Source organism: Podarcis cretensis (assembly GCF_951804945.1).
Source record: "Podarcis cretensis genome assembly, chromosome: 4".
Classification (NCBI taxonomy): Eukaryota; Metazoa; Chordata; class Lepidosauria; order Squamata; family Lacertidae; genus Podarcis; species Podarcis cretensis.
This window is the reverse complement of record NC_137173.1, coordinates 106,663,848-106,735,936: the sequence shown is the minus strand read 5'-3', so window position 1 is coordinate 106,735,936 and position 72,089 is coordinate 106,663,848.

The following is a 72,089-nucleotide window of genomic DNA, read 5'->3' as shown; positions in this document are numbered from 1 at the left end:
CACCTAGCGCACCAGCAGCCACCCTGTCAGGCCTGCTGGAGGCGGTGGCCGGCTGGGCCTTGGAGTTCCCTAACCTATTGGTATTGGGGGACTTCAACATCCATGCTGATGCCACTCCCTCCTCACAGGCTCTGGACCTGGTGTCTTCCATGGCGACACTAGGGCTCTCCCAGTTTGTTTCGGGCCCCACACATCAAGCAGGCCACACGCTGGATTTGATCTTTGGCGTCGGTATAGATGTGATCATGTTTCCTTCGATGAAGGTGCCATGGTCTGATCACTATGCTCTGAAAGCCAGGATTGACGTTCCACCCCCACCCTGCTTGGGTGGCGAGCCAATTTGGGCTCGCCCGCAGAGGCTGATGGACCCTGATAGATTCCGTCAAGCCTTGCGGGACCTTTCTCCCCCTGGCGACTCATTGACTGAACTTGTTGAGGCCTGGAATACCCAGCTCCTGGCAGCCATCAATGAGATCGCACCTAAGCGCCCTCTGCGACCCCGCAGAAACCGGGCTCCCTGGTTTACCGAGGAGCTCCGGAAAATGAAGCGGGACCTCAGACGGCTAGAGCGAGTATGGCGGGGTGCCCGTGACGGAGCCTCAAGAACATCTTATAGGGTTTTTATGAAAACCTATGAGATGGCAGTGAAGGCCGCTAAAAAGTCCTACTTCTCGGCCTCCATTGCATCCGCTAGCTCTCGCCCGGCACAATTATTTAGTATAATTCGGTCTTTAACGTCCCTCGAAGGACAGCCAAATTTAAATAACAATTTGACACACAGCTGTGAGGCATTTGCGAGCTTTTTTGCGGAGAAGGTCTTGTTGCTCCGCCATGACCTCCCTGCCAATTTGGATACAATAAAGGAACTGGAGGCCCCTCGACTGTCCTCGGGTTCAGTATTGGACCACTTTGACTGGATATCCCCAGCTGATGTAGACAGATTCCTCCGAGCTGGAAAGCCCACCACCTGTCCTCTCGACCCGTGCCCGTCCTGGCTGATTAGAGCGTGTCCAGACGAGGTGCGGGCCCCCCTGGGGGATATCATCAATTTGTCCCTTGGCACCGGGACATTCCCAGGGGAACTGAAGGAGGCAGTGGTGCGCCTGCTCTTAAAGAAAACATCATTAGATCCCTTAGATCTATCCAATTACCGCCCGGTTTCGAATCTTCCATTCCTGGGTAAGGTGATTGAGAGAGCGGTTGCTGAACAGCTTGGTAGGTTTCTGGATGAAACATCAGCTCTGGATCCATTCCAGTCCGGCTTCCGCGCTGGTCATGGGACCGAGACGGCTCTGGTCGCCCTAACAGATGATCTCCGCAGGCAGCTGGATCGAGGCGGGTCGGGGCTGCTGATTCTTCTAGACCTGTCAGCAGCCTTCGACATGGTCGATCACGAACTCCTGGACCACCACCTTGCCGACGTGGGGATCCAGGGCACAGTCCTTCAATGGCTGCGCTCGTTTCTCTCTGGTCGGGGACAGAGGGTGGCGCTTGGGGGGGAATTGTCATCCCGCCACTCCTTGGTGTGTGGTGTGCCTCAGGGTGCAATACTCTCCCCGATGCTTTTTAACATCTTTATGCGCCCCCTCGCCCAGCTTGTCCGGAGTTTTGGGCTGGGCTGCCATCAGTATGCTGATGACACCCAGCTCTATTTGTTGATGGACGGCCACCCGGACTCTGCCCCAGACACACTGATCAGATGCTTGGAGGCTGTGGCTGGATGGTTACGTGGGAGCCGGCTGAAGTTAAATCCTTCGAAGACAGAGGTCCTCTGGCTGGGACGGGACGACATGGGACTGAGGGGGCAACTCCCATCTCTTGCGGGGGTGCAATTAGTGCCAGCACCGTCTGTTAAGAGTTTGGGTGTAATCTTCGATACCTCCCTCTCCATGGAGGCGCAGATTGCAGCTACAACAAAGGCGGCATTTTTTCATCTCCGCCAAGCTAAGCAGTTGGCTCCTTACCTCTCTCACCCTGACCTAGCCACTGTGATCCACGCGACGGTCACCTCCAGACTGGATTATTGTAACTCGCTCTACGTGGGGCTGCCCTTGAGACTGACCCAGAAACTCCAGCGGGTGCAGAATGCCGCAGCGAGACTCCTTACGGGGTCCTCGCTTAGAGATCACATTCATCCGGTGCTATACCAGCTGCACTGGCTCCCGGTGGAGTACAGGATCAGGTTTAAGGTGCTGGTTTTAACCTTCAAAGCCCTATACGGCCTAGGGCCCTCGTACCTACGGGACCGCTTCTCCTGGTATGCCCCACAGAGGAACTTACGATCTTCAAATAAAAACACCTTGAGGGTCCCAGGCCTCAGAGAGGTTAGGCTGGCCTCAACTAGAGCCAGGGCTTTTTCGGCTGCGGCTCCAACCTGGTGGAACGCTCTGTCACAAGAGACAAGGGCCCTGCAGGACTTGACATCTTTCCGCAGGGCCTGCAAGACAGAGCTGTTCCACCTGGCATTTGGTCAGGGCGCAGCCTGACCCCCTCCTCTGGCAATCTTTACAAAGCTTGAGTTTATGGTTGCCATCAATTTTGATTTTAATTCATTTTTATAATGTTTTATAATGTCACACTGTTTTAATGTTGTTAGCCGCCCTGAGCCCGGCTTCGGCTGGGGAGGGCGGGATATAAATAAAATTTATTATTATTATTATTATTATTATTATTATCAGAATTTTGGCAGGTAAATTCAGAGGAAGACGACTTTAAGATAACAACTGCCTTCAGAATGGGCAGAAGGCAAGGCAGGAAGACCCCAAGGGATTGTCTGATAACTCTGAGATCCAAAGAGGAAAGAGATAAAATTCTAAATTTACATTACCAGAGAACCCTTCAGATTGGAAATGCTTCTGTTCAAATTTACAAGGACATCCCAAAATACATTCTGGAGGTAAGAACTTATTTCAAGAACCTGGTTGACCTGCTGAAGAAGAATAACATACCTTTCAGGTGGGAATTTCCACAAGGTCTGTCTTTTAACTTCAAAGGCAAAAAAGTCAAAATAAGAACAGTGCAAGATAAAGAACAGAAACGAGGAGGACCTTGTGAAAGGAGTGCTTGACTCGACCTCTGATACAGACCTTGGAAACTTGACATTTGGACTGAAATCACCTACGGAAGAAGAACAGCTGCAGGGAGCAGCTGGAGGTAACTAACTAATAATGTCTCTGCAATTTTTAACCTGGAACTGTAACGGGCTCAACCTTCCCAGAAAAAGGCGTGAGGTTTTTCATATTTTGAAAAGAGAACAATTGGATTTGATATGTCTACAAGAAACCCACATAACAAGGACACACAGAAGATTACTTATAAATAAAAGATTAGGACAGGAATTTATCTCATCAGATAAAGTTAAGAAAAGAGGAGTGGTGATCTATGCAAAGGAAAAATTAGCCCCAAAATTGATCTTTAAAGATGAACATGGAAGAACTTTGGCAATTGAGATACAAATCCAAGGAGAAAAACTTTTGATAGTTGGTATCTATGCACCAAATGAAGGGAAGGCAGAATTCTATAAGAAATTGCATGAGACATTAATGGATTATTTGGATCATAAGGTGATTTTACTAGGAGATATGAATGGCGTGGTCTCGACAAACATGGATAAAGCACAAAGACAGGTGGTCTCTAAGGATGGGAGACTACCTAAGACCTTCTTTGAAATGACTGAAAATATAGATTTGATTGATATCTGGAGAACAAGAAACCCACTTGAGAGAGAGGGAACATTCTTTTCAGAGGCACAAATGACATGGACAAGAATAGATCAAATATGGATTACTAGTGGAATGGCTCCAAGGATAAAAAAGGTGGAAATCTGCCCAAAGACATGCTCCAACCATAATGCAGTGAAGATGGAAATGAAACTAACAACAGCTGGATCCTTCAGATGGAGAATGAATGACACCCTATTCAGAGAGGTGGAGATTTACAAAAAGGCCCAAAAAACTTTGAAGGACTACTTTGAGATAAATCTGAGGACAGAGGTTGAGAAAAGAGTGATTTGGGACGCAAGTAAGGCCGTGATGCGAGGTTTTCTGATACAACAGAACTCTTCAAAGAGAAAGAAACAAAATGAAAGGAAGGATAAGATTCTGGAAAAAATAAAAGAAGGAGAAAAGAAACTGAGGTCTAAACCAAAGTCTCATGAAATCCTGAGAGAAATTAAGTTCTACCAAATGCAATATATGGAATTGATGAACCAGGAGATAGAATGGAAAATTAAGCAAATGAGACAGAGGACATTTGAATCAGCGGATAAATGTGGGAAACTTCTAGCATGGCAATTGAAGAAGAGACAGAAATTAAATACAGTCACAAGCTTGGAGGTGGATGGAAAGAACATTTTTAAACCAAATGAGATTAGTAATTGCTTTCAGAGTTATTTAATGAGATTATATGCACAAGGGCCGGAAAATGAAGGAGACATGGAAGATTTTCTTAAGAAATATGGATTACAAAAAATTTCGCAACAAAGTATGTTGATTTTAAATGAGAAAATAACAGACCAAGAAGTGGAGGGTGCGATTCAAAACATGCAACTAGGGAAATCTCCAGGACCAGATGGACTAACCTCCAGATATTATAAAGCATTGAAAGAATGGTTAGCACAGCCGCTTAAGGAGGTTTGTAATGAAATATTAGAGGGGGAAAAGGCACCTGAATCGTGGAAAGAAGCCTTCATCACACTTATACCAAAGACCGAAACTGAAAAAAATCAGATTAAGAACTACCACCCTATATCACTACTTAATGTGGATTACAAAATATTTGCTGACATTTTAGCAAAAAGACTGAAGAGGGTGTTAATGGAGGAGATTCATAAGGATCAGGCAGGCTTTCTCCCAGGAAGACACTTATCAGATAATATACGGAACATAATTGATATTATGGAACTGCTAACTGTAAATATTAATACGAAGGTAGTCCTGATTTTTGTGGACGCGGAGAAAGCCTTTGATAATATCTCTTGGAAGTTCATGAAGAAGAATCTTCATGGGATGGGGGTAGGCCAAAGGTTTGAAAATGGTATAAGTGCAATATATTCTGAACAAAAGGCTAAGTTAATTGTAAATAATGTGGTTACTGATGAACTCTCCATAGAAAAAGGGACACGGCAGGGGTGCCCGATATCCCCATTACTTTTTATATCAGTCCTGGAGGTTTTGTTGAACATGATTGGGGGGACCAGCTGGTAAAAGGAGTGCAGGTCGGAGCTAAACACTATAAATTGAAGGCATTTGCAGATGACCTAGTATTGACGTTACAAGAGCCAGACACTAGTACAAAAAGAGTTTTAGAGTTAATTCAATTCTTTGGCCAGGTGGCAGGATTCAAGTTGAACAAACAAAAAACTAAAGTCCTGGAAAAAAACTTAACAAATGTTGAAAGAGAGAGATTCCAAAATGAAACTGGGTTAATGGTGGCAAAGAAAGTAAAATATTTGGGGATTAACATGACATCTAAAAATGTGAACTTATTTAAAGACAATTATGATAAATGTTGGACAGAGGTAAAGAAAGATCTAGAAATATGGTCGAATTTGAAGCTTTCCTTGTTAGGCCGAATTGCAGTGATCAAAATGAATGTATTGCCTAGAATGTTATTTTTGTTTCAGACATTACAAATTGTGGATAAACTGGATTGTTTCAAGAAGTGGCAGAAAGATATATCTAAATTTATCTGGCAGGGCAAAAAGCCCAGAATAAAATTTAAGATACTTACTGATGTAAAAGAAAGAGGGGGGTTTGCCCTGCCGGATTTGAGACTGTACTATGAATCGGCAGCTTTCTGCTGGTTGAAAGATTGGCTACTTCTTGAGAATGCAGATATTCTGGACTTGGAAGGATTTGATAATAGGTTTGGTTGGCATGCATATTTATGGTACGACAAGGTTAAAGTTCACAAGGGTTTTAAAAACCATATTGTTAGGAAAGCATTATATAATGTTTGGATTCGGTATAAGGATTTGTTGGAAAATAAAACTCCTAGGTGGTTATCACCTATGGAGGCTAAGGAGGTGAAGAAACTTAACATGGAATCCAAATGGCCAAAATATTCTGAAATTTTAGAACAAGAAAGCGGTGAATTTAAACTACAGAGTTTTGAGAAATTAAAGCCCAAGGTGCGAGATTGGCTCCATTATTATCAAATAATGGAAACCTTTAAACAAGACAGGAAAATTGGCTTCCAGGTGGAGAAATCGAAATTGGAAATAGAACTGTTAGAACCCAGTACTAAGAACGTATCAAGAATGTACAATTTGTTGCTGAAGTGGAATACAATAGATGAGACAGTTAAATCAGCTATGATTAAATGGGCACAGGACATTGGACATGACATTATGTTTGCTGACTGGGAACAGTTATGTACCACTGGTATTAAATTCACGGCATGTAATGCCCTAAGAGAAAATATTATGAAAATGATTTACAGGTGGTACATGACCCCAGTTAAGCTTGCGAATATTTATCATCTGCCCAATAATAAATGTTGGAAATGTAATGAAACTGAAGGTACCTTCTTTCACCTTTGGTGGACCTGCCCAAAGATTAAAGCCTTCTGGGAAATGATTTATAATGAAATTAAGAAGGTACTTAAATGTACTTTTCACAAGAAACCAGAGGCATTTCTCTTGGGCATGGTCGGCCAATTGGTGTCAAGGAAGGATAGGACTTTTTTATGTACGCCACTACAGCAGCAAGGATCCTTCTAGCAAAGTATTGGAAGACACAAGAACTCCCCACACTGGAAGAATGGCAGACGAAAGTGATTGACTTTATGGGACTGGCAGAAATGACTGGCAGAATCCATGACCAAGAGAAAGAGACAGTGGAGGAAGACTGGAAGAAGTTTAAAGCTTATCTTAAGAACTGTTACAATATTGATCAGTGTTAAAATGTCAAGGGGAAGGAAGATGCAGAATTACAGCTGAAAATGTTTGATGATTTAAGGTGAAATTGAGAAATTTAATAAATTTAAATTTAATTGGCTAAAAGGGTTGCTGAAAAACTGTAAAATAAGGATGCAAAAAGGGTGAGGTATGGGGAAGTCCGAGAAAGGAGGTTTATGAAAATGAGGTTAAGAATTTATATTTGTGTGTTTGTTTGTATTTGTTGACGTTTTTATGTTGTTGCTGTTGTTTTGTTTTAAAATTGGAAAACTAATAAAAATTATTATATATAAAAAAAGAAAAATGTTGGCACAGTGAGTTTGCAGTTTTGTAGTTTAGTTCCTCTCCTTCTTCAGCCACTTGTTTAGCCTAATCCACAGCGGAGACGGATACAGCAGATAAATGCAGTCTTGGAAATAGAATCTCCTGTAGAATGTGGGACAGAGCAAGGGGAGTGGTCTTCAACCACTTCCCAGGTCTAATCCATACAATTTGCTTTTCCCCAGAGGTCTCTTTGTCTCCCCTTCCCCCGTTGTAGCTCTGGAGTCCTTCTGCCTCCTCCCCCCCTTCTTCTCTCTCCTCTCCTCCCACATGTGAAAGACAGGCTGTTACTTTTAATGTGCTCTGTTTTTCTCCCCCCATTCTATGTTAAGTTGGCTCTTATTTGACTCATTTTAAATAGTGTTTTATATATCAAAAAGTTCCAAAGACATTCTATTGGCTAGATTTAATTTCCATGATAGTCCTTTCTGATCTAGTTTCTGCAGTTTTCCTGTGCAATAATCTTTAAAACATGATGAGGTAAACCTTCTTTTTCCTCACCCACCATCAGTTCCAATTTCAATTTATACAGTTGCCTGATTAGCTTGATTTAAAGCCCTCCTGTCTTTATTTCTTAAGCATTCTAGCATTAGTCAATTCATTCTCCTCATGCTAATCAGTTATATGTTAATTCATTAATTTCTGGAAAGTTTACCGCTGTCACCACTCAGATCTTGGGGCTTCTCACTGGGGGTGGAAAGCTGTTCTTTGCACTGGGAATCTTCTCCTTTCACTCTCACAAATGGAATCGAGGACCCGCATTTGCACTGTTGCTGCTTTCTTTGGGCTCAAGACACCCTCTTGAGCATTTTGGAGGGTGTGCTGCCCTCACGCTCCCCCCATAACCTCTCCCCCATGATCACGCTAATCTCCAAGGAGCTTGAACGCATGACCTGTTTTGGGACACAGCTAAGCCAGAAGTCCTCCATTCTTTTTCCAAACAAATCAAAGTCATTGCATTATCCCTTATTAGGATCCCAGGACTGGTAACAGTGTATCCAATCAGGACAAATGTTTGCAAGACAGCTTGGCATGCAATAATGCTTTGAGTGACACCCCACAATCTAACTTTTCCAGCAATATAAAAATGTGCACCAACATTATCTTTCATAAAAGTTGTGGACAGAGAAATTGGAACAACAATTTCACCGAATTTCTCCATGGGGAGGATAATTTTTCCCAATATCCTCCACGGGGAGGATAATTTAATGGGGGGTGGATCTTACCATTAGAAGCGGCAATCATGACAATAGCACCAATTCTATCTTTGTTCCAGAGGTCTCCCAACACAGCAGCAGTAGCAGTAGCAGTAGCAGTAGCAGCAGCAGCAGCAGCAGCAGCAGCAACAACAACAATTGTATTGTCTGGCAGGCCCCAATAATACATCCTCCACAATGTGTCAGACATATTGTTGTTCCAGGGTACCATAGGAGGCAAATGGTGGCTGCCCCCCAAAAGTTGAAGAATATTCAGACACATTTCTATGAAGTAGCCTTCCTTTCTGGTGGAGTGTGAAAGAATAAAAATCTCAAACCTTTCAGCAAAAAACAAAACAAAAAAAACAACCTCTGAGATAGTTCAGCTCATCTCTATGAGAAAACAAAACAAAGCACAGCAGAAGTCATTTTCACACTTGGAAGCAAACAGGGTGTGCTCATGTGTGTTTCAGGACACTGTCACTTTGAATGCATGAGGATCCCTTCGAGTTCCCATCAGCTAGCACTCTCATGTCAATCATCTGCCATCTGGTACATTGGGGTTTTCATTAGCTCTGCAACTGCCTGACCTTGTGCCAGACTTCAGCAGACAGGTAGTTCATAACCCTTCACTGCCAAAATTAGCATTCATGATACTACTTAAACTGTGGAGCAAATTTTGAGTTCATTATTAAATGAGGCATATGTTACTACACTCATAACCAATTCAGTTGAGTTATTTTTAGTTTGACCTTTTCTGTATTCATCAAATCAGCTTTGAAATAGACATTGAGGTACCCTTTAAGTGTGGGGGTATAAAAATTCATATAGCTAATGGAAGTTTGTGTGTGTTAGAGAGTTTTCTGGCAGATTCTTATTAGATCTCACTGGCTGCATGATATATATAGTACATTTGCTACTCATTTCAGTACAGATGAGGTAAGCTTAGATCTTACAGATACTAATATTCATATATTTTAGCTGAAGCAGTTCATGTTCCCTCTGAATTTACAATTGAACTCATATAGATCCAAATCATGGGCACAGATTATTAATCATAGTCAAATGTTGAGGTTGAGCATTACTATTGGGTAGATTAACTATATAACTCTTGTTGATATAATTATTATTTCATGATTGTGCTTGGAATTCATGAATGGCCCATCTGGAGATTCTGCATGCAGAGTGCAAGCATGTCTCTGCTCAGAAGCACATGGCACCATTTGCAGGATTCCTTGCAGTGAGAGCCAGGCTTCCTAGCTTTCCCCTTTGGCCTGGGAATCCAATGCATCTGGCCCTCGAGGTGCCCAAGTCACACCTTCACTAGCCAAGATCCAGGTTCTCTTCATGTGCTTTTGCCTAGATGGAATGTATCATCAAACTGGGATGATGTGTCTTCCTTGCCTGAATGAAGGATGGGGAGATGTGAAGTGGCAGCGGTGGAACTTCTGACTTCTGCATGTCTGAAATGTAGGCTGTTGTACAAAAGTAAGAGTCCCAAACATTGATCCACCCACTTTGGACTCTGGCCACATCCACCATTGGCATGCAGCCCATGGCAGGTTGTCAACCAGGGAAGAAAATCTATTGTTGTGAATCAAACATACCACTTCGTGCAAGGGCTGGCTGTGCAGCAGCAGCAGCAGCCATTTCCCCTTGGGGAACTCATCGTGTAACTGATTCCAGAGAGTTTGAAGTCAGCACCTAGCAGCTGATTGGCTTGGCATCTACTGGAGTTGGCTGGCATTTCCAGCTTCATCTCCACCTGCTCACCCAATGGCACAGATTATGTCAGCTCTGAAGCATGTTAGCGAGACAAACTGGGACCTGAGTGGGCAACCAGAAGAAGTCATTTCCAGTCAGAGGTGCCACTGAGGTGGGGCAAGGGCTCCCAAAAAATATTCAAGGAGGGGCCAAGGCCCCTCAAAATTCTGTGGCGGCCATGCGCACATGCTCACTTTACTCATGCATGAGGCATGGCGTGCTCATGCCACATGTGCAAGCCATGTGAGGGCAAGCTGGCACACTTGTTTCTAGTATACCATGGTCTTCAGTGCAGGCATCAGGAGCTCTCTGCTCACACAGTCATTAGGAAATCTGGATGCTGTTGGGAGGATTCACTGCCTGAGATTGGCTCAGGACCCAGCATGACAACATATTTGTGTGTAGGATCAAGGCAAACACTGTCCTGAGAATAGCCTGCTGTCCTAGCCCTCAGTCCATGGCAGGAAAATATGTTCCCTGGAGCACCAACCATTGCAACCATCTTCTCTTGCCTCAAAGATATGTTTCCAGGCCTTGGAACAGAGCTGGAACAGGTCGGAACTTCCAAGACCCTCAAGATTTTGCTAGTAAAAAGCATTTCAGTTGAAATGCTTTCAAAAGCTCAGCTCATTTTAGAGTGAACAGCACACCAAGGGGGCTCCAGCACAGTCCAATAGAAGAGCCAGCAAATCTACCAGCCTTGTGATTTCTACATCAGTACCTACCTTAACGTCAGCACATGGGAGAATGTGGCTTCTATGGTCATGATGATTAAACAATGTTGTATATGTTCAGCTGTGCACATTGAAGGCAGTTTCCTTAATTTTCCACTGCAGTTTATTTCACTGCTTTTCATTTTAAAAATTAACTCATGGTGAGTTGTGTTGTAATATACGTACTATTACTGACCCACACTAGCATGCATAAAAGGGTTAACCTGAGCCCAGTGCTCAAGTTACCAGAGTGGGTGTGGCTTAGCAGGCCCCCTCAAGTGAATGGAATCCCTATAAAAGGGAAATCTTAAAGCCTGTTTCCTTTCTAACCCAAAGATTGCACAATCATTTTGTATTAAAGCCAATGTGTTTTCTTTTAAAGTAGTTTCAAACCATTTTTCATCTTCACTTTGATGCCAACAGATGGAGATTTGCTTGCTTCAACTTCTCTGTTTAAAGGTAGATGAGTACAGATACAAATCTAACCAAGGACTAATCTACCCCTGGTCAGTTATAACATTAAAAATGTGGTATAAAAATATGACACAAGAAGGCTCTGTAGAGCAGCGATCCATTGTAAATGGGAAATTGCATTGAGAGCTATATTACAGGGTTTTTAAAAGTTTTTTTTTTCAGATACGTGTAAATCCAGCCTAAGAGCTCTAGAGTTTTGGAGAATAGTCTTTCCCAGTCCTGCTTGAGGATTCAAGGGACTGATTCTGGTACCCTTTTTACACAAAGCATGTGCAATAACTCTGAGCTTTGCCCCTTTCACCTTTTCTCCCCCCCCCCCCGTCACTTTTAGTAGGGTGAGTGAGTTCTTTCCTGGAGAAGAGGAGCATTCATTATCCCATTCATTTGGGAACCAAGTCCAGGCTAGAGGAATCTTCACGGCACGATTAGAAGAGAGAGAGTGACCAGCAGAAATCAGGCTTCAACTCAAGCTATACAGACTTTGCTGACAGATTCTTTTCTTTAAAAAATGAAAAGCACTGAGGGCAGGCTTCAAAGAGGAAGCAAAGTTCAAATAGGAAAACTTTTTTTCTTAATTCAGAGCTAGAGGCTTTTTGTGTTTTTTTTTTAGATTTACCTGATATGAATGAAATCCCCACTACTCTTCTCTCTTACAGATCTAGTATTTCTTTGAAACTGACATGACTTGTCTGGAATCAGAATTTCAAAAAGCCTCCAAACACTCAGGAAAGGGGAAATTTGCAAATGTTTGAATGTCCTTATGACTGTGGTAAAAGTTCTGGATGATTTTGAACTTTTTTTGTAATTAAGATGGGGTGCAAATGCTAAATTATTTAACCTTATTGCCATCAACGGCATTTGCTCACCACCATTTTTTGGTCACTTCCTTCTTCCCAATTGAGCTCTCGCATTACTCTTTTGTGCTCTATCAACATTTGGCTTGTGGAGGGAAACTGATACACAATGGAAGCACTCTGCCCTTGGACGGTTCTGAAAAACAGCAACATGTTGGATCTAGAGATACACACCTGGCTCAGGTGTGCCAGGGCTGGCTGAAGCTTAGCTAAGCACATAGACTAAGCTGAAGCATATATCTTGAGACATTGTGCAATATCATCTGCAAGAAATTGTTCAACAGCCTGTGTTGACAGAAGCACACTGCCAACTTTCAGTTCTCTTTCACATGCAAGGAGGGGACAAAAAATGTATTAGAAACCCAGTTACTCTTCAATTCTGAAGGATGCTAAAAAAGCCAATGCAATTCTGGGCTGCATCATTAGGAGTATAGCATCTAGATCAAGGGAAGTAATAGTGCCACTGTATTCTGCTCTGGTCAGACCTCACCTGGAGTACTGTGTCCAGTTCTGGGCACCACAGTTCAAGAAGGACACTGACAAACTGGAACGTGTCCAGAGGAGGGCAACCAAAATGGTCAAAGGCCTGGAAACGATGCCTTATGAAGAACGGCTAAGGGAACTGGGCATGTTTAGCCTGGAGAAGAGGAGGTTAAGGGGTGATATGATAGCCATGTTCAAATATATAAAAGGAAGTCACATAGAGGAGGGAGAAAGATTGTTTTCTGCTGCTCCAGAGAAGCGGACACGGAGCAATGGTTCCAAACTACAAGAAAGAAGATTCCACCTAAACATTAGGAAGAACTTCCTGACAGTAAGAGCTGTTCGACAGTGGAATTTGCTGCCAAGGAGTGTGGTGGAGTCTCCTTCTTTGGAGGTCTTTAAGCAGAGGCTTGACAACCATATGTCAGGAGTGCTCTGATGGTGTTTCCTGCTTGGCAGGGGGTTGGACTCGATGGCCCTTGTGGTCTCTTCCAACTCTATGATTCTATGATTCTATGCCATTCTAAAGCAGACCAGCAGAACTGTTCCAGAGCTGAAGAAAAATCTCATTGGTTTGTATCAGCTTCCCTGTTTTCGCTGCTTTAGCAGACACAAAAATAGATGTCCTACTGAGCCTCTGCTGGATCTGCCCTCCCCACCGAATAAGCTACAATGAGCTTATGACACGCCTTGTGTGAGTCAGGATGTGTTTGGAGGACATTAGTCCAACGTGCAGGATGAGAGTATTGTATTACAAGCACACACCCCTAGCCTGTCTCCCTTTACTGAAAATAAAGATGGCACCATCTTTTCCACATTTATTCTCTCTTCCTTTAAGGAAGGCATTTTTTTAAAAGGAAGAGGGGGAGATAGCCCACATCAGCATGAGCCAATTAACACCTCTTCCACTTTCCACAGAACACCAGCCCCACAGATGGGGTGCTAGCACAAGACTAGAATGTTGAAAATGTGGAATTTCGAGGACTTCCGGTGGAGCGTGATTCTGCCGCAAGCGGGGATTTTACCGTGAGGTGAATCCCAAGCTATTTTGGATAAAAAGGGGTGCTACAGGGCGCAGTAGCCACCAATTTTAACCTCTGGGGGGACATCCAGAGGAACAGATTCCCAGTGAAGCCAGGAGCAACCCGCACGGCCGTCAGGTAACCCCAAAAAGGGGCGAAGAGAACGGCGGAGCGGGCAGCGGGCTAAGGGAAGCCATTTTCTATATCCAAATAGCGAAGCCCCGAGCTTGCAAGAGGAGTGCTTCATTCTCAAAATAGAAGAAATTCAAACCAAATTCGATTATAAATTTGATGGAAACAGACTAAGGAAGGATTCAGAGTATAAAATAAAAGTGAGGAGTTCGGCTGTCATCTGGAATCAACACAGACGCAGCGCAGCGCGCAGAGCTGGAAACAGAAAGTGAGTTGCTGCTAGCAGTTATTGTTTCTCTTCTCTCCCTGAACTTTTAAAAAGTAACTTTTTAAGAAGTTACAAGTTCCAAGGATTTCTAAAGCCAAAAGGGGGAGCAGAAAGTGATGATTTTGGTTTTTTTTTTTGAAGCCCTCGATGTTACGGAAGGGAAAAGCAGAGGGTGGTAGCGACTAGCTACTTTCGCTTTTAAAAGAACAAAGAACAAAGAGCTCTGAAACGGAAAAGGAGCTTCCGACTCCATTGCTAAGAATTTGTTGGGTCCGTAGCACTGCAGTATTGCGGAGACAAAGAATAACGATTCTTAAATTTCTGCTCTGGGTCTTTATTATTAAAGAAGAATTTAGCTGCCCTGACACTTAAGACATATAGGTATTGGGATTTTTTCTTTTTTTCCTCTTTCTTTTTTTATGAATTGGAACCTTTAAGGTAAATTACATATAACCCTAGTGGAAGGAATGAGACACTACATTTTGTTTTTTGAGTTTTTCTCTTTTTTGGGTGGGAGACATAACATCTGAAAGTGACTAGTGCCTCTTCAATTATAGAAAGTGATCTGTGCTTAATTTCTTTTATCAGTATTTTTTCCTTGCATTAATGAACTTCACCTCCGGATATTGGACATTTAGATAAAATTTTGGAAAGAGTTGATAATTGGATATAATTTTGGACTAAGATCTTTTCTCTTTTGGAACTCTTTTTCCCTTGGGCGGATTTAATTTGATTTTAAGTTACTCTTCCTTGCAAGACAGTCATGGATTAATTTGAAAAAACCTATTTGCAGATAGCCTAATTGGTGGCAAGAAGATTAACATTGCCTTACACTATTCTGCTTGGTCTATGCCCGAACTAATTACTTGGTGGAATAGCCTAATTGGTGGCAAGAAGATTGACTTTGTTTCATTTAGGTTACTAATTTGACTATTTATTTTATACTTCTTACTAAGTTGACAAAAATAAAATTTAAAAAATGTCACACCAGCAAAAGAAGGTGGCAGATGGGGGAACACCAGCAGAGAGGAAAGGGTCTAAACAAGAAGCAGAGTTTAAAGCAGAAATTTTGAGGATGTTTGCTGAAATAAAACAAAGTGAAAAGAATCTAGAATCAAAATTAGAATCAGTGGACAATAAGATTGGGAAAATGGATAAAAAAATTGATGAGACAGTTAATGAATTGAAAGGGCAAATAAAAGAGGTATCTAAGAGAACTCATTCACTGGAGGAGGGATTTAAGAGGACGAAACAAGAAATGAAGTGAAGCAAGAGGAAGAGAGGATTAGAGTGGAGATGATGGAATTAAACAAACCACAAGAAGAAACTAAAGATTCGATTACTATGAATGAACTGAGACAGAGGGAAATCAATCTGAGATTGAGAGCCGTCCCGGAGATACAGAATGAAAACATCAAAGAAAGATTGACATCGGAATTAGCCCAATGGATGGAGTTACCAATAGAAGAGGTAGCTAAAACAGTACAAAATGCATTTAGAATGAGAGTAAGAACATCTAAAACAAGAAAATTTCCAGGAATTGTTTAATCACTTTTAAGGACAGAGAAATGAGAAATTTGATATTACAGAAGAATAGAGAGAAAAGACTATATATAGATGGAAGTTACATAATCATTTTTAAAGACATACCAATAATGCTACTGAAACAAAGAGACCCACATAAACCATTGGTGCAGGTACTTAAGAAGAACAACATTGAATTCAGGTGGGAATTTCCGGAAGGAATTTCATTTTTCTACAAAACTAAAAAGTGCAGATTGACAAGTCCAGAAGAAACAGGAAAATTTCTGAGAAGGTATAAGGAACTAAAAGCAGCAGCAGAAGAAGAAGTTGAAGAAGTCAAAGGAGCAGAAAAAGGAGCAGGTGCCAAGGAAGAATCAGAATTGGGGGAAGAAGAAGAAGAGAATGGGAAAAAGACAGAAGAAGAAGAAGAAGAAGAAGACGAAGAAGAAGAAGAAGAAGAGGAAGAATCAGAATCAGATAAATTATAAAAGAGTTAAAAAATAAATAAAATTTAATTAATTGGAAATCAATATGGCACTAAAATTATGGAATTGGAATATTAATGGGATGAATGAGAAAAAAACAGAACAAAATCGAACAATTTTAAAAAAAGAAAAAACTGGACAGTATTTGTTTACAAGAGACACAGGAAAATCTTGATTAATAAAAGACTAGGAAACGAATTTATATCTTCAGATAAGGAGAAAAAAAGAGGGGTAGACTTATACATCCAAAGTAAAATTGAATCACAACAAATCTTCAAAGATGAAGTAGGAAGAATTATAGCAGTACGGATCAAATGGCAGGGCGAAAGTTTGATAATTGTCGGGATCTATGCACCTAATGGAAATAAGACTGATTTTTACAAAATGCTAGAAGAAAAACTATTTGAGTATATAGAATCATAGAATCATAGAGTTGGAAGAGACCACAAGGGCCATCGAGTCCAACCCCCTGCCAAGCAGGAAACACCATCAGAGCACTCCTGACATATGGTTGTCAAGCCTCTGCTTAAAGACCTCCAAAGAAGGAGACTCCACCACACTCCTTGGCAGCAAATTCCACTGTCAAACAGCTCTTACTGTCAGGAAGTTCTTCCTAATGTTTAGGTGGAATCTTCTTTCTTGTAGTTTGGAACCATTGCTCCGTGTCCGCTTCTCTGGAGCAGCAGAAAACAACCTTTCTCCCTCCTCTATGTGACATCCTTTTATATATTTGAACATGGCTATCATATCACCCCTTAACCTCCTCTTCTCCAGGCTAAACATGCCCAGTTCCCTTAGCCGTTCTTCATAAGGCATCGTTTCCAGGCCTTTGACCATTTTGGTTGCCCTCCTCTGGACACGTTCCAGTTTGTCAGTGTCCTTCTTGAACTGTGGTGCCCAGAACTGGACACAGTACTCCAGGTGAGGTCTGACCAGAGCAGAATACAGTGGCACTATTACTTCCCTTGATCTAGATGCTATACTCCTAATGATGCAGCCCAGAATTGCATTGGCTTTTTTAGCTGCCGCGTCACACTGTTGGCTCATGTCAAGTTTGTGGTCAACCAAGACTTCTAGATCCTTTTCACATGTACTGCTCTCAAGCCAGGTGTCACCCATCTTGTATTTGTGCCTCTCATATGGATCAGAAAATTATAGTAATGGGAGATATGAATGCTGTGGTTTCATTGGAGATGGATAGACTAAGAGATGGAACAAGCAAAGAAGGAAAGCTACCTAAGACTTTTTTTTTCAATGGTTAAGAACTATGATTTAATAGATATTTGGAGACTCAGACTCAGACATCCATTGGACAAACAGTTCACTTACTTCTCTGAACCGAATCAGTCAATGTCAAGAATAGATCAAATATGGGTTTCGAACGAATTGACTCCAAGAATTCTACAAATTGAGATTCAACCAAGAATAATCTCGGATCACAATCCAATAAAAATGGAACTGAAAGGATTGAAAGGATTTGAGGAAAGAACTCAGATGGAGAATTAATGATGACCTCTTAGATGATCAAAAAAATATAGAAAAAGCACGAAAGAAATTAACTGAGTATTTTGTGGATAATAGTAACAAAGGTACAAAGATGAGTGTAGTATGGGACGCAAGCAAGGCAGTGATGAGAGGCTTTTTTATTCAACGGAATTCACTGGAGAACAAGAACAGAGAAAAAGGGAAAAAAGAAATTTTAAAGCAAATAATGGACAATGAACAAAAACTTATCAAAAAACCAAATAATTCAAATATAAAACAAGAGACCAAGACCTTGCAAACACAATTTGCAATGATTATAAATAAAGAAATAGAACTGAACATCAAAAGGCTAAGACAAAAAAAACTGAATTTGCGAACAAATCTGGGAAATGGATTGCGTGGCAAATTAAAAAGAGAAAGGAGCAAAATACGATTAATAAAATCACTGTAAATGGAGAAGAGATTGATAACCTGAAGGGAATTAGAAAAGGATTTTTGGACTTTTATAGACAATTATATAAAAACAGAGAAAGAAATAATATGAGGAAAATAGAACGATTTTTGAAAGAAAAAAAGGTGCAAAAGATCCCGGCAGAAAAGAAAGACCAACTGAATGCCCCAATAGGAAATGAGGAGATAAAAGAAGTCATAAAGGAACTGAAAAGAGGGAAAGCCCCAGGACTAGATGGATTTACAGCAGGCTACTATAAAGAAATGAGAGATGTTTTAATGTCACCACTGAAAGAAGTTATGAACAATATTTTAAAAGAAAGAGACATCCCAGAAACATGGAAAGAAGCATTCATTACATTTATCCCTAAACAGGACTCTGATTTAACACAAGTTAAAAATTATAGGACTATTTCACTGCTCAATACAGATTATAAAATATTTGCAGGGATTTTAGCAAATAGATAGAAAAAAATATTGCAAGAAATCATTCATAAAGATAAAGCAGGTTTCCTCCCAGGCAGGCAGATGAAAGATAATATAAGAAATGTAATTAATATTTTGGAGTATCTGATTGCTAGGAATGAGAAACAAGCTATATTAATGTTTGCTGATGCAGAAAAGGCCTTTGATAATATTGCTTGGGATTTTATGTTGAAGAATTTGGAATTTATAGACGCGGGGACCGAGTTTTTTAATGGGATAAAGGCAATTTATACAGAGCAGAAAGCAAAGCTAATTGTAAATAATGTGATTACAGAAGATATAAAAATAACAAAAGGAACTAGACAGGAATGTCCACTTTCACCATTACTATTTATAATGGTCCTGGAGGTTTTCTTGAGGTCAATGAGACAAAATGAATTAATAAAAGGGGTAACAGTTGGTCAGAATGAATATAAAGTAAAAGCCTTTGCAGATGATCTGGTAATTACAATTGAAGAACCATTAGAAAGTGTAAAAGAAGTCTTGGATGAGATTGAGAAATTTGGAAGTGTGGCAGGGTTCAGATTAAATAAGAAAACCAAAATAATTATAAAAAATATGGATCAAAGTATAATAGAAATAATGCAACAAAGAACAGAGATAGAGGTGGTGAAAAAGGTTAAATATTTAGGAACTTGGTTAACTCCCCAAAATACTGACTTGTTTCAGAACAACTATATACCGGTCTGGAATGGAATAAGGAAAGATCTAGAGGTGTGGGGAAGAATGAAATTATCTTTTTGGGGTAGAATATCTACGATAAAAATGAGTGTCCTTCCAAAGATGTTATTTTTGTTTCAAACTATCCCCATATTAAAGGGGGTAGCAATTTTTAAAGAGTGCCAAAGAGTGCTTTCAAGGTATATCTGGCAGGGCAAGAAGCCGAGAATTAAATTTAAGTTATTAACGGATGCAAAGGAAAGAGGAGGCTTTGCCCTGCCGGACTTGAAACTGTACTACAAAGCAGCATGTCTTTGCTGGTTGAGAGAATGGATAAAATTAGAGAACAAGGAGTTATTAGATTTAGAAGGATCTGATAACAGATTTGGATGGCACGCATATTTATGGTGCGAAAAGAAGAAAATTCATAAAGGCTTTGGGAACCACATATTCCGGAGCTCATTAATTGAAATATGGGATAGGTATAAAAACCTATTAGAACCAAGACTTCCACACTGGTTATCTCCACTAGAGGTTATGAGTGTAAAGAAAATAAATTTGAGAGGTAATTGGATTACATATGGTGAACTGATAACCAAAGAAGGAGGAAAATGGAAATTAAAGCCATATGAACAAGTCAAAGAACATGGTTATGATTGGTTGCATTACTTTCAGGTTAATGAAATGTTTAAAAAAGATATTAAAGAAAGTGGTTATGCAGAAAAAGACTCAAAGTTCCAGACAGATGTGATAAATAATAATTGTAAAATTTTGTCAAAAATGTATAAAATATTGTTGGAATGGAATACAAAAGATGAAGAAGTCAAAACGGTAATGATACAATGGGCCAGAGATTTTGGTTACAATATACAGTTTGAGGGTTGGGAAAAACTGTGGAAAGAGAATTTAAGATTTACTGCATGTACGGTATTAAAAGAAAATGTCATGAAAATGTTTTACAGATGGTATATTACACCGGTAAAATTAGCAAAAATGTATAAGACGTGCAATAAGTGTTGGAAATGTAAAGAAAAAGAAGGTACGTTTTATCACATGTGGTGGGAGTGTAAGAAAGTGAAGGGTTTCTGGGAGATGATTTATAATGAAATGAAAAAGATGTTAAAATATACATTTGTAAAGAAACCAGAGACCTTTCTTTTAGGAATTACAGGGAATGAAATAAGAAGAAGACTGTAAACTTTTTCAATATGCAGTTACAGCAGCAAGAATTCTACTGGCCCAGAAATGGAAACAAGAGGAAATACCGACGATAGAAGAATGGAGACTGAAGCTGACAGAATATTCAGAATTGGACAGACTAACTGGGAAAATTAGATATCTTCGAGACCAAAAGTTCATCAAGGACTGGGGGAAATTTGTTGAATATCTGAAAAGAATATGTGATGTGCAAACAACGCTGGCGGGATTTCAAGAGGCACTGTGAAAGTCGAGATATATTGTTAAAAAGAAATAGAAGTGGGAGGGTAGTTTAATGGCAATATAATCAGAGAAATGCGTAATTGAGAGGTAAATATGGATGATTGTCAGAGTAGCTGAAGGAAGTCCAAAAAGAACTAAATTTGTGGAAATTTCGATAAGATTGTATACTTGTGTTGGAAAATTAATAAAAATTATTTATATATAAAAAAAAGAAAATGTGGAATTTCAGCATTTTGTAAATCTGAAAAAGTAGTTTAATTCCAAAGCTAATAGCATGTACTATTTAATCTCTCCATGGAAGGATGTTTCTTATGGCAAATAGTGAAATTAATACCAATGTGTGCTAGTATGAGGCAGGGAGGGAGAAATAGTCCATGGTGTGGAATTGATCTTCCTTGTTTGTTTACAGACATGTACTCTACAATTCCACCTCCAGAATGGGGTGGGGGCGGAGCTTTAAAACAGGAAGCCCACCTTAATTAAGAGATATGGACATACCTAAAATACAGAAAGCAGCAATGGAAAGCTAAAAACGTAAAAGCACCAAGGGCAAAATAAAATAAATCATACAGAGCAGGTAATAATGGTTTGGTGAGTTAAAGTTAAAATAAAAAAAATCCCTCAACTCTGCCCCTGTTTCTTTTTTAAAAAATAATAATATTTATTAACATTTTAAAGACTACAAAAGAAAGAGAAAGAGTTAAACAAAACAAAACAATACAATACAAAAACAAAAACACCACACAACACCAACACCATAATATTAAATTAACAAAACAAAATAAACACAATTTAAAACACATCAAATAATTTCATTATCTTGTCTTTCATTCCCTTGTTTCAACAACCTCCTCACACCTCCCTTTTTGTATTCCACTTTAATTAACTGTTTCAGTAATTCCTTTCCATCTTCCTCTGTTTTCTGTCCTGTAATTTATCTTAACATATTCTAACCTTATTGTCTTAACATATTTTAACCTTTTTTTCCTTTAATACTCTAATAATCTATTTGTACTTAATTCCTTATAACATCTCTACTAAAGCCATATAACTCCTTTCCAACATTTTTCTAACACTCATTAATTTTACAATATTTTTATAAATAGTCTTTAAACTTTTTCCAATCTTCTTCCACCGACTCTTCTCCCTGGTCTCGGATTCTGCCAGTCATATCCGCCAATTCCATATAGTTCATCAACCTGATGATCTTCTGTCCGATGCTCTTAACTCTTTTCCAAGTCCCTTCTGCGAGTCTTCTTCATATTAATACATGAACTTTACTTTGTCTTCCACTGATCTTATTTTTATTTTCCTTCCTTTGAAGCTAAAGAGTAAATCTCGGGGAAACTCCCACCTAAAGATGATTTTATTCCTTCTCGACAGGGCAACCAAATCTCCATAGTTAAATCTAAAATCCAAAAGGTATTTCAGAACGTCTTTCAAAATTTCCACTCTTAACTGTTGTTCTTCTAAGTTCTTCTGGTAGTTCCAACAGTCTCTTATTTTGTTCTTCTCTTTTTCCCTCCTCTTCCAAGTCCAAAGGCCCTCACAGTTTTAATCTCTTCTTGACCCAAGTCCCGGTCCCAAAAATCATCAAATTCCTGTGTGGGGAAATCTATCAAACTTTCCTTCTCGAGTTCAGGTAGGGCTCTGATCCTCAAAATCTGATTTTCTTTAGATTCAATCATAGCAGGCATCAACTTATGGTCATCAAATTGCATCTGTAAGGCTGGGACTCTCTCTCTCTCCAATTGTGTTACTTTAGGTTCAACGGCAGTAACTTTCTCCCTAGCCTTCTCCGCAGTTTGCCATGTCAAAGTAGATTCCTGTATCAATTTCTGAATAGTGTCTGTATTGGTGTTCACTTTTTGTCCCAAATTATCGATTTTGGTAGTTACCACATCCACCTTTTTGTGAAGCTGTTCCAGTGAGTCACTTATCTTACATAATAAAACCACTAAGGCTTCTTCTGTCGACATTCTCAACCGATTAAAGGTCCCCAGAATCTCACAGCTTTTTATCTTGCAGCTGGAAATTCCCCCAGCTCAACTCTTGTAACAGTTTCAAGGGCTTCCTCTACAGGGAAACAGTTTCTATTTGTATTAGTCCTTTTAAACTCAATTCAAACAATAAAGCTAGTTTCAATTTTCTGTTACTTTTACTCCTTTTTAAACGCAGACGGAGACAGTGGAAACAATGTATTCCTTATTTAACTAACTGTCAGTGAACGATCAGTAAGCATCCCAGAACACATCAGTCCTGTTGGCAGCCCGTTTCTAGGATCGGAGCAGTGGTATTTTAACTCTGTTCGCTCTCTCCTGCAGGTATACTCAGTCCAAAACTTTCCCCCCTCTTCTCCTGCCACCAAGGGGGGTTTAATATTTTTTACCGATGGAAATTTAGTCCTTTACAACAACAACAACAACAACAACAACAACAACAACAACAACAACAATTTATTTATACCCCGCCCATCTGGCTGGGCCTCCCCAGCCACTCTGGGCGGTTTCCATAGAAACCAAAAATACAGTAAAATATCACACGTTAAAAACTTCCCTGAACAGGGCTGCCTTAAGATGTCTTTTGAATGTCAGGTAGTTGTTTATCGCTTTGACATCTGCTGGAAGGGCGTTCCACAGGGCGGGCGCCACTACCGAGAAGGCCCTCTGCCTGGTTCCCTGTAGCTTTGCTTCTCGCAATGAGGGAACCGCCAGAAGGCCCTCGGCGCTGGACCTCAACAATAGGCTTTCCGAGCCTTCAGCTTGCATCCTCATTGCTTCAATCTATTTACAAAAGGGGAAGGTGGACTTCCTGTTTTAGACCTCCCCGTTTCGACACCAAATTAAGACGTTTAAAAATCCAATTCACTGCTCTACTCACGGGTAGTTGCTTTAAGATCAAATAGTCCACAGGAAAAAGTCAGCGCTCTCAGGCAACAGCTATGCGGCTTCGCTCTGTGGAAGAAGCAGTCAATTCGAAGCACCGCACTGCTCACCCCACGTCGCTCCGGATCCCCGAAACCGGGGTTCCCCGCGAGTAGGGGAGGCGCAAAAGGTGCCAGCCGAATCCCACGTTCACAGGCTTCACCTGCCTGTGATTTTTGGTGGGTCTCTGCCTTCGCTGTGGCGGCCAGACCCAGATTTTCCCGAGGCAAATTCCTCCCGATCAGAGGAATTCAGCCATTGCCGGAGGCGCCAGCCCGGAAGTCCAACTCTGCCCCTGTTTCTCCTTGCCCTCGGAAAACCCCATTTGGGGGCTTTCTGTTGGGCTCAGCTGGCAGACATGCCACCAGCAGGTCACATAGTGAAGGGAAGGATGATGTCAGAAACGTGGCCCCAGAGGTGAAGCTAGCTGCTCCAGCACCTGGAGCTGTGTGGGGGCATGGTGAGCCACCCACAGGGGTGGCACAGTGAGCATCCCACAGGGGTGGTGTGGTGAGCACGGGGGCAGCACCGCCTGTGGTGAACATCCTGGGGGGGGTGCCACCCACAGCTAGCATCCCAGGGGGGCGGCATGGTGATGTCACTCCCTCTCAGGGATGACACCTGGGGTGGGCCTCCCACACTGCACCTCCTTTCTCTGCCACTGTGTGGCCCCCCCAGAGCACTGTGGAAGAGTCATCCTCAGAAATTGAGCTGAGCGAGCAAGGGGCTGACTCTGCAGATGAGAGCTGTCTGTCTGAGTTTAGAGAAGACAGCCCAGCCCCCCTCCTTCCTAGGCAAGACACTGTTAGCTCCCAAGGAGAGGAAGAGTTGTAAATTGGCCAAAGTGCTGCTAGGCAACCAGCAGATAAGCCAGGTTCGGAGGCTGTATCTTCTGGGGAAGAGACAGGCCAGCTGTGCAGTCCTCATATGAGGAGGCTAGAGAAGCTCATAGAACAATGGAAGGGAAGGAGAAGAAAGGCAGGATTTTGGCATCTTTCCTGTTGGGGGAGGGACAATGAGTCAGACCGAGCAACTAAGGTTAATGAGAGCAGGCAGAACACCATGCTCTGGATGTTGTTGGGTTTTTTTTGTAAATAAACTTATATAAAACTGACAGAGAGTCCTTGCTGCTTATCAAGCTGCTTGCCTGCAGGAGCTTGTCATAGATGAGGTTGGTAGGTGGCCAGGCAGAGGGGAGCTCAGCCAGGAGATTCAAGCAGAGGAACATCCCTGCTCTGCTCATGCCCCCCATCCCAGCCACTGCATGGCAGAAGAGGAGTTGGGGTTGCTCTGCCAAACAGCTATTTGGATCCTAGCCATTTTCCATGGCACTACAATGGCAACCAACATTTATTTTTATATACGGAGATGACCAGGCATATTTTGCCACCAGAGTCAAAATGGGAAGGTGCCACCCCCCCCTCCACCGCCAAAGTCTTGATTATTGTCATCATCTGGTTGTGGCTTCTGGGTTCCTCTGAGATCTTGCAAGAGGTCCACAAGATCTTGCTGGAACCTGGAAGCCACAGTGACTTCTCTGGCAGTGGTGGCGGGGCATCCCCTTCCATGGGGGAATTGTGGAGTAGCAGCAGCAATGAGATCTCACTCGAAGCCACTGCTTCTCCTTGCTCTCCAGCAGCAGGGGCAGGCAGAACCCCCACCAGATTGGGCTGCCCAAGGCAAAAGCCAGCAAAGTACATCATGATTTACAGAATATCCTCATAAGCAAAACAGAGAAGTCTATGCTCAAAGGAGCTTGCCAACAGAAGTATAAATAGATATGCATGGAACCTCAGAGAAGACATATCTATAGGAATGAACTGTAAAAAATACCCACATTCTGTCAAATATGCAAGTTTTTTTTTCCTTCAGTCTAAGGCTGTGATTTATTGTGAGTAAATTTTTCCCAAAGCAATGGGACTTTCTTTCAAACAGACATGGTTCAAGTGTATGCTTGTAAATTAAAATGTCAGTTGCTGTAAACTTCGTATCAAACGTACATGCATTACATTACATCTTATTACTTCATAGTGTCAGAATTTTGCAGAGCCTGGAAATTTGATAAGACACCATCACTCTAATGGAGTTAGGAACCTAGCGCGTGTGTGTGTCAATGTTTGTATGTATATGTGTATGTGTCTGCACACAATTTGTTTGTTGTGCACCATTAATACTAACTGAGAAGTTATTGATGAACTCAAAGTCTTGAAGCAGTGGATAGTGGGAAGTATGTTTTGCAGTCCTGGTGCAAATGAAGAAATAATTGGGGGGGGGGAATAGGATAGGGTCATCAACAGGTATTAGCACATATAACTTGGAGGAACAAAATTCATTATCAGTCTGTCTTCTGACTGCTACCAACAGGGAATGATTGAAATGGAATAAATTCTTTAAAATATCTTCCTATTCTTGAATACATTTGTCCAAAAATGCTCCTAATAGTAATTGTCACAAGCAAGGTTCTAGCTGGATCCTTGATGAACTGTTCCCATTACAACATGTCAGATATATGTTGTATATATCAATATATTTATGAATACAACCCCTCTCTCACGGAATATTGTTAAGGAAGGCCTTGTAGGAAACTGCAATAATGTTTGCCACCCTGTCTAATCAGGGTGAAATAATGAAATAATGATTTCATTATTATTATTAGTTTATTTATTGAGTGGGATGCTTTCCAGGAAGACCTCACAAAGCAGTTTAGATAAGTTTCTTAAAGCAGGAAGCATCTTTTCTCTTGATATAATACAAATTAAAGATTCATCGCACATCCTCCACTGGAGGATTTGGAGGATCACATGGCAGTGAGATGGGAGAGACACTGAAATGGGAAAAGTGGTTGTTTAAAACTACGAAATGTTCAAGGGTTCCACAATCCTCTCACAAGAGGCAGCTGAGAAATGAATTTTGTGGGAGAAGTTTTAATACAGTGAAAGGAGAGGGATACTCACAGTTAAAAGGGTGGCTGTTTTCAACAGAGGGGGTGGGAAGAGACCGGGGAGTGGGGAGAGTGGCAATTCGAAATAATGGCAGGTAAGATATAATTGGCTTCATAAATGGGGCCAAGAAGGTGAAAAGCGAGCTGAGCATGGGGTGGAAAGGGGACTCTCTAGTTTGCAAATATGAATAATTCCTTATTCAGTGCTATTTTTCTAGAAAACAAGGTGCTGGAACTCACCACGAATGCCTCCCTCATTCTCTAAGAATGGCAATGGCGCCCACTTGAGTTCTGGCAAGTTCTAGCTGAAAAAAAGTCCTGTTCTCAACTTCTAGGGTTAGTGGTTCATTTAGCATGCAAAAAGGGCACAGGAATGAATGGGCTTCACTCTGCCCTCTGCCCTTGCTGTTCCTGTTACACTCCATGAGTTGGAGGGTGAACCTCTGAAGGTGTAAGCCTCCAGGCTTGTGAAGGTTCCCCTACATTTTAGACCCCTGAGAAATTTTCCTTCTCGGGAAATCAGGACTTGGAGCCACCCACATATTCTGATCCTCTGTCACACTCCCTTTTCATTCACTGTGTCTCTTCTTTTTACACCTTTCCCCTATCTGTCTCTCTTTTCCACTTTTCTGAATAAGTATGATTTGTTTAGATTTTTAGTTTTCATTGTATATGTGATGGGTATGACATGTTTTAGGGACGCGGGTGGCGCTGTGGGTAAAACCTCAGCGCCTAGGACTTGCCGATCGCATGGTCGGCGGTTCGAATCCCCGCAGCGGGGTGCGCTCCCGTCGTTCGGTCCCAGCGCCTGCCAACCTAGCAGTTCGAAAGCAGCCCTAAAGTGCAAGTAGATAAATAGGGACCGCTTACCAGTGGGAAGGTAAACGGCGTTCCGTGTGCTGCGCTGGCTCGCCAGATGCAGCTTGTCACGCTGGCCACGTGACCCGGAAGTGTCTGTGGACAGTGCTGGCCCCCGGCCTCTTAAGTGAGATGGGCGCACAACCTTAGAGTCAGACACGACTGGCCCGTACGGGCAGGGGTACATTTACCTTTACCTTTATGACATGTTTTATATTGTAACCCCCCCCCCCCCGTGTTTTTAGAAGAAAGAAACACAGCAAAATGGCGTTCTAAAATGTGGAGGGAGTCTCAATGGGAAAAAAGGAGGTTCTCTCCCCTTCTCCGCTCAGGGAGGGGGACTTGTTTTCCCCAGCACATTTCTCCCAGAAGGCCCCCCCCCCCTCATATCTTCTTAACCTTGAATCAGAAAGGCAGATAGCTGCAATGTTAGAAGATCACTGAAGGAAGCACAATCCTATTTGCACCTCCTGAGGCCCCCATCCCAGCAGGAGGGAGGCCAGGCTGACCAGGGATGTGAGCTTTCTGGAAAAAAACTGAACTGGAAATTCAGGGCAATTTCCCATATGGTAATTTGCATCAGAAAAAAAATCAGTTTCTGTTAGAAAAATTTTCCAGTGCCCTAGAGTGTGATCTAATTTAGCATGCTTATTTTACTGCATTTGGCAAACAAAGCCAAGAGCTGCTTGACAGTGGAGTGAACTCCCTCAGAAGATGGTGGACTCCCTTTCCCTGCAGGCTTTTTAGCAGAGGTTGGATGGCCATTTGTCAGGGATGCTTGAGTTGAGATTCCTGCATTGCATTCCACTGGCGGAGTTTGCCAGAGTGCTTTCCTGGAAGGCGCCCTGGTGATTGCCAAAGGGACATGCCAGGGTGCGGATGCTTCACCCTGGCATGTCCTTCTGAAGATTGCTATGGGATTCGGGGGGTAGCCCCCTCCTTGAAAATATGGGGGGCCTGGCCCCCTGGCCCCTGATGGTGCCCTTGCAAGCTTACCTGATATTTATTTACAATTGGCATCCATTCATTGTGACCAGAGAACTTGTGAAACAACAAGTTTCATAATAAAGCACTGGAAAACTTTCCACCCTGCCCCCCTGCTGCTAACCCCCAGAGACCTTTGCTGCAGGTCTTGCTCCAGACTCTTGTGGTCTCTTTCACTTGCCCTCTCCTGGGATGCAAGCTGTGGCCAGGAGAAAGAACTGCAGCCTCCCCTTTCCTCACACCTTCTATTCAGGGATTGAGAGGACAAGTCAAGGAGAGGGAGGAGAGGGGGTCCCACTTAGGGAGGGGGGAGGCATGCCTAGGACTGCACTGCTAAGTTATCTTTCTCTCTGAACCAGTTGGTCTTGACTGCAAAGACCAGGTTCTAGCACTCTGCAGAAAGTTGTTTTAACAATGTGATATCAAACTGCAGGAAATTTGAAACTTATTCATATATTTTCAAATGGAAAGTAAGTTTGAAGCTTCACTCTAAAGCAGTACACTTATCATTATGCAAAAGCTTACCAACCATATGGCTGGTTTAAATACACTAATTGCATGAAGTGCTTACAATAAAACAGGTGCTAAAACCATGTTTTCACACCCTGTTGTTCATTTTACAGTTTCCAGAGGACCTTGTCTCTACCACAGAGGACTCCTGCTCAGTTGCACAGGCTTCCAGCTGACACTTAAAGATCTCCTGCAAAGCCCAGTTCAGGCAGCAGCTGGCAATTTATTCTTTCTTTTTATAGAAACTGTTAACACTTTCTCTTTTTTAAAGTGGAATAGAAAAATAAATAATGAGAGAATGTAGCAGAGAAAAAACAGAGCAGCACACAACCTTGTGCTGTCCTGCAGGTGAAGTTCATTATACGAAGTTAGACAATCCTTTTTTGTTCAATGCCAGTTTTTTTTTAAAAAAAGAAACGTTTTGTCTAGGATAGTCCTATGAATGAGATGCAAGGTAGTGAATTTTCTCTTCCCACTTCTACTCTCAGCCATTGTTTGAGCTTCATTTCCATGTCTTACCTTGTTCTGTCTCAGAAAGAACCTCCAAAACCTGCTATGAGATTCAGCCAGCTTGGCCAATGCTCAGGGATGGGTGGTGGAATCCAGCAGCAGCAACTTGTACATGTTCTGAGTGTATCGTGTATTTGAGCTGCTGCTGTTTTTTAGCATAATACCCAGTGCTTTTTTCTGGCGGAATGTACCGAAAAACAGTACTGCTGCTTTTTTTCTAGAAAAAAGCACTTCACGCACACACACACACGAGAGTCTGTGGCTGCCATTTGGTGGCTGCTGAGAAGAAGCAAGGGTGCTACTGGAGGGTGGAGGATGGCACAGGAGGCAGTTTGTGGTATGTGGGGTTCCTACAGAGCAAAGATGGTGGCAGTGGCAGCAGCCAGCAAGTCCAGGGCTTCTCCTCCTTGGGGCTGCAATAAAAGGAAGGGTCAGATGGAACCTGGGCCAGTCGGAGGCTTCCATGCTGCCCCAGACCAGAGCAGCAAAGCACTGGAAGGACTCAGGAAAGTGCCCTCTTCCTCCTCCCTCAGCCTGCAGAGGATGCACACCCCACACACTGACACAGCCACTGACCCCACACTCTCCCTCCCTTTCCTTGCAGGGCAGCTGGGGGACCAGTGCAGGATTGAAAGAGAGAGCATGGGTGAAATCACACCAAAGTGACATTTCAGTCTGCTATCTAGATTCATAATGGTGTCCAATATTCAAACACAGACAAAAACCAAGTTCCATCTCAGGAACATTTGTGCCTTACAGGATGACAGTATCCTGAGTGGCATCCAGACTGGCACAGTTGCAACCGATCATGTAAAACTGGGCAACGGTACCTTCAGAGTCATCCACATCTGTGCAGTGTGGACCTGTGATGCCAAAGTGGTCAAAATAACATCAAACTGGGCAATGGCATCTTTAGAAACTTCCACATTTGTGCAGTTTGGACCCATAACTCCATCCATCATTCTGCCATCTGGATTCAAAATGGTGCCCAGAGTCGAACACTGATGAAGATGCTTCACCCACCACAGAGACTCTCATGCCAAGTTTGGTGACAAGTTCTCAAGAAGCATCTGAATCCATAGAGAACAGACTGACAACCACTTTGTAAAATATATAGTAGATATTCATCACATTTTTCAGGATGAATTTTAGTTTTATTGATATTATAACCACAAACACATTAGTGCTCTGTATTCTTTAATGAACCCTTCAAGCAGGCATCTCACAATTTTGAAAAAGGATAACACATTTTTGTTGTTTTTTATTTCGTTTTATCTAAGGTTCATATAGAACCGGTCTGGGCAATATTAATATATCAGGTTATAAGTGCCTTTATCATAAACATTTGGATGGATAAGTCTGGTTAAAAAATAAATAAAAAGCCCCTCCCTCACTAACCTATATCCATGGTGTGGGGCTTGAGATGTCAACTTTTTAATATTCTCCAACTTACCATTTATTTTGCTGGCTCAATACCATTACAGCCAGGTAACTGGCGGAGTGTTTAGGAACTTCTGCAATGCATGGGACATGACTGATGTGTAAGAAAAATAATTTTGATGCATATTTTTCTCAAAATGAATATGACACTTCTCTTTCTGTTCTGGACTGCAGTAGTATTTCGCTGCATCATGTGCAATGTCAGAATCAAACTATGAGGTAAAAAAATTAATATAAATGAAAGATGCTCAGCAGGCTTGGAAAATACAAATTGTAGAACATTATGGGATGTCACAGGCAATTACAATTACCATCTCTTGTACATTTCACTATAGCAGGGAAAAATCTGGGTTTATTTATTGGAGAAATTTTCTAAAACAATAAAATTAGATTGTCAGGGCATATTAGAATTTGTAACACATCCTTCCTCCTCTTTTTTCATTCCCTTTCCTTAAGCATCCTTGCTTCCTAGACTTGTTTCTTAATTTCTATCTGTGAGCTTGCTGGCCCGCCCATCAGCCCTATTTTTTCTTCATTTCTTGCCAACATTTTCCCTTTAGAATAATATTTTACTGTATATTTTCTTTTAGCTAAAATACTGTGGAGCGTTTCAGTCTTTCAGCAAATAGGAAGTTCATGAACATTCAGAGACATCATGGAAGCTCAGCTCCTGGCTTGTGTGATGGGGCAGTTGACAGGAAAGAGGCAGTTTCATGCTATTCAACCACTCAAGTAAGATTGGCATCAGGGGCCACAGGGCTGATGCCCAGAGCCTCCTGGTCCTGATGCTTCCACTGTCTTTGAGGCTGTTACCTGCTCACTGGTTTTCTCCAGGTGTGCAAACAGTGAGCAAGGAAAAGGAGTAGCAGTGGTGCAGATTGGGCCCAGAGGGACAGAAAAGACAAATGGACAGTTTAGACAGAGGCAATGAGGTCGACTAATCAAGTCAGGGCATCCACTGAGGGCATCTTACCAAATCTGGCACCTGCTCTGTATTTTTAGAGTTACAAGCACTGAAGAAGTGTACAAGTTTAAAACCATATATATATATATATATATATATATATATATATATATATATATATATAATTTTCATTTATATATATTACAGCAATCAATCATAATTTTAACATTTCAAACTCTGACTCCCTTCCCCCTCTTTCTGTGGTTCTTTACATTTCTTTTCATCTTCTTGCATACTCCAAATTATCTCAACATATTTTATATATCTATTCCCACATATATCCCATATATATATTGAATCTGCGGGTTTTTACATCATGCCTATGCCTTTATCTGTTTACAGGTAGTTTGTAAATCCTCAACAACTCATTTACATTCCTTTCTTTAAAAAAATTGTTATCTTGATATCTTATTCTCATGGTAAGTTTGACCACTTCTGTGTAGTCCATTAACTTCTGTATCCATTCTTCTCTCTTCGGGACCTCTTCTTCCTTCCATTTTGGGGCAAATAACATTCTTGCAGCTGGGGTTGCATACATAAATAAATTTATATACTGTTTAGGTATCCCATAATTCCCAAAAGAAAAGCTTTTGGTTTTTTAAATAAATGTTATCTTAAATATCTCTTAATTATTTCCCATTAAGCTTTGACCTTATTGTAAGACCATCACATATGGAAAAAGGTATCTTCTGTCTCTTCACATTTCCAGCACATATTTGATTTGGATTTATACATTTTAGGTGTTAGGTACCTCTATATAACATTTTCATATAGTTTTCTCTTAAACTATAACATGCTGTAAATTTTATTCCACGTTCCATAAACATTCCCATGCACCCGTTTCTATATTATGACAAATATCTATTGCTCAATGTATCACTGTAGATTTCACTTGTTTGCCTCCCATTCCAATTACATCTTATACATTTTAGATATCAGTTTAACATTACAGTTTAACAGGTCTCTTTCTAGTTGTTATAATTGTTCCCCCAAACCCCACTTCATATCCTTTTTAAATATTTTATTGAAATGATGATATTGTAACCATGTTGTTAACATCTCTGGTAAATCCTTAAATTCTTTTAATTTAAATTCTTCTTCTTCTCTTAATAAAGTTCTATAATTTGCCCAGTTTCCCATCATATTTTTCTTTTTCATCACAATGGCTTCCAAAGATGAAAGCCATAATGGTGTTTGGGTCTCCAACAAGTTTTTTTATACTTATCTCATACTCTATACAATTTTATTCCTGATTATATGGTTTGTAAAACCTTTATGTACTTTCACCTTTTCATACCACAAATAAGCGTGCCAACCAAAACTATTATCAAGACCTTCCAAATCTAAAATATGTGGATTCTTCAATAACAACCATTCCTTCAACCAGCACAGACAAGATGCTTCATAATATAATCTCATATCTGGTAAGGAGAAACCTCCTCTCTCTTTCAATCTCTCTATCTATCAATATTTTATATTTTATTCTCTGTTTTTCCCCCTTGCCAGATATATTTAGAAATATATTTTTGCCATTTGTTGAAACAATCTGTCTTGCTGTTCACTGGTATTGATTGAAACAAAAATAACATCATTGGTAATACATTCCTTTTAATGGTCGACACCCTACCCAGTAATGAAAGTTTCATTCTACTCCATATTTGCAAATTCATTTTGACATCCTCCCAAGTTTTTAAATAGTTATCTTTATACAAATTTATATTCTTTGCTGTTAACCACACACCCAGATATTTAATCTTATTTTCAATCTTTAAGCCTGATAAATTTTGTAATTTATTTTTACTCTCATCATTCATATTACAGATTTAAAACCTGAGCAAAAGTGAAAGAAAGAGACAGGTCAACCAGGTCAGATTAGATAAACATATTCTAATGTAGAAATGAAATTAGTTGTGCATGCATTCTACATATTAGTTACTTTTTCTGTTGGTATTGTTTTCAAACAAATGAAAAATCATCTGACAGAGACTGTTACCCTGAAATGAACATCCTCAAATTATTATGTGGGTTTTGTAGGGGTGGGAAATTCTTTGCTTGTTCTTCTTTTTCTCAAATGAAGGAGTAAATTACATTATGGAGAAGTTTCCTGGAACTGATAACAAGAATATGCAAAAGAAACTCACCTTCAAATGGCAAATATAAGAAATAAAATTTGCCAATCCTTTCAGAAGACAATCTAATCTCCCTTAGCCCCCTCTGATGGTTGAGCTAGCAGATAACTGCTTATTTATATTAACGGGATATATCAACCACCCAAGTATTACAAATCAATACCCTCACAAAATCTACCCAGTGTTTCAGACAAATATATCCGGAGTCATAAATGTTTGTTTTATTTTATTTATATTTTTTTGAGCTGAGAATTGTGTCAGAACATTTGGGAAACACAAAAGCCAGTAGATAGCTAGATTCCAATTCATACATTAACTGTGGATTAGGTCAGTTCCTATCAGAATTCCCAAAGATCAAATTCCTCAGGCATCCAGATGTTCATCCCTCTACCACCATCATTATTCATCTGTGTCAGTAACTGTGAGTCTCACTGGTGCTATTCATACCAAGTTCCTCTCTTTTGATGGGCTCAGCCTTTCTGTCTGTGGATATGCTCACTTCCCGTGTTCTTCCATAGTTGCATGAACCAACGTTGCAATTTTATTAGAAGTCAAACTGATTGACAGGTATTCATGGACCAGGTGAAAATGCCTGGTGCTGACTGGGAGTTCATTTTTTATCTCTGTTGACATGCCATACATGTAAATCCATACACATGAACAGCTGGTGGATTTCATTCTCAGTTAGAATCATAGAATCATAGAGTTGGAAGCGACCACAAGGGCCATCGAGTCCAACCCCCTGCCAAGCAGGAAACACCATCAGAGCACTCCTGACATATGGTTGTCAAGCCTCTGCTTAAAGACCTCCAAAGAAGGAGACTCCACCACACTCCTTGGCAGCAAATTCCACTGTCAAACAGCTCTTACTGTCAGGAAGTTCTTCCTAATGTTTAGGTGGAATCTTCTTTCTTGTAGTTTGGAACCATTGCTCCGTGTCCACTTCTCTGGAGCAGCAGAAAACAATCTTTCTCCCTCCTCTATGTGACATCCTTTTATATATTTGAACATGGCTATCATATCACCCCTTAACCTCCTCTTCTCCAGGCTAAACATGCCCAGCTCCCTTAGCCATTCCTTATAAGGCATCATTTCCAGGCCTTTGACCATTTTGGTTGCCCTCCTCTGGACACGTTCCAGTTTGTCAGTGTCCTTCTTGAACTGTGGTGCCCAGAACTGGACACAGTACTCCAGGTGAGGTCTGACCAGAGCAGAATACAGTGGCACTATTACTTCCCTTGATCTAGATGCTATACTCCTATTGATGCAGCCCAGAATTGCATTGGCTTTTTTAGCTGCCACGTCACACTGTTGGCTCATGTTGCTGATAACCTGTTATGTGAGCAGTAAGCAATTGCAAGGCACATGGAAGTAGCAGAGGGAAGAGATCCTTTAACAATGCACAAAAGTTCAGGGGCCCAAGGAGCCTTTATGGAGGTGGGAAGAGGGCTGCAGCAAGTCCATAAGCAGGTGACTCTAAAATGCGGGGTTGGTGGGTTCAGTTTTGGACTGAAAATGGGCCACTCTAGACCAGGGACAGATCTACTATGAAGCTAATAAGGTTTAAGCTTCAGGGTCCCTAATCCTGGAGGGGGCCCAGAAGTGTCTTTAGTTTACATTGCTTAAAAACTTTGGATCTAGTAGACCCAATATGAGTGGTGCAATTCAAATTGATTAATTTTTGGTTGTATATATTTCCCAAAGTTTGAGAGTCAATAGTACAGATGTTGTAAAGGTCTGGTGAGCTGTAGTGGAACAACCCCATTGAAGATGAATGTGGGGATTACCCAAACCTTGTTGCTGGTTGCAAAGGGGTCCCCATAACAATTTGAGACTCACAGTCCCCAAAATGTTGGTTTGCCACTTCTCTAGAGACCTCTGGGGCTTATCTGAGCTGAAACAGGATCTCCCATAGAGTCCCAAACTAGGATGCCCTTTGTAGAAACTGCCATTCTCTGGCGATGGACCTACAGCACCATATGTATTGTAGCCTGCCCTCCATACGATCAGCAGGGCAGCTCTGGGAGGTGGCTTAGATGTCAGGAGAGTGAGTGGCCAAAGGTCAGTCAGTTAGCTTCATAGAGAAGTGGGCATTTGAATCTGGAGCTCCCCAGTCGCAGTCTCACATATGAACCACCACCTCACAGGGCACTTCCTTCCAGCACTGATGCTTCTGTGTTACTATCTGCATTGCACATTTAAAGGTCAAAAACTTTGTTTATCCACTCTAATTGTTAACACAAGGACTCAGCTGAGGAAAAGTGTGTATGGAAGAAAAGCGGTACTAAAGATTAAGTATATATCACAGATGTCATTCTCATACCTCCTTGACTAGCACATTAATGGACAATTCAGCATGTGGCATAATAACCTTTTCTCTTTGAAATATTTAACATAAGTCAAATGAATTGCCCAGGCAAAAGGATTGAGGCGATTATAACCTCATTTTGTTCTGTTTGTTTTGGTGTGCTTTCATTCTGGGGCTATTGGCTTGGCATTAATTAATGCATCTTGTCTTCCTTTGGAGAGGCTGCTCTGTCAACTCTTTCATCTCAGTCAGCCACTCTCTATGATGTTCCCAAAGAACATCAGGAGCTGTCCAATTCTGAATGCTGCTTGAATAGCTGTGCTATTGCTTATTAAAGGTTTTTTTAAAAAAAGTATTATGTTTCATGCTGCCAATATTCTTTCTCTGGAATCCCAAGAAAGAAACTTAAAATATAGAAAACAACAAGCATAACACAATTGCTAAGAAAATAGTTGCTTGTCATGTTCATGCACAAAACAGGTGCACTTGCCCTATGATTCCATGGCACACAAATATCCTTGATTAGCATAAGACTGAATCCTGTGTTAAGGAAGAACTATCTTCACACTGTAGCCTATTGCAATTAGCTGGAACTTGTGTTCAGTAGGTTATTGCAAAGTTTAGAAATGCCAGAGTTGACTTTTCAGAAGGTTGTGTGTACTTGCAAGGTTCTTGGTGCACATTGTGACTTCTGCTTCTAAAGACACACCTCTTTGGCCAGGCTTTGGGGGAGGGGCGAAGCACAAGGTGATATTTTATTCCCACTTCTTCTGCCCTTTCATCTGTGATCATCATTAATATCATGGCGTTATCTGATTCATTTTGTTTTAAATTTCAATTATCCATTGTGATTTTAAAGCTTACTGTATGCCACCCTTGGATGCAGGGAAACCGACAAACTCCCCTTAATAAATATATGCACTATTTTTTGTTTGTTTATTTAAAACATATAGCCCATCTTCCTAAAACCCCATCACAAAGGATGATATACAAATATAATTTTAAAATACGAAAAGGAAAACAAAGCCCTTTCTCTGCCATAGGGAATATACTCTGTCCTTAGGAGCATTTCTCCTTCTGCAGAGATTTCAGAGGGTTTTTCTGTAACTGATGGCCAACTGATGGATGGTGACAGGGAGGCTCTTTGAAGGCTCTCCCAGTGCCAGTCATAGGATTGCTACATCTTCAGCGCATCTTCAGAGGAGGCTGCCAATCAGACCAATGAAAAATTACTTGGGAGGAATTGGCCTTCTGGGCACAATGATGTGAGCTCCAAGCAAGTCTTCTGCTATTGAGCTCAGAGTATGGGCAGGTTGATACGGCTGTTGGCGGCCTTTAAGTATCTTGGACCCAAACTGTGTAGGCCCTTAGACAGTAGCTGGGGAGTCCATTTTAAAAGGCTGCCCCTGAATACAGTGCATGGCATTAGAGGTGACCTGTATATGGACAACTGAGGCAAGACAAAAAAAATTCCTTCCAGTAGCACCTTAAAGACCAACTAAGTTAGTTCTTGGTATGAGCTTTCGTGTGCATGCACACTTCTTCAGATACGAAAAGCTCATACCAAGAACTAACTTAGTTGGTCTTTAAGGTGCTACTGGAAGGAATTTTTTTTGTTTTGACTATGGCAGACCAACACGGCTACCTATCTGTAAGTGGAACTGAGGCAAGGTCAGACTTCTCCAGGTAAGGTTGCAGTTGCAATAGTAACTGAAGTTGGAGGGAGAACACTTTCAGCTGCTCCAGGGCTAGGTAGACTCATGGCCTGATTCAGCAGAGGAATTATTTGGTCTTCTATTCTCAATTCAGTCATGGATGAATCCATCAGCACTGCTCCATAAACCTGGGCTCTTCTGTAGACTCTTCTCCAGTCACCTGCACACTTTTTAAGAGTGTAAGTAAAGCTGTGGGCCGGATCATTTCATATTGATCTGTGTTCATCTTCTTGACAGAATTAGTAATGCAGATGTGCTCAGATGCTCTTTGAATGCCAGATAGCAAAGTCCTTTTAGCATGTGGGTATTTTTCCTCTTAGTACACATGTATTAGCTGAACTTTAAACTGTTCCTATGATTTTTAAGAGCTTTGTAGTCATCAGAGATCAGTTAGAACTATAGCAAACATGTGGTTCATATTGAACCTCTTAAGTAAATTTGGTAAGCTGATGCTTCATGTCCCACTCAATAAAATATATATATTCACCAAGGGACCATCTGCTGGAGTGAGGACTGCAGGGCCCATTGGGTGGGGCTGGACTCACTGGAGTGAACTCCCGGGGAAGTGCTAGGGAGGCATGTGGGTGTTCTGCTGTTGCTTCCCCCCAAAAAACTTAAAATGCCACCGTCTGCATAAGAACATTTCAAAACACATGGACACTTGGAGCAGTCCAAGTGTCCATGTGTTTTGAAATGTTCTTATGCAGATGTGGCATTTTAAGATTTAAGTTTTGGGGTTTTTTTTGTTTTTTGCTCTGTTGGTGGGTTGGGTGTTTGGGTGGGGCTCTAGATTGGTTTAGTTTTGGTATAATTGTATTCCCCCCTCCTGTTTTATTGGCTATTGTATTGTTTATACTTTGTTCTGAAGGGGAGAGGGTCAGTGCTGCCTGGGAGTGGGCCCCAGCCATAAGAATGGCTGGGGCAGGTTCCACAGGAGGAGATGCACTGAGACACCAAATCTCAGTGATCACGGGCAGGAGGAAGGAGTTACGCTAAGACCAGACCATGTCATAACCAAGGAGGCAGGTTTAGTCATTGTTTGAGGACTATCCCTGCCTCTGGGTCTGGTCTTGACCAGAAGGATATCGGAATCAACAAGGGAGACCCACATGACCTTAAGGTGCTGCTGTGCAATGCCAGATCAATGATTCACAAGACCACTGCCATCCATGACTTGATCGTGGAAGGAGGACTTAACCTGGCATGTGTAACAGAGACTTGGTTGGATGAAGCAGATGGGCCGGTTCTTGCCGTTGCTTGTCCACCGGGTTTCTCTTGCACACAGCAACCCAGATCATATGGGAGGGAAGCAGGGGAAGTTGCAGTGATTTTTAGGAAGTCATTAGCTTACACCAGGCATCCTATTGGGAAGACCCAGTTTTCTGAGTGCATGTTCTGGAAGTTAGGCAGTAGGGGCAGTACAGGATTCCTTCTGGTGTACCAACATCCCCGCTGCATGAAGGATTCCCTGTCCGAGCTGCTTCAGGTCCTGGAGACACCTAGTTTGGTTGTCCTAGGGGATTTCAACATCCATGCCAACATGACCTTACAAGGGGCCACTCAGGACTTTGTGAAAACTCATAGTCGCGGACATGCCTTAGACCTGGTGTTCAACTCTATGGATGTGGGTGATGTGACACTAAATAAAAGTGAAACAAAAGAAATGACATGGTCAGATCACTTCCTGGTGCAACTGTACTTCTCGGCAACCCTTCCCCTCTGCAGTGAGGTGGGACTGATTTGGATGGCGCCCCCCCACCACTTAATGGATCCAAATGGTTTCCAGAGAGTGGGTGGTAGGGTATGTTTGGTCTAACAGAGATATATCAAATGCTCATCTCAAGAATTTGTTGCTCAAACACTGTTATGGGAGGAAGATTTTGCTGAAAAAGCAGAACTTTTATGCAACTTTTCTCCAAAGCATCCTCATCCCACCTCAGGAGATGTGGCCTTTTCTCCGGTTTCTAAAAGTCAACCTGTTTGAATGAACTGAGAAAATATGGGCAGCTTAATTTGTTTAATGAGTCACAATGCCGGCTTTTCTTTGCCCTTTAAAATCTGATCATGCCGGGCTCACACATGGTCTTCTGCCAAATATCTCATTCAAGGTTTTGAGATCCATATTAGGTTTTTTTTTTTAATAATTTTTATTGAAATTTCCACAAATTTTTATCCAAACAAACAAAACAAAACATAAAACATAACAATAAAAACATACAACACATATAATTTCAACTCTTGATTTCTTATAACTTACTTTCCCGACTTCCTCATACCTCCCCTTTCTGTATTCTCATGTTTAATTAATTAGTCAGCAAATCTTTCCCTTACTTTCAACTTAATTTCAACTTAATTTTAATAACACTCCTTTTCTTTTAACTTAACCATTACCGCTATTAACCCTTAATTTTCTCATCCAGCTTCAATCTAACATTCATTAATTTTTGAATATTTCTTTAGATAGTCTTTAAATTTTCTCCAATCCTCTTCCGCCGTTTCACTTCCCTGGTCTCGGATTCTGCTCGTCATCTCCGCCAAACCCATATAGTCCATCACCTTCATCTACCATTCTTCCACGGTGGGTAGATCTTGTGTCTTCCAGTACTTTGCGATGAGTATTCTTGCTGCTGTTGTAGCATACATGAAAAATGTTCTATCCTTCTTTAACACCAATTGGCCGACTATGCCCAGGAGAAAGGCCTCTGGTTTCTTAGGGAAAGTGTACTTAAGTACCTTTTTCAGTTCATTATAGATCATTTCCCAGTAAGCCTTAATCCTTGGGCACGTCCACCAAAGGTGAAAGAATGTTCCTTCAGTTTCTTTACATTTCCAACATTTATTATCGGGCAAATGATAGATTTTTGCAAGTTTGGCTGGGGTCATGTACCACCTATAAATCATTTTCATAATATTTTCTCTCAAGGCATTACATGCCGTGAATTTCATCCCGGTGGTCCATAACTTTTCCCAGTCAACAAACATAATGTCAACAAACATAATGTCAACAAACATAATGTCATGACCAATATCCTGTGCCCACTTAATCATTGCAGATTTAACCGTTTCATCTTGTGTATTCCATTTCAACAGCAAGTTGTACATTCTTGACAAGTTCTTAGTGCTGGGCTCTAACAATTCAGTCTCTAGTTTTGATTTTTCCACCTGGAAGCCAATTTTCCTGTCCATTTTAAATACTTCCATTATCTGATAATAATGAAGCCAATCTCTCACTTTCCCTTTTAGTTTCTCAAAACTTTGTAGTTTCAATCTGTCCCCCTCTTGTTCCAAAATTTCCCATTATCTTGGCCAGTTAACCTCCATATTAAGTTTTTTAACTGCTTTTGCCTCCATTGGCGACAACCACCTTGGAGTTTTACTTTCCAACAAGTCTTTATATCTCATCCAGACATTGTATAATGCTTTCCTGAGATCCATATTAGGTTTGACCCACTTTGACCTCTCTGGAATAGAGGCACAGAATCTGACATCTTAGGATAGATCCTGTTAGATCTATCTCACTTCCCCAAGTGGTGAACTCTAGGGCAACGCTGCTTGGTGTTATTGCTTTTGGATGGAAGTAAAAACTTATAGCCTCTGCAATGTTTGGATGTATTTACATATACACATCAGTGGAACAACTAAGCTATTGTATGTCAGTCAGCAGAACTCCAGAGAGCTGGTTCAGCTCAGGACATGATTAGAAGGATACAACTGGAACTATCGAGTCACAGACCCAGCGCAAGCAGGAATTTTCTCAGGGAGAAATTCTGGGCTTTCGGGGGGGAAGGGGGGTACAGGGCGCTGTAGCCCCCCAAAACCCCTCTGGAGGGAAGCCAGAGGGTCAGATATCCAGCGGAGCTTAATTGTAGACCGCCCGGCCGTCAGGTAACTCCGTAAAAGGAGCGAAGAGAACGGCAGAGCGGAGAAGCAGGCACCGGGAAGCCATTATCTCTTCCCCGAAAGCGCAGCCCCAGGATTGCAGGGCGAGCGACCAATCCTCAAACAACAGGGAATTCGAACCAAAATTGGAACTATAATTGGATTTTCACAAATAAAGGTTTCGGAGCAGATGGAGTGAAAACGGAGGTCAGCTTCATCTGAGATCGGGTTTGGAACGCAAGAACACGCAAGGAACTTGGAGTAAGAGGTTGGTGAATTACCGCAAGTGGCTTGGTTTTTCCCCTCTCGGAAAAGCTCTTTGGAGCGCTATATTGTGAAAGGAGGAAGCAGAGGGTTATTATTTTGTAACTTTTGAAGGGTTGACGATGTAACAGTGGGTCTGATAGAAGAAAAGGTTGGAGGACCTTGTTTTTTAGTTTCGCTCTAAAAAAGAACTGTGCAATAAAATAAAGCTTTTGCATCTCCATTTTGGTTGGGTTTAATACAGACCAGCAACAAAAACGGAAGGAGAAAAGACGTAAAAAGCCAGACTGAACGATTTATTTGAATATATTTGGCTATTATATTGCTTCTCTTATTTTTGATTCCGTCTTCAAGTTACAGATTTAAAAGTGACTGAGACATTTAATTACAGAATTGCATACTGCCCCCCTTTATTTCCACATCTAAGTCCCCTGCAGAGGGGAGTGAGACTTTCTACAATCTCACTGCAACAGTTTATTGGTATATATGGAAAATACTTTGACTTCCATCTGGGGGATTTCTCGTGTGTATATGTGGATTTATTTTTCTCATCTTTCCTTATTTTTTATTTTTTTAAATTTTTCTGGATATCCTCATTTCACTTTGCTTTTTAATTATTGGATTTAAAGAACTTATAAAGTTAAATTGGATTATAATTGGCTTGGACAATATTAAGATAATATTAAAGAATTGGTACATTTTTAATTTTTTTCCTTTAAAAAACTGTGCTTTTGATGGCTGGCTGGACTGGTGGATTGGCCTAATTGGTGGCAAGAAGAGAGAAATACTTGGAAATTATTTTGACGTTTATTTGGGTTTGGGGTATATTTGGCTTTGGGTATATTTGGGTATATTTGGCTCTCATCTCTCCATTATTTGATTTTTGATTCTGATTGTTGGTTGGATTGGTGGATTAGCCTAAGTGGTAGCAAGAAGAGAGAAGATGATTTTTATTATAGATAAATAAGACTTAAGACTCTGTTTTGCTTTACAATTATAATTGGAGAATATTATTGGAAATTGGGAATTGTTAGTAATATAAGAGGCATGAAGATTTGTTTTTGAACTTGTTGAGTTATAAATTGAATATAGAAGTCAAAATTGAGATACAAAGAATTATCATTAATATTTTTATTGCCTTTTGGAGAGATCAGGACTATTGGTCTTCTTGTTTTTAATTTTCGGGTCGGTGTCTTCCTTGCTTTATTGTTGGCTTGAGGAAAGTGTAAAGGATTGGGAGGAGAAATTGAATAAAATGTCTCATCTACAGAAGAAAGCGAGTGAAGGGGGAACGCCGGCAGAAAGAAGAGGATCCAAACAGGAATCAGATTTTAAAGGAGAAATTTTGAAAATGTTTGCAGAAATTAAAAGTGATATAAAGCAAACTGAAAGGAATATAGAAACAAAGTTAGAACAAATGGATAAGAGAATTGGACAGATGGATAAAAAAACTGATGTAACAGTTAATGAATTAAAAGGGCTATTAAAGGAGGTGAGTAGGAGAACACAGACTTTGGAAGAGGGGATGAAAAGGACGAAATCGGAGATGAAGGAGATGAGAAAAGAGGAGGAAAAAATTAAAACAGGGATGTCAGAAATGAATAAATCACAGGAAGAGGTTTGGGATGTGATTGCCATGAACATACTAAGGCAGCGGGAAGTTAATTTAAGATTAAGATCTGTGCCAGAAATGCAAGGAGAAAATATTAAAGAGAAATTAATAACAGAGATAGCACAATGGTTGGAGCTGCAGACAGAAGAGGTGGCAAAGACAGTGCAAAATGCATTCCGAATGAAGGTAAGAACAACCAAGGCAAGGAAATTCCCAGGTGATTGTTTAATTACATTCAAGGATAAAGAGATGAGAAATCTGATACTACAGAGGAATAGAGAGAAGAGATTGAACATTGAAGGGAATTACATAATCATTTTTAAAGACATCCCAATTAGGCTGTTAAAACGGAGAGACCCATACAAACCAATGGTTCAAATTTTGAAGAAAAACAAAATAGAATTTAAATGGGAATACCCGGAAGGGATCTCCTTCTTCTACAAAAGTAAAAGACATAGACACACGAGCCCAGAGGAAACAAGTAAATTTCTGAGAAGATATAAGGAGCTACAAGCAAATGACGAGGAAGCAAGAGACGCAGAGTTAGAAATGGAGGCCGCAGGGGGGAGAGATCTGGAAGAAAGAGAAGAAGTAGATAAGAAAAAGTTGGAAGAGGAAGAGGAGGAGGAGGAAGAAGAAGAAGAAGAAGAAGAAGAAGAAGAAGAAGAAGAGATTATAAGATTTATATTTAAAAAGTAATTAAAAATTTTTAATATGGCTAAAATGGCGTCGAAATTATGGACTTGGAATATTAATGGGATTAACGAGGAAAAAACAGAATAACATTGAACAACATTTAAAAAAGAAAAAAATTGGATGTTATATGTTTACAAGAAACTCATGTGGCAAGAAGACATAAAAAAGTTTTGATCAACAAAAGATTAGGAAATGAATTTATATCTTCGGACAAGGACAAAAAGAGAGGGGTAGTATTGTATGTAAGAAATAAAATTGAAACTCAGCAAATTTTTAAAGATGAAGAAGGCACAGTTATCGCAGTTCAGATCAATTGGCAAGGAGAGAAATTAATAATCGTTGGGATCTATGCACCTAATGGTAACAAGACGGACTTTTATAAAAATTTAGAAGAAAAATTATTTGAATATATGGATCAAAAGATTATAATAACGGGAGAATTGAACGGAGTGGTGTCAATAGAAATGGATAGATTGAGAGCAACAGGGGTGAGCAAAGATGGAAAATTACCTAAGACAAAGAACTGTAATTTGATTGATATATGGAGGCTTAGAAACCTGCTGGAGAAACAATTTACATTCCACTCTGAGCCAAATCAATCCATGTCAAGAATAGATCAAGTATAGGTCTCTAATGAATTAACTCCAAGAATCTCAGAAATTGAAATTCAACCAATAGTAATCTCGGACCATAGTGCAATAAAATTTGAACTAAAAGGATATGAAGAAAGAACTTTCAATTGGAGAATTAATGATTACCTTCTAGATGATCAAAAAATTATAAATAGAGCACAAAAGTACTATTTTGTAAATAACTGTAATAAGGGGACGAAAATGAATACAGTATGGGATGCCAGCAAAGCGGTGATGAGAGGTTTCTTTATTCAACAAAATGCACTGAAAAACAAAAATAGAGAAAAAGGAAAGAAGGAAATTCTGAGACAAATAATGGACAATAAACAAAAATTGATAAAAAAAAACCTAACATGAAGATAAGACAGAACATAAAGGTACTACATAAAGGTACTGCAAACACAATTTGCAATGATAATAAACAGAGAAGTAGAATGAAATAAAAAAAAATGAGACAAAGGAACTTCGAATTTGCAAATAAATCAGGAAAATGGCTGGTGTGGCAGATTAAGAAAAGAAAGGAACAGAATACAGTTAATAAAATCATTGTTGAAGGGGCAGAAATAGACAATCCGAAAGAGATTAGAAAAGGATTCTTGGATTTTTATAGACATTTATACAAAAGTAGAGAAAAGAACAATATGAGGAAAATAGAAAGATTTCTAAAAGAAAAAGAGGTGCTGTCCCGACGGGAAAAAAATACAGACTGAACACCCCAATAGAAACTGAAGAGATAAAGGAGGCAATAAAAGAACTGAAAAAAGGAAAGGCTCCAGGACCAGATGGATTTACGGAGAGTTACTATAAAGAAATGGGACACATCCTGCTTGTACCAATGAAAGAAGTTATGAACAATATTTTGAAGGATAGAGAAATTCCGGAAACATGGAAAGAAGCTTTTATTACATTTATTCTGAAACAAGACTCTGATTTAACGCAAGTTAAAAATTATAGGCCTATTTCATTGTTAAACACAGATTATAAAATTTTTGCAAGTATTTTAGCAAAGAGGCTGGAAAATTTACTACAAGAAATTATACATAAAGATCAAGCGGGTTTTCTTCCTGGCAGACAGATGAAAGACAATATAAAAAATATAATTAACATTTTAGAATATTTGAATGCCAGGAATGAGAAACAAGCCATGTTAATATTTGTGGATGCTGAAAAGGCCTTCAACAATATATCATGAGACTTTATGTTAAAAAATTTGGAATGTATGGACGTGGGCAAGGAGTTTTTCAATGGAATAAAGGCAATATATACAGAGCAGAAAGCAAAGTTGATAGTAAATAATATTATTACAGAAGACATAAAAATAACTAAAGGTACAAGACAGGGATGTCCTCTATCGCCATTATTATTTATTTCGGTGCTGAAAGTCTTTCTAAATTCAAGAAGGAGAAATGAAGAAATAAAAGGGGTGTCAGTAGGTAAAAATGAGTATAAAATTAAAGCATTTGCTGATGATCTGGTAATAACAGTAGAAGAGCCATTGGGAAGTGTTAAAGAAATATTAGAAGAAATAGATCAGTTCGGCCAAATTGCAGCATTCTTCTTAAATAAGAAAAAGACTAAAATCACTGCAAAAAATATGAATCAAGAAACAATAGAGGTAATGCAACAACAAATAGGGAAGGAAGTGGTGAAAAAAGTGAAATATTTGGGAATTTGGATAACCCCCCCAAAAACTGAACTGTTTCAGAATAACTATATGCCAGTGTGGAATGGAATAAAAAGAGATCTGGAGGTATGGGGAAGGTTGAAGTTATCATTCTGGGGAAGAATATCAACGATAAAGATGAGTGTGTTCCCAAAGATGTTATTTTTATTTCAGACACTTCCGATAATCAAGGGGGCATCAATATTTAAAGAATGGCAAAAGGTAATTTCAAGGTATATCTGGCAGGGTAAGAAGCCAAGAATTCAGTTTAAGTTATTAACAGATGCGAAAGAAAGAGGAGGCTTCGCTCTGCCAGACTTGAAATTATACTATAAAGCATCACGCCTCTGTTGGTTAAAGGAGTGGATTAAATTAGAAAATGGAGAGTTGTTGGATCTAGAAGGGTTTGACAATAGATTTGGTTGGCACGCATATCTATGGTATGAAAAGAAGAAAATACATAAAGGATTTGAAAACCACATCTTCCAAAGATCTCTAATTGAAGTATGGGATAGGCATAAAAACCTACTTGAACCAAGACTTCCTCACTGGCAATCTCCATTAGAAGCGATGAGTGTGAAAAAGATCAATATGAGGGGGGGGGGGATGGATAACATATGGAGAGTTGATAGTAAAAGAGGGAGGGAAATGGAAAGTGAGGCCTTATGAAGAGGTAAAAGAATTTGTATATGATTGGTTGCATTATTACCAGGTTAATGAAATGTTTAAAAAAGACTATACAGCGGAAAGGAGCAGCCAAGCATACTAGGACTCAATTTCTTGACTTTAAGAAAGCCGACTTCATAAAACTTAGGGATGTGCTGGGTGAGATCCCATGGACAGTAATACTAAAAGGAAAGGGAGTTCATGATGGCTGGGAGTTTGTTAAGAGGGAGATAGTAAAAGCACAACTTCAGGCAATACCAATGAGACGGAAACATGGAAGGTGCCTAAAGAAGCCAGGGAACTTTTAACTGAGTTAAGATTAAAAAAGGATGTGTACAAAAAATGGAAAAGGGGGGAAACCACCAAAGAGGAATTCAAACAAATAGCCAGCACGTGTAGACACAAAGTCAGAAAAGCTAAAGCACAGAATGAACTCAGGCTTGCTAGAGAGGTTAAAAGCAACAAAAAAGGGCTTTTATGGGTATGTTCGTAGCAAAAGGAAGAACAAAGAGGAGAAGATGGTGAAATGCAAACAGGGGACACAGAAAGGGCTGAACTCCTCAATGCCTTCTTTGCCTCAGTCTTCTCCGATAAAGAAAACAATGCCCGACCTGAAGAATTTGGAGCAAATGATTCAGCAGAGGAAACACAGCCCAGAATAACTAAGGAGATAGTACAAGAATACTTGGCTAGCTTAGATGTATTCAAGTCTGCAGGGCCAGATGAACTGCATCCAAGAGTATTAAAAGAACTGGCAGATGTGATCTCAGAACCACTGGCAGTCATCTTTGAGAATTCCTGGAGAACAGGCGAAGTCCCGGCAGACTGGAGGAGGGCAAATGTTGTCCCTATTTTCAAAAAGGGGAAAAGAGAGGACCCAAATAATTACCGCCCAGTCAGTCTGACATCAATAGCAGGGAAGATTGTGGAACAGATCATTAAGCAAACAGTTTGTGAGCACCTAGAAAGGAATACTGTGATCACCAATAGTCAGCATGGATTTCTGAAAAATAAGTCATGTCAGATTAACCTGATCTCATTTTTTGACAGAATTACAAGCCTGGTAGATGAAGGGAACGCAGTGGATGTAGCCTACCTTGATTTCAGCAAGGCATTTGACAAGGTGCCCCATGATATTCTTGTAAAGAAGCTGGTAAAATGCGGACTTGACTATGCTACCACTCAGTGGATTTGTAACTGGCTGACTGACCGAACCCAAAGGGTGCTCATCAATGGTTCCTCTTCATCCTGGAGAAGAGTGACTAGTGGGGTGCCACAGGGTTCTGTCTTGGCCCGGTCTTATTCAACATCTTTATCAACGACTTGGATGATGGACTCAAGGGCATCCTGATCAAATTTGCAGATGACACCAAACTGGGAGGGGTGGCTAACACCCCAGAGGACAGGATCACACTCAAAACGACCTTGACAGATTAGAGAACTGGGCCAAAACAAACAAGATGAATTTTAACAGGGAAAAATGTAAAGTATTGCACTTGGGCAAAAAAAATGAGAGGCACAAATACAAGATGGGTGACACCTGGCTTGAGAGCAGTACATGTGAAAAGGATCTAGGAGTCTTGGTTGACCACAAACTTGACATGAGCCAACAGTGTGACGCTGCAGCTCAAAAAGCCATGCAATTCTGGGCTGCATCAATAGGAATATAGCATCTAGATCAAGGGAAGTAATAGTGCCACTGTATTCTGCTCTGGTCAGACCTCACCTGGAGTACTGTGTCCAGTTCTGGGCACCACAGTTCAAGAAGGACACTGACAAACTGGAACGTGTCCAGAGGAGGGCAACCAAAATGGTCAAAGGCCTGGAAACGATGCCTTATGAGGAACGGCAAAGGGAGCTGGGCATGTTTAGCCTGGAGAAGAGGAGGTTAAGGGGTGATATGATAGCCATGTTCAAATATATAAAAGGATGTCACATAGTGGAGGGAGAAAGGTTGTTTTCTGCTGCTCCAGAGAAGCGGACACGGAGCAATGGTTCCAAACTACAAGAAAGAAGATTCCACCTAAACATTAGGAAGAACTTCCTGACAGTAAGAGCTGTTTGACAGTGGAATTTGCTGCCAAGGAGTGTGGTGGAGTCTCCTTCTTTGGAGGTCTTTAAGCAGAGGGTTGACAACCATATGTCAGGAGTGCTCTGATGGTGTTTCCTGCTTGGCAGAGGGTTGGACTTGATGGCCCTTGTGGTCTCTTCCAACTCTATGATTCTATGATTCTATGATCTTGTTTATTTCCCATGCTTTGCGCATTAGTGTACAAACATTGAAGTCCATTAATCATTCCACCGTGTCTCTTATTTAAGGATTTTTTCCTCCCACCACTAGGTCTGCGTGCTGTTTGCTCCATTTGGTCTATGACACTTGGATGATCATCTTCATCAATTGATAGACTCCTACCTTCAGGAGCACTGTCTCCTTCCTCCACATTAGTCAGTTTAAAGCCCTCCTGATGAGGTTTCTGAGATTTTTGGCAAAAACATTCCTCCCAACCGTTGTGAGGTGCAGCCCATCGCTTGCCAGAAGTCCATCTTCAAGAAACTGCAGTCCGTGATCTAAGAATCCAAACCGTTCCTGTTTACACCATTTGCGAAGCCAGCTGTTCACTTCCACTATTTTTCCCTCTCTCCCTGGGCCACGTCGTTCAACTGGGAGGACAGATGAGATGACAATTTGTGCATTTAATTGCTTCCATTTCCTGCCAAGATCCTCATAGTCTCTTTTGATCTTCTGGAGGCTATTGCTTGCAGTGTCATTGGTTCCCACATGAACCAAGAGGAAGGGGTATTTGTCAGTGGGTTTTATGATTCCTTGCAGTCGTTCAGTTACATCTTGGATCTTAGCCCCAGGGAGACAGCACACTTCCCGAGACATCTTGTCTGGCCCACAGATCACTGCTTCTGTTCCCCTCAGTAGGGAATCCCCTATCACCACTACACGCCTCCTCTTAGGTTTGGTCGGGGTTCTTCCGTGAGCTGTCCATTCCAAGGTCGCCTGCACATTCCCTGAGGACTGACTTTGCTGCTCGTCTTCATATACCTGATTGACTGTAATGAGGGAGAGATCCTCAAATGGAGTCTGCTCTTCGTCTTCCATGCTAGGGGAGAGGACCTCAAAGCGATTGTGTATTTCTAAACAATCAGAGCGAACCCTGGGCCTCCTACTTCTTTGAGTCACGTTTCTCCATATATCTGGCTCCTGTGTTGGTGAACTAGCCTCCTTCTCAGGGGAGTCCCCTGTCTCCTCCTTGGTGGAGACGGTGTGCTCTGTTGCTTCCAAGAAGAGCTCCAGCTGTCTAATTCTTTGGAGCATAGCTACACGTTCCTCCAGTTGCTGGACTTTGTCTTCTAAGAGGACAATCAACATGCAATTGCTGCAGGTAAAGCTGCCTGCAACCTTTAGCAAGATGGCAAACATTGCGCAGGAACCGCAGGCGACTGCAGCTGTTCCCTCCCCCTCCATCTTAAGAACGTGTCGTTGGGGGTGGCTACAACGGTCCTCCATCATAAAAAGCATGAAGACAGGACAAATAACTCCACCCCAAAAAAGCCTAGGTCTCCCCCAACAAACATTTGAGACTAGCTCCCCTAAATCTAAAAGATGGATCAAACTGTGTGCACCGCCAGGTGTGTGCCGCTGCCCTGTAAGCTCTGATAAGCTCCTCCCACAGCTAATCACCTGCCTCAACAGAAACCCTGCCCCCTCTGACCTTTGCACAGGGAGAGCAGCTAATCAGCCACAAGAAACACACACACAAGAAAACCTTTTTAGCTCCTTCTTCAGCTGCTGCCCTGCAAGCTCTGATAAGCTCCTCCCACAGCTAATCACCTGCCTCAACGGAAACCCTGCCCTCTCTGACCTTTGCACAGGGAGAGCAGCTAATCAGCCACAAGAAACACACACACAAGAAAACCCTTTTTGCTCCTTCTTCAGCTGCTGCCCTGCAAGCTCTGATCATATTCCACTGCTGATCCTCTTTCCTGAACTCTTGTGCCATCAGAGCCATTTGCCCCCCTGCTCCTCTCTGCTCTTCAGGTGGGGTAACCCCAACACAAACATCGAGCCCTAGGATTCTTCTCTATTACATCAAAATTTTCTTCTAGCACTGCTGAATGGAAAGGGGTATCCAGGACAGCAAGGAGACTGTGCTAGATAGAACCATAGAGTCTAAGAGTTGGAACTGTCCCCAAGAGCCATCTAGTCCAATCCCTTGTGATGCAGGAACCACAGCTAAAGAATCCCTGACAAATGGACAAATAGACATCCACTTAACAGGAACAGATGTTATATAGTTTGTGGTTGTGGCAAATGAAGCAATGAAGAAATGGTTGGGGCACAGAGAGAGTGGCTGCAGAACAGCCCTCTCTTTCACCATACGAATGACACCATACGTGTCTATTCGAATGACATGATGGCTCAGAGAAGGCACAAGATGTACTGGTAGTTCTTCTGTTGAAAATAAGGGGGTTTGCTCAGGGAAACCACCTGGGAACTATCAGCTCCCTGAGCTCTTCCAAGGAGGTGTAGGAAACAAATAATAATGATTTCCTAGTTTGTTGACCCAGCTAATGTTTCCCTGTGCACAATGAGTGAGACTATTGGGCTTCAGAGAAAAAGAAACCTTCTATGATAATATTAAGTGAGAATAAGGATTACAAGAGGTAAGATTTAAAGGAAATGGATTCTCAAGATTAGAAAATCTTAAGGTCAGGGACCATCTCTTACCCATTGTTTTACCAAACCTGATGTGAGCTCTTTATTATGCTTTACACTGGTGAGTGTACATGTCTAGAACCATTCATCACTTTGATATCCCAGTCTTATCTTCAGGCACAATCCAATTTTAAAATCCTTAAGTAGACAAGAATGTGAGAGGATTAGAGCAAAGCATACTGAAAACGTGTAATGTGAAGAATCTTTTTATTTTATAATAAGAAAGTACAATCACGGAATAAAAGGAAGCTGCATGATGAAAAGGCTTTCATCCCCTTTCTTATGACAGCTGGGTTGCAACCCCTAAGGAGAGAGCTAATTTCACTGCAGTTTTTAAAAGACTCTTTAAGAATGCCCCCCCAAACTACATAAATATGTAAGGTTGGCATGAGTGCAAGGCAGGGGGATCTGTCACCACACTTACCCCATTACTGCTTACAGAGTCTTCAGTATTCATTCCCCATATAATGATCATAAAATGTTCTAAAAACCACATTCACAACTGAAGGCTTCCAGCTTAAAAGCAAACATGTTATGAGAAGTAGTGGGGAGAATGGGGAAACAGAAAGAGCTACTTTTAGGTAGGGGAGAATTCCCACGCTGACTTGTTGAGATAATCCTTGATGATGGTAACAACAACAGCAACCTGTAAGGTGAAAGGGTGAGATCTAAGGTCATACCAGTGGATGCAATGAGATTCCCATTCCTCCTCCCCACCCCCACACCACATTGTAGGCTCTAACCTGAGGGTGGGCAGGCGGGAAGCTCTCAGAGCAAAATGGCTGTGAGTTCTGAGGGAAGCAGCTTTATATAGGCTTTTCCCTCCCCTCTTCAGCAAGGGCTCATGGGAGCCCGTTGCACGAGCAAGATTCTGGGTAAATTCTTGCCCAGTGTTTTGCTGCCATCTCTGGGCCCCAGTGCTGCCAGGCAAAGGCTTTCTTCACTTACTGAAGAGTTTGGATTTGATATCCCGCCTTTCACTCCCCTTCAGGAGTCTCAAAGCGGCTAACATTCTCCTTTCCCTTCCTCCCCCACAACAAACACTCTGTGGGGTGAGTGGGGCTGAGAGACTTCAGAGAAGTGTGACTGGCCCAAGGTCACCCAGCAGCTGCATGTGGAGGAGCGGAGACACGAACCCGGTTCCCCAGATTACGAGACTACCGCTGTTAACCACTACACCACACTGGCTCTCACACTGGGCATGGAGCAAGGCTTATCCTTCAAAACTTTAATTATAGTGAATGGGATCACTGGTGGAGAAAGGGGGTGCGGTAGGTGCGGTGCACCCCAGGTGTCATCCCTGAGAGGGGATGACAAAAAGGCACACTGCATGGGGATTGGACTGGGCACACCACATGGGGCTTGTCCCGTCACCTCATGCATGGCAGATCGCCCCCCCCCCGGCAGCTCGCCCCCCCCGGGTGCACAGCATGGCTGCAGCTCCAGGCACCCATGCAGCTAACTTTGCCACTGAGTGGGATTCCATAAAATTATTGAAGAAGTGCCTTTCATTTTAGTTACAAGACTCCACAGAGTTTTTAGAATAAATAGGCAAAATATGTTCTCTTTATTACAACAAGTAAAGCATCTTAATTGAAAATATTGATAGTGACACACTTTAGACTGATTGTTATATAATTCTTGCACTTACATTGATTGTATCTTTTGGACATTTCCCATTTTCTCCTCAGTCTGCATCCTTTCACTTAGCCCTCTGTGCATTGTAAAATGCACCCTACTGATAATATTTTGCATTACCATTCTGCTCACTGCTTCCAGAGTTTAACACATTGTAAAATGGATCTATCAGACAAATTATTTCTAAATGTGTCAGTATAACTAATGGAGTCAGAAAGGTTTCTCCCATTACAGAAAATGTGCCTTTGCAGGGGAAGAACAATAAATATGGGCACTTCCTCTTCCTATAGTACAAGTCACACAATTGCAGAAATTCTAAGCACATGTTGCAGGAGCAGAAAAGGGATTGCGCATATAGGGTACAGTTGCCATACATCCAGATTTTCCCGGACATATATTCAGCAGTAGTATCTGGGTGGAAATCTGGAAAATGTCCGGGGGAAATCCAGACGTATGGCCATTTTCCCATATAAAAAAATGGCATTTTTAAAAAAGTGATTTTGCCCAAAAAGCTCAACAACTTTGGCCAAAAAGAGAAACCCTAATATTTAGGCAACCCTAATATATGATGACATACTTGCCTTCATTGGTAATTTGGCTCCATCAATTTTTTAAAAAACCCATCCTGGCTGGAATTGAAGGCAGCTGGCTTCTTTTACTTGTGCCTGTCTTCCAGCAGACAGCTGGGGAAATGGGGAAGATTCCCGATAACTGGTTAAACTGGCATCTGCTTCTCTGGGAAAATGCCCGGCTGGGCAGAATATAGCCAAAGCTGCAGCATTTGTCATGGCAAGGAGGACAGCCATGGGGACAGTAGCAGCCACAGTTTTGTCACTCAGGCAAAGGAAATGCTGCCCATTCCAAGATTTAGATCCTGTGGGAAATGCTGGAGTGCCAAAGATGTAGGGCCTGCCAACAGGCATTGAAAGCCAGCGAGTTGCAAGGAGGTGTCTGCCACGGCCTCCGTGTCTGAATGGGAGCAAAGATGCCAGGAAGAGGAGGAAGATTATGATGCTTGGGTGCTCCAACTTCTTTAGGAGCACAGACCAAGAGAAGCAAGACAAAGGCAAGGGAAGCCCTGATCTTCTCACTCCTGCCCCCAAACATCCAGCAATGCATAGTTTGGAAAATGGATACACATGCAATAAAAGTCTTTTTCAAGAAATGTCCGTACCACAAAATTCTTAGTTCCTACCCCAAAATGAAACTGGGGGATTTTTGTGTCAGCCAAATTGACCCTCATTTAAACAATACTTAATGCCACTGGTTCTCTTGTCTCTTCAACATTTTATTTTTTAATTACATTTATATACCACCTTTTCCTGAAAGGAGCTCAAGGTGGTGTGCCTGGATCTCCTCTCTCCATCTTATCCTTACCACAACCATATGAGTCAGAGCAATGTTTGAGAGTAATCCTCATTTTCTGCTTCAATCCAAGGCTGTAGCTCTGGGAGAAGCAAGACCCTTTTGGGGTGTCCATGCTGTGAGCCCCTCCATCGTAGACTCAGGTTGTATATATGTGTAAATATATATATATGTATATATTTGGTGGGATAAGTCCCACGACTGGAATGTAAAAATGGAGGGTTACAATCTATTTCAGAGAAACAGACCAGACAAGAAAGGAGGAGGAGTGGCGTTATATGTCAGGGATGTGTATACCTATGAAGAGATCCAAGATTTAGAACCTCAAAGCCAAAGTGAGAGCATTTGGGTCAAAATTAAGGGAGAGAAGAATAACAGGGACCTCATTGTGGGAGTTTACTAGAGATCCCCAAGCCAAACAGAGGACATAGATGATGTCTTCCTGGAACAGATGGCCAAGCATGCAAAAGGAAGGGAGATAGTAGTAATGGGGGACTTCAATTACCCGGATATTTGCTGGATGTCAAACTCAGCCAAGAGCATAAGGTCAAACAGATTCCTCACTGACCTTCCAGACAACTTCGTTATCCAGAAAGTGGGAGAAGCAACAAGAGGAACAGCCATTTTAGATCTGGTCCTAACCAATGTTGACGACCTGGTTAGTGGGGTAGAAGTGGAAGGATCATTAGGCGCGAGTGATCATGCTCTTCTGAAGTTTACTATACAGCGGAAAGGAGCAGCCAAGCATACTAGGACTCAATTTCTTGACTTTAAGAAAGCCGACTTCATAAAACTTAGGGAAGTGCTGGGTGAGATCCCATGGACAGTAATACTAAAAGGAAAGGGAGTTCATGATGGCTGGGAGTTTGTTAAGAGGGAGATAGTAAAAGCACAACTTCAGGCAATACCAATGAGACGGAAACATGGAAGGTGCCTAAAGAAGCCAGGGTGGCTATCTAAAGAACTTTTAACTGAGTTAAGATTAAAAAAGGATGTGTACAAAAAATGGAAAAGGGGAGAAACCACCAAAGAGGAATTCAAACAAATAGCCAGCACGTGTAGACACAAAGTCAGAAAAGCTAAAGCACAGAATGAACTCAGGCTTGCTAGAGAGGTAAAAAGCAACAAAAAAGGCTTTTATGGGTATGTTCGTAGCATAAGAAAGAACAAAGAAACCGTGGGGTCACTCAGAGGAGAAGATGGTGAAATGCAAACAGGGGACACAGAAAGGGCTGAACTCCTCAATGCCTTCTTTGCCTCAGTCTTCTCCGATAAAGAAAACAATGCCCGACCTGAAGAATTTGGAGCAAATGATTCAGCAGAGGAAACACAGCCCAGAATAACTAAGGAGATAGTACAAGAATACTTGGCTAGTTTAGATGTATTCAAGTCTCCAGGGCCAGATGAACTGCATCCAAGAGTATTAAAAGAACTGGCAGATGTGATCTCAGAACCACTGGCAGTCATCTTTGAGAATTCCTGGAGAACAGGCGAAGTCCCGGCAGACTGGAGGAGGGCAAATGTTGTCCCTATTTTCAAAAAGGGGAAAAGAGAGGACCCAAATAATTACCGCCCAGTCAGTCTGACATCAATACCAGGGAAGAATCTGGAGCAGATCATTAAGCAAACAGTTTGTGAGCACCTAGAAAGGAATACTGTTATCACCAATAGTCAGCATGGATTTCTGAAAAATAAGTCGTGTCAGACTAACCTGATCTCGTTTTTTGACAGAATTACAAGCCTGGTAGATGAAGGGAACGTAGTGGATGTAGCCTACCTTGATTTCAGCAAGGCATTTGACAAGGTGCCCCATGATATTCTTGTAAAGAAGCTGGTAAAATGCGGTCTTGACTATGCTACCACTCAGTGGATTTGTAACTGCTGCCAAGGTGTGTGGTGGAGTCTCCTTCTTTGGAGGTCTTAAGCAGAGGCTTGACACCCATATGTCAGGAGTGCTCTGATGGTGTTTCCTGCTTGGCAGGGGGTTGGACTCGATGGCCCTTGTGGTCTCTTCCAACTCTATGATTCTATGATTCTATAAAGCAACCATATATCCTAAAGACACCACAGTCTCCGCTCCCCCTCATTCTGAAGAAACATGGACCCTGGGTAAGTGCCTGGAACCCCAGAAATCTTGCACCGCTCAGAGATTAGGGTGGTGGGCAACAAAGTTAAAGCTGTCCTTAGGTAATTCTCTGTGCCCCAAAATGGCAGATTTTGCAGATAGCCAGCCAGTCTGCTCACTGAGAAGCTCATTGCCTGATCCGAGTATTGTCTGCTCTTGATTCCTGTTCATTTTTGCATGTTAGGTTCTATTGTGTACATTCCATCTAACCATTATGCTACCATATTTTGCTAGTAAAGTATAACTCACCTTTGACTCAGATTTGTTCCTGTGTGTTGCACAATTTCTGTTTGTCAAAAATTCCTAGAGGGATTATTGTTAACCCCCTCTGAAAACTATAGCTCTGTGAGGGGAAGTCCTAGCCATTCCCAGCACCCTTTGCAAACTACATTTCCCAGGGTTCTTTGGGGGTTTGAAGTGGTATGATACTGCTTTAAATGGATGGTGTAGATGGATACTTTAGAAGGGTCTCACTCATGTCTTTCTTCATTACAGAACCACACCATTTGTGACACAGGATATTGAAATGAGCCTACCAAGCATGTGTAGTATTAGGTTTTGTTTTTTTGTTTTGTTAAACTGGGGGCTGCTCTCCAAGGCTAGTGGACCCTGCTTGTCTCATGCCTGCCACATCACACAACCACATTAGGCTTGACATGCCAAAGGTACCTTCTGTTGGCTTTTGAAGTACAAATGCATTAATAGCCTTGTTAATGGCTTTTCTTTCTTTTTCTTTTTTTTAGAAAAATCTAATAACACCCCCCCCCCCATGGTAACTTGAGCAGTCGGGGCAGCAACATTTATTTTGCCAGTATCTAATGGATTTCCATTTTAACGTGATTTTAGCCTTATATAAATTGCACAACATATTAAGTACTTTTCATCATAAAATCAATACAATATTCTTTTTAAAAATTGCATTTTATTAGTCCAGGGGCCAAGTTGAACATTCCACCGTTATATAACAATTGAACATTTAGTGTTTTAATATGAAATCGATCATTAAAGATTCATTTTGTCTCACAACACCTATTTGTACACATTGCCTTCACTTTTCCCCTATGTCTTCATTAGCAGCCTGTCATTTTCAAACTGTTTTGCCACCTATTGCAATCAGTCTGAAGCTCCGGCAGCCGTTCTCTCATTAGATGCTGGCTGGGAAAGGGCCCAGGCTCAGGAAGCACTGGAAGGAACAAATCTTAACAAGATGAAGCACAGATTAGAAATTAAGAGTTGGATGCTATAGCTAGAGCTGCGTTGGCACCACAAAATGTTGAACCAATGCCAGTCAGTCTAAAAACCTTTGTATAGCAATGGGCATATGCCCCCCCTACCCCACACCCTTAGATCTCACTCCAGAAATAATCCAAATTGCTCTCCCCATAGTGGGAGTTGTGGGGTAGTGCAAGAGAAAGGACTCAATCCAGGTAAATAGTTGCATTCATGGAATGACTTTGCTGTGTGCAACAGAACTGCCCTTCCACTGTCTGCTACTTGAGATGCGCCCGTTCCCTAAGCCCAGCCAAGGCCTTTGAGTAGCACCCCAAGCCCTTTAAGCATCCTCATGCAAGAGCAGAGCAGGGTGCAGGTTGGCACTATGGATCCAACTCAATGCCCCTGCAACATGAGAGATGCACAGTTTAGGCCACCCACCTCCCTGCCAAATGCAAAGCATCCTGCTATCCAGCCAAACCTTGTTGTTGGTTGGACAGGTGGGCACTGATCAGAAAGTTATGCAGTCTAAGGCTGCAATTCTGTAGCCACTTACCTGGGAGTAAGCCAACATGGAACTCAGTGGGCCAGACATCTGAGTGGACATGTATAGGATCTCACGGCTGGTTTCTCTTGACAAGTCCACGTGTTAGGTTTTGAAGTTTCATGTCTGCACAACCACCTCTCTTTCCTCTTGAATTGTCTACATTTTATTTATACACTCCCCTCTTTCTGTTGGAATCCTGATAATTTCACATTTGATCCATTCAACTATACTGTAGCACAGTTGTACTATACTGTTGCTTTCAAAGCTGTTACTTTATTGTGCAAAATCCAAAGATTTTGTCATTGTGCGTAGCCCTTACCGTCTTTGCTCAACATGCACAGAATGATGAACAGATGACCATTAGGCTTCTTTTGATTCTCAGTTCTGCCCACACATAAGTTCAAGAGGAGACCCCACTGTTCTCATTTGTGCTTCTCTTTGTCACGCCAGCGTACTTCCATTGTAAAAAGTCATTTCTTTCTTTCTTTCTTTCTTTCTTTCTTTCTTTCTTTCTTTCTTTCTTTCTTTCTTTCTTCAGCAGCTAATAAGCCATTTTCAGAATGCAGGCTTTTTGCCTTCTGTACTGGAAGCTACTAATGAGTGTAGATTTTTAATATCACTCCCAGGATTGTTACTAAAGAAATCTCAGGTTGTAAACTGACATTCATTGTCATAAATAATCTGCCAAGAATTTCCTTTGTAGGTAATGATGGAAGCCAAATGTGTAACAAATATATTGGTAGTAAATTATGATAGGAATCTTGATTACTATTTATTAGAATAACTATCTATTATGGGTCAGCTGCTAACTCAAAAAAGGAGATCCACACTTGGCTTAATCACAGAAAAGGAGAAGAAAATTGACCTGTAGTGGTTTTGTTTTCCATCTGACCCTAATGAATTTGGCTAAAGAAGGTGACCTTCTTAGGCCTTCCTGACACAAGTTTTTCATTTGTTCACAGCTCTTGATATCTTTCTCACATACCATGCTACTTTTGTACTGAAAAAATCCTGCAATAGCTTGTTGTGAAAGCAAATTAGTTACCTTCTCAGGGAAAAAATAGAACATGACTGCTTTATTAGGAAAAGTCTTGGTGGACTGAGGATATCGTTTTCCTTTTTGGAAGGCACATTTTGTGCTGACTGCAGGCAGAATTCACCTGCCAGAATGTTGCTGACAAGTGAAAGGGAAACAGTAATTAAAGGGCAGGTAATGTGAACTACTCATAAGAAATCTAATTATTATTATTACTGCAGATATCTTCATGCAAGAGAATCCAAAATAACTGTCAGAATGTTTTCTTTTTTAAAACTGAAGTCTTAAGAATCAGGGAAGGGTGGAGTCCTTTGTTCCTCTTTCTGGCCCTGAGTATGGATTTGTTTTATGTAGTACAGGTATAGTTAAGGTGAGATGCATCACATGACATTGTACATGGTTGATCTTTCCATAAATTCACATACCACTGAAACACATTCTTGAAGAGAAGAGCAAAAACTGCAAGCTTATGGCCAGCAGGCATAACAACACTACCCCCCCCCCCAAGTTCAAACTCTGTGGCAACAGATCCTGGGATATAAGGGATGGTGTCTTATGGCTAGGGTGGAGATTGGTTGAAAGGGATGGAAGCAGGTGAGGGCAGAAGGGGAACTAGGACAATCTGGAGGATAGTGAACTGGTCTCAGCCTTCACACAACAACATATTTGTGTTTTGACAGAAGCAGAACCAAGGCTATTGTGCTACTTTGTGTGTAACTATAATGATCTCTGACAGGCAAGCAGCCTGATAAAACAGCAAAGACTCTCTGTCAGTTTTATGCAAGTTTATTTAAAAGAAAAACACCTTCAGAACCTGGGAATCTGCCTGCTCATATTAATCTAGTTGCTCAGTCTGACTCATCATTCCTCCCCCAACAGGAAGAACACCAAAATCCCACCTTTCCTCTCTCTCCCTTCTGTTGCCCTTGGGGTCTCTCTAAATGCCTCATTTTAGGACTGAAGAGTTGAGCTACCTCTTCCTCAGAATACTCAGCGTCTGACACATCTTATCTGCTGGTTGCCTGACAACGCCTTGGCCGACGTCTAGCTCTTCCTCCCCTTGGAAACTAACCATTTCTTCTCTGGAAAGGAGGGGCCTCACGCTGTTCTCTCTAAAATCAGAAAGACAGCACTCACCTACAGAGTCAGCCTCTTCCTCTCTCAGCTCCATTTCCGAGGCTGACTCTCCAGGTGTGCTCGGAGGGGCCACGTTCCTAGAATCATAGAATCATAGAATCATAGAATCATAGAATCATAGAGTTGGAAGAGACCACAAGGGCCATCGAGTCCAACCCCCTGCCAAGCAGGAAACACCATCAGAGCACTCCTGACATATGGTTGTCAAGCCTTTGCTTAATGACCTCCAAAGAAGGAGACTCCACCACACTCCTTGGCAGCAAATTCCACTGTCGAACAGCTCTTACTGTCAGGAAGTTCTTCCTAATGTTTAGGTGGAATCTTCTTTCTTGTAATTTGGAACCATTGTTCCGTGTCCGCTTCTCTGGAGCAGCAGAAAACAACCTTTCTCCCTCCTCTATGTGACATCCTTTTATATATTTGAACATGGCTATCATATCACCCCTTAACCTCCTCTTCTCCAGGCTAAACATGCCCAGCTCCCTTAGGCATCGTTTCCAGGCCTTTGACCATTTTGGTTGCCATCCTCTGGACATGTTCCAGTTTGTCAGTGTCCTTCTTGAACTGTGGTGCCCAGAACTGGACACAGTACTCCAGGTGAGGTCTGACCAGAGCAGAATACAATGGCACTATTACTTCCCTTGATCTAGATGCTATACTCCTATTGATGCAGCCCAGAATTGCATTGGCTTTTTTAGCTGCCGCGTCACACTGTTGGCTCATGTCAAGTTTGTGGTCAACCAAGACTCCTAGATCCTTTTCACATGTACTGCTCTCAAGCCAGGTGTCACCCATCTTGTATTTGTGCCTCTCATTTTTTTGCCCAAGTGCAAGACTTTACATTTCTCCCTGTTAAAATTCATCTTGTTTGTTTTGGCCCAGTTCTCTAATTTGTCAAGGTCATTTTGAAGTGTGATCCTGTCCTCTGGGGTGTTAGCCACCCCTCCCAGTTTGGTGTCATCTGCAAATTTGATCAGGATGCCCTTGAGTCCATCATCCTGACAGTCACCTTGCAACAATAGCACCATCTCGTTGCTTCACTGATGCCACTAGCAGGCTAGCAATATTTGTGTCTAGATGAGCTTTAGCAGGGCTTTAGTGGAAGGTAACAGTGCAGCTCAGAGGAGACTAGAAAACAATATTTCAGATTTCAGGATTCAGCCTGAAACCCTGCTTGCTTTTGGCAACACAGCATGTTGACCACAGCTCATATTTACAACTGCACCATTATAAACCACCTTGACTTAGAAATTATCATTATCAAATATCACAGTGTGATGGGAATTAGTTTCACAAAACAGCCAATTTTTTTAAAAAAATAATAATTAATGGATTTATTTATTCAATTTCTATACCAATTTTCATGGACCTGAATCAATCGAGTCAAGTTGCAATAAAGGAGATTCTGATTAAACACCAGTAAGTACTTTCTGACAGTCAGAGCTGTTCGACAGTTGAAGGGTTGTGGATTCTCCTTCACTGGAGGTTTGTAGGCAGATGCCATGGACGCCTCTGCTGAGATTCCTGCATTACAGGGGGTGGAACTAAATGACCCTTGCGATCCCTTCCAACACTAAGATTCTATGATTCTAAGATCCAGGGATCACAGGGCAGTTTACAATAGAAAAACACAAAAATACATAACGTTGTAACAAACAAAAACAATACCCCCCCCCCCCGTTTAAAATGCCATATATTGTTTAATTAGGCAAAGACTAATTCAATATAATAAGGCAATCTGTCCTTGTTGAATGATAGTACTATAATCATATTATCTGTATTTTATCTGTAGCTCCACTGTAAAAAATAAATAAAAAATATTTAGTCAGGCTTGGCCAATGGAACAACTTAGAGCTGCATTGAAAAAACTGGAATGTAAGACAAGGGGGGAAAACATGAGATCACACAAGACAACTATAGTACTCATGTTTAATATTGTATGTCACATAAGCAAAAGAGGAAAGAAATCAAATAACATCAATGAACCAGGAAAAAACAAAAAGTCTTATAATTTACTTGACAATTAATATTGAACATACTTTACCCTCATTTAAAGGGCTTGTGACTAGTCATTTCTTGTACCCAGAGACAAAGAAATTTGGAATGCCACAAAAGGCTGGCATGAAGTTAAAGATTTCAGGTTTTATATGATCGTCTCTTGCAGGCGGAAAGAGCAGAAATGGTTGTAAGGTTATAATTCATTTAATAACTCAAGATCACATGGTAACTCACAAAATTTTAGAAATGTCAGGCACCTAGAAGATAAATCGCTGTATTATAGGGGTATCTAATTACACAGAATAGAGAAGTTAAATGAAAGGAAACTTCAGTTAAGGAAATCAAGAGTGATTAATAAGAATTGCAGAATAGTTGCTCACTTCCATATAATGTATATTAATCCTTAAAATATGCAGCATAATTGAAAGAAGTGAGTTCATTGGGATTATCTGAATCTGTTTTCATTTAGCACCAAAATGTGTCTAGAGTTCTTTGTAAGTGTGAAGATCCACAGGGAACTACCTCAGGCAGAATGGTTGCTAACACGACCGCCCCTTTCAGAAGGCCCTGGCCCATCTCCATGGGCTGCACATCAGACTAACTAGCAAAAAAAAAAAGGTGGGCAAAGAGCTCTTGGTGCTTGGGCTGTTAGCTCTGCTGCAGCTCCCCTTGCCACCCCAGCCCTCCAGGGAGCGTGAACTCAGATGGAGGGCTCCTAAGACAACCAGAGCACAGCCAGAACTTTCACTCACCAAGCCCCCTCGCCTAGACTGTGTTTTGGGGATTTGAACATGTATTACCTGGGAAAGGGAGTGGGAGTCTGAAACAAGGATTCAAGCCTAATAAAGCCAGAGCTGTCTCCTCTTGTTGATCTTGTTGATGGAGCTCATGTGGGCTTATCATAGATCAAGGAGCATTCGGTGTGTTACTCATCCAGAATAGCTGCATAGTGAATCTGTCTAGAATTTCCGACCTCCCTTCCCTACAGGTGGGCAGGGTTTGCGGCACCAAGCGGGGGCTTACCTGGACAGGTGCCTCCCACCTGCTTGGCTTGGCCTTTGACCTGCCCTCGGCCAGGAAGGACAATGGACGGCCGGCCGGGGGTGGGGCTAAGGCCAAAGAAAAGAGGCTGACCCTTTCGACCAAGCCTCACTTGGTTTTCTTCCTTCCAGGCACAAGGATCATCAGGAGCATGTTCTGGCAGCCAGACTGAGGTAAGTAACCGGCCTTCTGTATTCTTTGCTTGGGGGGGGGGCATGGGCCCTCCACCCAGCTAGGCTGCATTTTGCGGCCTTTTCTTTTTGTGGCGGCAGCCGTTTCTTTTGTGGTGGCATGGGAGGGGAGCAGGGCCCCTCCACTGCTCCGCCGTGGGGTGTTTCATCGGCCCAAGAGGTCTGATATTTAAAATTTTAAAGGTCTGATATGCCATGATAACTAAGTGTCCCATAGAACATCAGGCCAGACAAAAGTTGAAACTGATGGCTTGGCCAGTCTCCTCTCCTCTTTTCCAGACTAAACACACCCAGCTCCCTCAACCGTTCCTCCCAAGGCTTGGTTCCCAGACCCTTCATCATCTTGGTTGCCCTGCTCTGCACAAGTTCCAGCCTGTCAATATCCTTCTTAAATTGTAGCACCCAGAACTGAACTGAACTGCAGGTGGGGCAGAATAGAGTGGTACGATTGCTTCCTCAATCTGGACACCATACTTCTATTGAGGCAGTCTAGCATTAGCCATTTTTGTTGCTGTGTCTAAGATATGCAGGAGAGCCCTTTTGCTGGTTCCCATGCCTGAGGAGATTCAAGGTGTGTGGTCTCTTTTTGTGATAATTCCATGTTTATGATATGACCTCCCCATTGAGGTCCATCTCACCATGACTTGCTTTTGTCTTGTTGGCAGATGAAGATACACCTCTTTGCTCAGGGCTTTGATGCATGTGCACTGGGAAATTGCTCATTTGCTGCTGCCTTTGCACTTTACTGATATGCAATTCTATTTGGAATCTTGCTTAGTTTTATATTTTTTTACTTTCTTTATTTCCATCCTGGGACCTTCAGGTGGACTATACAGGTGAAACTTGGAAAATTAGAATATCGTGGAAAAGTTCATTTATTTCAGTAATTCAACTTAAAAGGTGAAACTAATATATGAGATAGACTCATGACATGCAAAGTGAGATATATCAAGCCTTTATTTGTTATAATTGTGATGATTATGGGGTGCAGCTGATAAAAACCCCAAATTAACAATATCAGAAAATTATAATATTAAATGAAATCAGCAAAACAAGGATTGCAAATAGAGCAATGTTGGACCTCTGAGAAGTAGAAGCATGCATGTGTACTCAGTACTTGGTTTGGACCCCTTTTGCATCAATTACCGTACTGCCTCAATGTGGCGTGGCTTGGATGCTATCAGCCTGTGGCACTGCTGAGGTGTTATGGAAGACCAGGATGCTTCAATAGCAGCTTTCAGCTCTTCTGCATTGCTCGGTCTCATGTCTCTCATCTTTCTCTTGGCAATGCCCCATATATTCTCTATGGGGTTCAGATCAGGCGAGTTTGCCGGCCAATCAAGCACAGTAATTCCATGGACTTTGAACCAGGTTTTGGTACTTTTGGCAGTGTAGGCAGGTGCCAAGTCCTACTGGAAAAGGAAGTCAGCAACCCCATAAAGCTCGTCTGCAGAAGGAAGCATGAAGTGCTCCAAAATCTCCTGGTAGACGGCCGTGTTGACCCTGGACTTAATGAAGCACAGTGGACCAACACCAGCTGATGGCATGGCTCCCCAAATCAACACTTCACACTGGACTTCAAGCATCTGGCATTGTGTGCCTCCCCATTCTTCCTCAGACTCTGGGTCCTTGGTTTCCAAATGAGATGCAAAAGTTGCTCTCATCAGAAAAGAGGACTTGGGACCACTGAGCAACAGACCAGTTCTTTTTTTTCTTTTTTTTAGCCCAGGCAAGATGCTTCTGACGCTGTTTCTTGTTCAGGAGCAACTTGACAAGAGGAATACAACATTTGAAGCCCATCTCCAGTAGCTGTCTGTGTGTGGTAGCTCTTGATGCATTAACTCCAGCCTCAGTCCACTCCTTGTGAAAGTCCCCACAACGTTTGAATGGTCTTTTCCTGACAATCCTCTCCAGGCTGCGGTCATCCCTGCTGCTTGTGCACCTTTTTCTGCCACACTTTCCCCTTCCACATAACTTTCCATTAATGTGCTTCGATACAGCACTTTGGAGACATCCAACTTCTTCTGCAATTATCGTTTGAGGCTTTCCTTCCTTATGGAGGGTCTCAATGATGGCTTTCTGCACAACTGTCAGGTCAGCAGCCTTCCCCATGATTGTGCTTCCTACTGAACCCATTGCAGATGTTATGGATTGAATAGCTACTGCACCTTTTCACAATATTCTAATTTTCTGAGATTGTTAATTTGGGGTTTTTATCAGCTGTACCCCATAATCATCACAATTATAACAAATAAAGGCTTGACATATCTCGCTTTGTATGTCATGAGTCTATCTCATATATTAGTTTCACCTTTTAAGTTGAATTACTGAAATAAATGAACTTTCCCACGATATTCTAATTTTCCGAGTTTCACCTGTACATGCTTTTAACACAATGTAATTGTGTGAATTTCTCTGCAAAACAGATGATAGGAGTGCAAAATGGATGATTGCAAGTGGATGAATTCAAAAGCAGCTTCTGCAGTTGGTCCCATGGAAGAAACCATTATGCAAAACCTTTTGAATGTACTGAAGACAAGATTATTGATGATCTGCCAGATGGTTGTGTGATGGTCTCTCTCATATAAGTTAGTCAAGTGGCTTACATGAGAAATGTATTGGTGAAATGTAAATGGATTATGTACTATTGATTAAATGAAATATGTCTAATAAAATTATACGCCCTATAAGCTTTCCTGTTAGTATTCCAAATTATGTTCTCCACTATTAACACAGATATGGACACACTTTCACTGGGAAACAAAACAAGTTGACATGGCACACTGAGGAATGGAAAGGGTGAATAAAGGCAGGAAAAAACTGTTACGGTAGTGCAGTGCAGAACAAAGAAACAAAGGAGTAGAAGTAGAGAAAGGCAACCTTATCCCTGCAAAACTGCCCTTTACATCTGCACAGCAGCAGTGAAACAGAACTTACAACAGGGCAGAAACCAACCGAGTTGGCTCAGACCCCCATTCAGCACTGTGGCAAACAGTCCAAGGAGTTTCATGGGCTTGTCTGAGTCAGCTTGCCCTGTGCCCAAACACCCACCCACCAGTATTGTGGACTCAATAAAACAGGTACAGGCAACAACCATTTCATGTGGGGTTCTGTTCTCAGCCCTCACACATACTGGCGGAGCCTGCCCCCCCATTCCACCCCCCACTCTGCCCTCTTCCGGTTCCCAAAGGACCCACATGTCATCCATCCATCCATCATTGTATGTGTATGCCACCTTTTCACAGCCCAAACCGTGCTCAAGGTGGCTTACAACACATTGACAATCACATGTCAATTGGGGGTGCCTAAAATGGTTGCTGAATGTATGGCCCTTTTGTCTGGACTGAGTTGAAATTTGCAGGAGTGTCGGTCCTGCAGAGTGGACAGATTCTTCTGGATTACAGGCACATAGGTCCAGGAATTCTAGACCCTTTGCAATGTTCCCATGATTACAAGCTTGGCCTGTCAGTCGCAGCAGGTCTTCCTCCAGCCCCTCCCCAATGAGGCATTTGCTTGCTGTTCTCTCCACCCTGGCATTATTCCTTATATTAGGCACAAGAGTCTTTCTTGTAGCAGATGCTTTCCTGTAGTTTTCTTTAACGTCTGGAATGCTGAGGCACCAGAAACTACTTCAGAGGCCTCTGCTTTAACACATGCCATTTCATACAACTCCAGCTCTGCCTCTAGCAAGCCCCCCTTTCTTCCAAGGCTCCCCACTTCATCCAAATCCACTGTACACACCCACCACTCAGATTGAGCCTGGAAAATGGGGGCTGTCCAAGAGACCTCAGGTCAAGCAGGCTCGTTTCTTGTTCCTCTGGCCCTATTAATTGTCTTTTTCTGGTTTCTGGACTGTTAGGACCCAAAAGTTTAACCATCTGCTCAGACCACATAAGAGCTCCACTTTTTTCGGGTCCTGATTTACTAAGTGCTACTCACAATCAGACCTTGGTGGCTATTTATTTACTAAGCCAGGCAACTTTTGCTTAAAATTGGAAGCAAGGCCAATTTAATTAAGATTTTAGAGGCAGCCATCCAAGGACAGCAATTTCTGCTGAACATTTTAAGAGGGAATTAATTGGAACCTTTTGGAAATGTTGGATAAAATATCTCTCAGTCATACGAGTGGGGCATTTTGAGGCTCTGCTTTCCCAGCAAGTTTATTTTACCACAGATGCCTGAGGCATGCCATGTAATTATTGAGAAATTCCACTCAACTAGGGAAAAATAGACAGCAGTGCATGATGTGGCATGCCTCTTTAGCTCTAAAAAATATTCCCTTCAGACCCAAAAGCCAAGTTCAGTTCTCCAAGTGAGGTGAGCATGTTGTGAAACTGGACTTTGGGTCTCTGTGAGACATTCACATAAGGCTAACCTTCAGATATCTCGCCATCACAAATGGAACAAGTTCTAAACATGGTCTAGCATGGTCTCTTGTTTATAATCCAGAAGGGTTGCCGTGTTACTCTTTCACAGGAAATTTGTGGAATTCATGGCTTTTTTCATGTAGCAGTGCTGGAGAGCCAGGCACTTGTGTTAGTGTCCCAGAGGGAATCTTCTCACATGCACACTGTTCCTATGTTTGATGAAGGACTACTGCCCTGTGCTTTGGGCCAGGAGTCAGATGCTGCCATTCACCTTTGCAGCACCACACGGCTTGCTAGAAGGAACAAGGAAAACAAGGAAAGATGAGGATTTCCTGGTTTCTTTCTCCAATTCATTGGACCAAAGGGGATGTATATGATTTCCTCTTGTGGTTCTTACTTATTTTCATTGTTTTGAGATATTTGATGCTGCTTAATTGCATCACTTAAAATGTGGAATTATTATTAGCAATAATTTTATTTTGTTTTGAATGTGGAATTGGTACTGATTCTCTTTTGTTGGAATAGGTTTGCCTACAGAATTCTGTTCAAATGTGAAATAGTATATAACTAACTAACTAACTAACTAACTAACTAACACATATATGAATGAGTGCTATACTGAGCTGCTATGAAAGTGGGCATGCACAGATAGGAAAGTAGATATGAGGAATAGTGCACATAATCAAAGAATGGATGCACACACTGGTCCAGCAACACAATAGTCATGAGTTGGTTTGAGTGCTGCCTTCTTCCTTTTGAAACACTTTGCAGTTGCTTAGAGCAGCTAACATCTCTAGGTCTGCATTGTGGGGGAAAAAAAACATGTGTGATCCATTCCTGGAGAATTGTAAGGAGAAAGCATCTATGGAGTAAGCCATATTTTCCCCATACAATGCCCCTGGCACACTTATGGTACAAATAAAAGGTGGCTGCCCCTAGAGGTACATAGGGCAGCCGTTTCTTATTCTGTACAATTCCCCAGGAAGAGCATGCACAGGATGATGGATGGCCACTTCCTGTGAGCATTTCAAAATACTTTTTTTTATTGTTCTGACATAGTAAAGTTACTAGCTGACCTAAGGAGTGTTTACAGAGAAAGAAGGCAACTCTTGTACTTTATTATTTCTTTAGTAGAACTTGGTGGATTTCATTTCAATCCACATGAAAACAGGGAGGCACAAATCTGTTTTCGCACATGGTTGAAACTGACCTGGGATGGAATGAAGCTGCTGTCCTGCATCCCCAGCCATCTTGCCCAAGGAGACAATCTAGATCAGGACCATAGGAAGCCCCCTTATGGTAGGGTCCTGATTTGAATTAAGACCCTCTGCACCTGCACTTTCTATTCCAAAAGAAGGCCCCATTTGGTTTAATGGAATATCTCTCTCTCTCTCTCTCTCTCTCTGCAATGAAAATTGTTCTATACACCTGTGATCTTCAGCAGTTTTCCTGTGGAGGCTGAGGGAAGGCAGCTCTGAGCTGTATGGATGTACAACTGCAGTGTGGGGTGATTGGGGTGCCTGGGGTGCTGCATCTATGGTTGCAGTGAGGTGCCTACTGTGGGGGTGGATTTTCTTTCCACCTAAACAGTTTGCTTTACGTGAAATGGTGGCAGAGTGGGGGAGGAGGAGCCATTTTGTGCTCACCCCTCCATTACAACCATTGTGTGATTGCACCCACAACACTTCATTAACATTTCAAATGTGCCTACAAGCCCCAAAAGTTTTGTGATCCCAGAATCTTCCTATACTGTAATTATGCACACCTTACTAGATCTTGAGTGGTGACCACACACATTGCAGCTTAAATCCAGGCCCATTGCAAGCCCCCTCCCCATGGCTCCTAAAAATAGTGGTTGCATACTTTTCCTTTAATGCACAAATTAGATTATTCTTGTTTTTATTTACATAATGCATTCACAGCAATATAAAGTTAATTTTATTTGAACCATTTATAATTTAAAATATTAAAACAAATTCTTTCCAATTAACTACCAAACACCAATTATTACTTTCCACAATTAGCAGCTGAACAGTTACTCCTGCCAGCAGTTAAACTATAGTAGGAACAAATTAGTGAAGCATTTAAAAATTCATCAAGGGGGGGGGGGCGTAGCTAAAGCAATATTTAGCAACAGATACTGGAAGTTAACCTTCATGTATCAAAGAGGCTTCCTGCTTATTTGGCACTCAAGAAATCAATGAAGAACAAATATACTTATAAAAAGTCTATGTGAAAAATGCTCAGTGAAGAATAATTTTGCACCTCTGCTGATTGGATTATGGCTAGATAAAAATGACACAATATAATAAAGTTTTGCTGGGTGTCAGTGAGCTAATCCTGCAACAGTGTAATGGAAAATCTGGCAGCCAAGGATGGGTTCAGGCATGTAGGTTCATCCTTTCTTTGTTGCTTGCATGATGTGGTAACTTGGGGTTGTGAATCAGACATATAACTCTTGATTCACAAGAAATAATTTTCATATCAATTCAGCATCAGCTTACAATTTTCAGTGAGTTTCAGCTTTCCTGTGGAGTTACATTTTCTTTAGCCACTCATGTAAAGAAATATAGTGGCTTATTATCAAGTGTGCGCTGTCTCAGAGATCTGTAGTGATTAATGTACTCATGTATTTCATGCAATCAGCACAGTTGCTAGGTAGATCATCCCCAACACCCTTCCAGTTAGGTGGTTCTGGCTGGATTTCATTTATTTGTTGCATTAATATCCCACCTTCTTCTCCTAGGAGCTCATGGTGGAGTAAATGGTTCTCCCTCTCCTAATTCAATTCCAACCACAACCCTGTTGGGTGGGTCTAACTAAGAGGCAGTGACTGCCCCAAGGTCACCCGTGAGCTTCATGTGGATTTGAACCCTCCTCTCCCGATACTCCTGGTCCCACATTCTTAAGCACTGCAGCCCACTGGCTCTCCATATCTTGTAAATCAGCTGGTGAAATCCAGCCTTGTCCATCTCTGCATTTCATGCCAGTGTGCTCCTTGCCTCTCTACTGCTTTTCTTGTAGAGTTTTTGTTCTCCTTCCAAACTCCTACTTATGGCTACACCTCATTATTCAGGACCACTCCTCCTTCCAACCTTCCTCTTGGGGTACCTTCCAACTCTGCAATTCTGTTTCCTCTTATTTGAATGCACACTCCTCTGCATGGGTAAAACACTTTGCAGAAAGAATCTAGATGGACTTCTACATGCCTCCTTAAGTGTGCTTGTTTTACCTGAGCCAGTCCCAGAAATTCCTGGTTTGGTTTCAAGCTGAGAGTCAGAGGAGCTGGCCACCAAGTGGAGAGCTGGACCAGAATGCTGATGCTTTAGAGCCAACAGAGATCAAGGGTGGTAGTT